Source organism: Tyto alba, unplaced genomic scaffold, assembly GCF_018691265.1.
Source record: "Tyto alba isolate M040663 unplaced genomic scaffold, T.alba_DEE_v4.0 Super-Scaffold_38, whole genome shotgun sequence".
Classification (NCBI taxonomy): Eukaryota; Metazoa; Chordata; class Aves; order Strigiformes; family Tytonidae; genus Tyto; species Tyto alba.
In genome coordinates, this window is record NW_024881313.1 from 7,707,055 (window position 1) to 7,779,143 (window position 72,089).

General features: G+C 39.5%; 1 protein-coding gene across 1 annotated transcript; it reads right to left on the reverse strand.

The window, feature by feature from the left end:
• Positions 1 to 10,576: 10,576 nt before the first annotated feature.
• Positions 10,577 to 57,850, reverse strand: ITGB8 (integrin subunit beta 8). Its single transcript, XM_032991454.2, has 14 exons — positions 57,592 to 57,850; positions 43,101 to 43,186; positions 40,273 to 40,447; positions 37,307 to 37,553; positions 35,329 to 35,494; positions 32,449 to 32,607; positions 27,320 to 27,415; positions 27,136 to 27,225; positions 24,390 to 24,524; positions 20,998 to 21,403; positions 18,533 to 18,758; positions 16,923 to 17,026; positions 15,634 to 15,797; positions 10,577 to 15,540 (listed from the first exon to the last, which is right to left on the reverse strand). Exons 1-14 carry the CDS (start codon positions 57,716 to 57,718, stop codon positions 15,418 to 15,420), a joined length of 2,304 nt encoding a protein of 767 aa, XP_032847345.2. The 5' UTR covers positions 57,719 to 57,850; the 3' UTR covers positions 10,577 to 15,417.
• Positions 57,851 to 72,089: the final 14,239 nt, after the last annotated feature.

Sequence of the window (72,089 nt, forward strand, 5' to 3'; positions counted from 1 at the left end):
GGTTGAAAATGTTGCAATTGCTAACAAGATGCTGTAGTGTAAAAGCAGCTCGTGCTGCGTTCCCTTCTGCATGGCAAAGCTTGCTCATTGGGCACGAGGGAAGTGATGAGACGCTAGAATATGGGATACAGCATCTCTCCCCACTCCCCAGCCCTTCCCAGAGCGCCTTGTGAGGGGCCATCCAAGTAAAGCACGGGCACGGGCATGTGTATTCTCATCCCCCTCCTCTCTCTGCCCTCTGCCCCTGCCTCCAAAGGCAGATCAGACCCGATTCCACACCCGCTGCAAACACCGTGGCACACAGACAAGGCCAGGACTGGTTCAGAACGGCTGTAAGGTTCAATTTTCAAGTTTTTATAGTCATATGTGAATAATTCTACATAATCACTTATGCATATCTAGAAAAAGGGCATAGATGCCAGCTCTGTTTATTTTACAATATTTTATCTTGCTAGATCTATGGATGTGGTCTGTACCTGGCCTTGGATTCTGCAGTCAGGACAAATCTTCTGTACATGTGTTTTCCCTTGGGAAAGTCACAGAAGCTATCCTATCCATGGAGCCAGTCCCAGAGATTTAAGGCCTAAGCACATTTTTTGTCCTGTGTTGTTATTTTCTTATGCTTTGTGGCAGTCTCCATTTTTGGCCACTGTTGTCACTGTACAAAAAACTTTCTATGCTGACATGCTTTGCTGACATACAGTGGACATCAGTCTGTTTTGAAGTTTCTTATACACATGCAATATATCCCCTTCAAGTTCCCCATAAATCAACAATATCTTTCACAGCATTTCTAAATTGCAGTGAACTGAGTTCTGCTTTGCAATTTCGTGAACATGGATGATGTTACCCTGGTGTAATGGGCAAACTTTAGCTTAATGTGGGAAGGGGAAGATTGTGAGAAGGGACATTTTCCATAGGAAATTTGAGAACGGACAATGTGAGGAACATTTGGCACTTCTCTGATATGTCATATATATTCCACAAGCTTTTCAAAACCAATTCATGGGTGGGAAGAGAATTACAGAACAATTGCATAATATTTGGTCTAATACTGCTGTGTGACACTTTTGGCCTGAAGCGATCTTGTGAATTTGTATTTCAGATTACCCATGGTCTTTCTCAAGAAACCTAATTAGACTTCAAAGATGTTCCCACTAAATTGAACTCCATAACTGCAGCAACAGGAATGACATCAGAACCTCTGGAAAGGAAAAAGATGAATACTGCAAGAAAAAAAATATGTAGGAAAAAAGCTTTTAGAAGACTATTGACTGTAGGCCAAACCATGCCCTCAGCTATGTATGCGCTATTCCCATTGAAGCTAGGGGGATTTGTATATGTCTCAGAGCAAAATATGGTCTCTTGCTTCAGATGGCAAAATTCTTCCATGGCCAGATGAGAAATACACATTCAAAAATCAACACATGCTATAAATTTCACTGTATTGAGTTGCTTTCTATAGTTATTTCTTCAGCGAAGATCCATCTGCTTTGTAAAGGAGTTCAAAAATCACAGTTTTTGCTTCCTAGCAGATTCTTAGTAAACTGTTGCTAGCAGTACTGCTTACTGCTTGCATACAGCAAGCCTCTTGAAGTAGACGCAGGTAATACAAAAGGGAACAACACCATCTTCTTGGCAGTTAACCAGGCTCCACATTTATCACAGACTCACAGTCCTACTCAGGTCGGAAGGGACCTTGCGAGGTCTCTAGTCCAACCTCCTGCTTAATGGAGAAACAACACTGCATCAGACCAGTTTGCTCAGGACTTTGCCCAGCTGGGTTTTGGAAACACTGAAGGACAGAGACCCCATGGATTCTCTGAGTAACCTCTTCCAATGCTTAATTACCCTCAGAATGAACATTTCTCTGTATATCTAGTCTCAATCTCCTCTTTCAACTTATGTCCCTTATCTCACCATGGACCTTGGTGGAAAGACTGGCTCCATCTTATTGCTAACCTCCCCACAGGCCCTGGCAGGCTGCTCTTTGGTCCCCTGAAGCCATCTCTTTCCAGGCTGAACAAGCCTAGCTCCCTTGGCCTCTTCTCACTGGGCAAGTGCTGCAACCCCAAACAGCTTGGTGTCCCTCCACTGAATTTTCTCAAGGTTTTCAATGTCTTTCTTGTACTTAGGCACCCCAGTTAGGTGCAATATCTAGATGTGGTCTAGTGAGTGCTAAGCAAAGGAGGACAATCGCTTCCATCGTTTTACTCACTATGCTCCTGTTAATATAGCCCAGGATGCTGTTGGCTTACTTTGGTCCCAGGGGTCCCTGCTGTCTCACATTCAGCTTGTGTCCACCAGGACTCCCAGATCCTTTCCAGCAGAGCTGCTCCCCAACCAGGCAGACCCTGGTCTGAATGAGTACAAGGGGTTAGTCTGCCCCAGGTGCAGGACTTGGCATTTGCCCTTGCTGAGTATCATGAAACTTCTGTCAGACCATTCCTCCACTCTGTCAAGATGTCTACCTTAATCAAAATACCCACCCAACGTGGAAAAGCCTTAGAGATTCATACTGTGGGAACTATCTTAACAGGTTTCCGCCATGCTGACACTTACTTTCAGAGTTATCCCAGGAGTTTTTTTCTTGTTTTTCAATTTTTCACCTCTTGGGATTCAGCAATGGTAGGAGTGCATTTGGGCCCGTGCTGTTCCAAAAGCTGAAGGAATCACTGCCAAAATTTTTACGTTCAGAACTTTAGACTTTGGATAAAGCCTAGGAGTGAAATAATGATTTCCCCAAAAGACCATTTTTAAAGTGATAGTCACTATAGTAGAGGACATGATAATCCTTGTGTTAACTGTTATCAGATGCACCCTTGTTTCTTTGTTTGTCACATTTTAATTTTTGTCTTAGAAACAATTCTTCCCATTGCCATAGTTGTGTCTAATTAAAAATTCAGTTTATAATTCAGGGACCCTCATTTACCAAACAACCTGGTTACCAGGTGATATCATTTACAGCAGGACAGTTTAGGGCCCATATATAAAAACTTCATCGTCTATGTGACTCAGGCATAATCCATTAACTCTGGCCCCCTAAACCTTGAAACCTCCTCACATTTTTAGGCCCCTTCTCTAAGATCTACTGAGTTTAAATCTAAGTTACTCAACTACAGATTAAGGTTTTTATTTTTTTTCCTACTTCCCCAACAATACTTTTGCAGAAGTTCTGAAGATAGAAATTGATAGATCCTAAAGGATGCACAAGAGGAAACCAGGCTTAGACACTGAAGGATCTGTGCTATGAAACATGGCAAATGGACAGAGGAAATTAACCAGGAGGTGGCAGATTTGCTGGGTAATTTTTGTGATGTTATAGGTACTTTCCTCAATGTGGAAAATTGTGGGCTGGCTAGTAGGTAGAAAAGCTAAAAAGAAGTAATAAACTGAGCCAGGTGTTAAAGAACTTAGTTCTGTCACAGGAAAATTAAAAGTATTGCAATCCTTTCAGTTGTAAATCTTATCATTTCCTTAAATAAAATTTGTTTTCATATCCCTCTTACAACTTTGCAGGTTATAGGACTAATTCAATATCACATTTAATCAATTTTCCCTTTTCAAGATCCCTCCTTATGGAGCCAAGGTGCTAATTAGCCAATCAAGTAGCCAATCAAGGAAATTTTCCCTTTTCAAGGTCCCTCTTTATGGAGCCAAGGTGTTAATTAGCCAATCAAGTAGCCAATCAAGGGCATTCAAGGACAGCAACCCAGTCTGGGAAGAATTTGGAAGGAGGTGAGTGGGAGGAGGCTAACCAGCCACAGGTATAAAGCCAGAGGCAAGGCAATGCTACCTTTCTCTCTTAAGGCTAGCTCTAGCATGGAATGGATAGGAATCTAGAAGTAAAGTGGCTGGGCAAGTTTTTTTGCCCTTGTAGAGAGGAGCAGAAGAGGTTGGTGGCTTTCTGTTTTTTGTGCTATGGGAGGCTAGGGGAAGAAGGAGCAGCTGGCAAAAGAGACTGCTTTAGGAATTTCTCTTGCACCTACTCAGAAAAGTGAAAGGAAGGAAGAACACTAGAAGTACTTTTCCTGCAGGGTGACAGTGAGACTTAGATGAGTGCTTCCCGAGTGGGGAAGCCAGTGGGTGTGTGTATGGATGTCAGGGTAGGATAGCTGACCTAGAGGAAAGTGGGCCAATGGAGATGTTCATTGAGGATGCAGTGAGGTTGCTGAACAGATAGGTCTTCACAAAAGCAATTTACCTTTGCTGAGTCCTGGGCTGACAGAGGAGATATCTGGGAATATCATACTGGTAAGTGAAAAGAAACATGACTACACTAAAAAGTTTCTCTTAAGTGAGTTATATATATATGTGACCTCTCTTAATGTAAGCGTCTTTCTGCAATTAGGATGTCTGGCAGCAAGGGAAGAAGGGGAAGATGCTCTCATCTAGCAGAGAGATATATGGAGGTTTGGACATATAGGCAAATGTACAGTTTGCTTGCTTAGTGCAAAGCTGGTAAACTGCAGAGGTGGCGGGTTAGAACTGGTAGTATTCAGGTGAGCATTAACCACATAAAGAGGTGGAAAGGTAGGAAATTCTGCAGGCAAAAAGTTTTGCTCTGAAAAAAAGCTGGAGACCAGGACTTTAGTGGAAACTTTCTTTGAAACGTTCACTGTACCTTGTGCAAAACTGGAGAGAGTAGAAAGGCCGAGCTGTGATGTTAGAAGGGTGGTATCTGGAGACATCTGCTTCACTAGGAGTGGGGCTACTTGCTGACTAAGTAGAAGCTATGAATAAGAGAGAGATTCTGCTTGAACCAAAGGGGAACCAAACTGCTAGCATTTGCATTCAAGATATCTGTGAGTGATCAGCTTTCCTCCATTCAGTGGCTTCAGAACTAAATATGGTAGGACAGTAATTCAGTATAAGACAGCTGTAAGGAGAAAGACATGAAAATTCTCTATCAAATGAGGTCATACAAATGTTAGGAAATATCTGAAAATGAATAGGAAAAGACTCACATCAGTATGTCCTTATGTAAATAGGATGCTATAATCCTTAGACTTATCAGGATTTCAGATATTTTATTCGGATATATTTGGTGACTTCAGGAGCAGCTGTGTATAAATTGACTATAAATTTTATATCAAGTAAAACTGCAGTGACCCAGGTGTTATAGCCATAGCAAAATTATAATACTGTCTGCTTTACCTAAGCTTGCTCAAGAATAATAATTCCCTTATCTCTCTGACTCAAAGAACATTGGAGGGTTCATTTTGTTGGCAAGCACTTGCATTGGCCTAGAGAAGCAGTAGTAATTGAGCACTGACCAAGTAGGGAGTAAAATTTGGCAAAGTGAAAGTACTTGCGTTCCACATGAACTAGGTCACCAAATGTATCCAATATCTTAAATGATAGCAATTAAACTCAGTAACTCGCTTTCCTTCAAGATATTTCAAGTGATGTTGACAGCCATTTGTTTCCCTGGGTAGTACAGGAATTTAGAGTGAATTACACATTACATTATTTTCAGGTAGTTCAAATCTAAACTATTTTTTTTTGGTGAGTGAAAAGGGGATAAATAAAAAATGTAAGAATACTCTACAACAGCAGCTTGCATAAATTCTTTGTGATCCACGAGGGAATATCAGCTAAGAAAATAAGTAAAGCTTCTTAAGTTTTGGCTTGCCAAACAGGTTCTGTGAAATAAATGTTCTTTTTCAAAGAAGGAATATAACACATTACATTAACATTCCAAATCTGTTATATATCTGATCTCAAAGGGGACCTTATGGACTTGATAATCAAAGATGCTCAGCATGTTCACTCCTAACATAGTCTTCAGCTGAACCACAAGGGCCCAATGATTTCACAGAATTGGACCTTGAACAAATTGTTAAAATGAAGGGTTTCTTTTTTTTTTTTTTTTTTTTTTTTTTTTTTTGGTCTGGAAATTAATCTACTTGGTTTTCATTTTAGGCAGCATGAACCACTCTGTCTGCCACATGAAAATAAATCTTCCTTCTAAGAATGCTAATTTTTTTAGTTTGCAAAATGATCTGACACATTATCTTTTCTTTCTTTTGACCTAAAGATGCTTTCCTTTTTAAAAAGCAATACTTCACTTTCAAAGGTATGAGGAATAAATTGGCTAAAGAAATATTAATTTATTACTCTTAACATCATGATTAGAACCTATCTGTGAACGAAGAATCTCTCTGCAAGGTGCTGTGTCTATCCTCCATGCTTTAGGTTTAATGTGCAAGGCAGCAGCCAAAAATGATAAAAGAACAAAGACTCAAGGAGTTGAACATTGGGAAACACTTCAAGTCGCAGTTTCAACATGATAGCAGCCTTGCCATTAACAGAAACTGGGATATATAGGAATTTTTAAAGGAAGATCCTGCTATGCATGAGAAATTAAGGGAGGAATCCCACTTTAAATATATAAAAAATATGTATGTGAGACTATATCTGTATCTATAGTACATGTATTTATATCATTTGTTCTGACAGGCTATTTAGCAATCAGAGATGGACTTCCTGATGCTGAGAAAATGTTAATTTGGATGGAATATGCAGAGACACACACACACACACACACACACACACACACACAGGTATATATGAAAAAATATTTACAAGTGATAAAAAAATGCCACCAGAATGGTGGTACTGGAAGGGAAACGTGTCTCTGGGTTTTCTATGTTGCATATGCCTTGCAGAAGCTTTAAGGGTATCAGGCTTAAAGCTTATAGCAGAATCCCTGTGGGTATTTGAGGACTGGGTAGTTCACCAAGAAATAACCCTGATTTCTTAACACTGGAAAGGAGCAGAGGACTGTGATTGCATCTGACCAGGTTCAGAGATGCTCTGTTTAGCTTTGTACTATGTTCTTGTCTGCTCAAAAATAAGGAAGATCTCATCAGCTGTTCACTGATGAAGCCCTCTGATTCAGTGTCCGCAATTTTTAAAGAAGGCACAGTGAGGAAAATTTTCTGATAGCCCAATTTAGATATGAAGAGATGCACAAGAAGCTGAGAAAGATGGGAAGTATTTTTTAGCTGGCTGCCTTTTTTTTTTTTTCTTTTTTTTTTTTTTTTTTTGCACAGTCGTCTGGGTGCAGCTGCAGATTCAAGGACAGATGCCAACCTTAAACACTTCTGAAGACAAGGATAATCTAGAGAGCACCACATTTAAGTTGTAGAAGTCTTTGAAATTCCTGTTTTGTCTAGAGCAGAGTGAAGGTGTGTCTAAAAATTCTGTGGAAAACCCCATTGACTGGCATGTCCCCTGTCTCCTCAGCAATACAGCCACATATCTTACAGTCTTGGTGATGCTTTCAGAATGGATGTGTAAGGTTTTGAGGGTAGAGGAGCCCCACTCAGGAACAAGTCCTGGGCTCTCCAGATGGCTGAGGCTTAGGGCCCCGAAAGGGGGACTTGGTAAGCTGTAAAGCTGAAGGAAATACATCCCATGCTCTGATTTCAGTAAGCATATGTGACATAACTTGGCAATATTATGCTTTTGTGGTTAATCATTTAGTTTTATCAGCCTGCCTACACATAATCTTCACTAAACAGCAACTGTCCTCAATGAATCACGCAGTTCAAGGCCAAGAAAATAATCAGAGGCCATGTTATCCTCTGGGCTGAGTAGATGATAGAATTGTCTGCAATAAGGAAGATGCTGGTTTCTGCCACCCACCACAGTTTGCCTAGGATGAGGTGCCAGGAGGTGATAATGTTGGGGCCTCTTCATCAGTGCTAATAAATCAGACTGATAGCCTCTGTCATGACTTCTGTACAGTCCAACCCAACTTGGACCACTCCAGAACTTGCAAGCAGAAGGTGAGTAGCCAGAATCCCCCTGCACCACCCTGACAGTACCTGTACTCTAAACACAGAAACCCAAATGGTCTGAAGCTGTAAAACTAGTTTTGGTTTGTTTTTTTTTTTTTTTTTTTTTTTTTTATTTAATTCATGTAATACATTTAAACTGTTTGGTTTTAAGCCCAGGGTAGCAGGAATGTATTTCCAAGGTTCTTGTCTTTGTTGTAGACCTGAAAGCAGAAGAAACCACCAACTTTTCAGATTAATTCCTTACTAGTTAAAATCAGTGTGTTAAAGTCTTTATTCTTAATTCTAATCACTGCCTTTTGGCTGTCATCATACATATTCAGATATTTACTCAAACCAACTGTCCCTAATGTCATTCTCTTTGTATATTGGGTCAAATTCTTCACCTACCACAAAGGGAATCATGCAGGGAGGGAATTTCTGTAATAGTGTGCACCTACATGACTGGTGTTAAAGTGGCTGAAATCAGGATTTCTTTCCTCCTCTGGCTTTAGAGGCTGTAATTTAGGCTTTTTTCCTCTTTGGAGAGACTGAGCAGTGGTTTTTTTTTCTTGTCAATGGTATCTGCAACAAAATAGCAGTTGTGTTACATTAGAGCCAAACTAGGGCACTGTTGTACCCTCACTGACAACTTCATGAATGTGAATAAAAATTGGCTAAACACAATGCCACTAGTGTCAAAAACCCTATCCATCATTATCTGGACATTTTAAGGTATATAGGCATGACTTAATTGCTGGATTTCGGGACATCAGAAGAAAGAAAGACTTCTTACAGATCATATGCCATCGTTCTACAACATATAGGGTATTCAAGACAGCTTGGCACCAGGATCACTGTCTATAGGATACTTAAGTGTTAACACTAACCTTAGTTTCAAGATTACTATCAAATGGCAAAATGAAACCCTGTATCTGTAGCTCATGGTATATGCTTCAATTTTATGTCGGAAATTCAGATCTAGGTTTATGTTTAATCTGAGTTGGTGACATTAATGTTCCCTCAAAAAAGAGGTTGCAAGGAAAATGTGTATTTCTGTTTGTAGGACTGGTTGCATGTGCCTGCTCTGTGTCAGTGAAGGCTGATGACTCCTGCCTCTGTGAAAGGACATTTCTCAGCCTCAATCCTGCCAGGCATATATTTGGATTATCTTCCTTGCTTTGACAGAGGAAGCAACAAAGATGAACAACTTGTCTTTGTGATACTATTTTTCTTTCTAGTTTTGCTGTACACCTTTTCCCAGTATTGTATTGTGAAGTCCTGCATGCTAATTGATGTGATGACTAAGCAGTCACTTGATTCTAGTGCTCTAATCCCCAGAGCAGAAGCTGGATCACGTCAGCAGCATGAACAGCTTAGTTTTACCAGTGGTGTCTGTCAGGTGTCTGAGTGCCACAGCTGCCTCTTACTGAGGCATCGTGGTCTTATAGCACAGATTTTGAATGTCCTTGCACACAGTGTTCCTGAAGTATTTTTCATGAGAAATTTTGTGGCATTGTGCAAAGCAAATGCTATTATTGACTCTGCTAGAGAACAGGACATGTGTCACCTTCCCAATCTAGCAATGCGTTTTCACCAGTACTCATAAAGCGACCGAAGCCTGCAGTGAGTGGCACAGATGAGGCATCTGCAGAGAGATTTACCCATTCCCAGAAAACCAGCTCCTCTACCACCCATCAGAGCAAAGCAGAAGAAAAGCTATTGTAACCACATATCAATCGATTATATTTCTACACAGAGTATCTTATTGTCCCCTACAAAGTGCTCACACCTCCTGGTGTGTTCGTGTTTCAGTTGGGTTGGGCAAGGTGGAACCAGCTGCACCTCCAAACTGCAAACCCCTATCGTGTTCCTTCCCACTTTCTTGAAGTTCATCCTGAACATTTCATGCATTCATGAATTCATGCATTCATCTGTTTGCCTACATCTGATCAACATGATATTCTTTGTATTTTATCTCTCCTGATGCAGTATTATTCCATTTAAAAATGACTGTAATGATATGCTTCCCTTTTCAGACATTTGTGCACCTTAAAGTGCTTTATGTTTTTAGGAGGTAAGCATCTCTTAACTTATCACAGACATATTAAACATTAAAAATATGAAAAATCCTTATGGATTGAATATTGATTTTATTTTTTAGAGAGCAAGTACAATGATGTTGCATTAAAATAATGCTATGTCATAGTTATTACAGCTCTGATAGAAAAATAAACATCTCAATATACTACAGTGTCAACTCATTAATAAATATCAAAATAGAAGTTAGTAGTCAACTGAAATTAATAAACAGCTATAAAAGTATACTGTTTTAAATAATAAAATATTCAGTATATTTCCAGACAAATAATAGTAGTGATTTAAAAGTATAAGAACAGTAAGAAGTTATAAATTTATTTAAAACCTCTTCCCTTACTAACATTCTCTATGCATAAAATCTAGAGAAACATTATTTATTTGTATATACTTTTTTTACAAAAGGTAGTATATGTTAAATAGAAAGTTAAAAACTATAGTATTATTAATAGCTGTCACACCATTGCTAAATAAGACATTTTAAAGTAGCTTTATTTTTTGAAGCAGTAGTAGGTAAAAGTGAAGATGTTAGCACAGTGAATTCATCCAACACTAATGCCTTCCCAAAAGAATCTGTCATCTTTCAACGCTTCCCTTCAAAATATAACTGAAACAGCCCAAGCACAAATAGGTATCAGGTCAAAATGTTAGGCTTTGGGTAGAAGCCACTACTTTAACAAGTGCCAGACGTTTACTTTTTTTTTTTTAAGTAGGTACCTTCTTTATTAAGAGCGTGTGCAGAAAAGGAAACAAAGAGAACATGCAATCCAGAGCAGCATTTCTAAAGCCTAAGAATCTAGTAATTTTACATTTTTTTCTTTTTCTTCCCCCTCTCAGAAAGGCCAACCATTCTGAGCTGACTTGCACTCAGTGAAACCCTACTGATTTGACTCACTGCAGAAATGCATTCACGCTGGCTAGTTTGAGCCTTTTTTCCCTCTCTCTGAGCTTCAATTCACTGTAAGATCCATGAGATGTCTGTGCATAGGAGCAGTGTCAAGATCATAATTAAAAAGTAGTGTTGTTCTTAACTACCGCTCCATTTCTGCTTCGCAAATAAATCTTACCCCTCTCTTGGCGACGGAGAGCCCAAACACTGGCACTACGCTTCACTCCTGGTCAGAGCAGAGTGTCACCCAGTGCTGACTCATCAGAAATGCCGTTAAGAGAAGTGTCTTTTCCCGCCTACGGCTTGCGTTCCTTAAGGCTGGCTGGCGGAGATCCTGGGGCTGGTGGGAGGCCGCTGGGCAGACGCTGCCCAGAGTCTGCAGCATCCAGGTTTACAGCACGCACCGGCACAGGCGGGCCCTTGCCAGGTGACCCGCGAGCGTTTTTTGATGAGTAAAGATGCGAGAAGCCGAGGGCTGCGGGCCAGGGCCTTGGACTCCAACTGAGCCACCTCTGCCAAGCCGCCCTGCTCCGAAGGGGCCGCCTGCCCTGACAGATGGTGAGTGGGGAACTGCAGGACGCATCGCGCCTGCTGAGGATGCCGTCCCTTTCCAAACCCCGGCAGCAGCGCCCTTGTGTCTCTGCCTTGGGCATCGCTAGGACTTGCAGCTACTTCAGGACTAAGGGTTGCTTGAAGCCGCTTCACGCGTTCGCTCCCACGGTTTGCAACACACGTGTGTTTAGGTATGGACACTGAGCAGGAAAGAAATGCTGTATGTGATCAGACTGGGAAAACAATTTTTTCCGCCGCAGCCTGAAGAATACTTTCCATAGCAGGTTTGCATGACACCGTAGAGAGGAAAAAATAAATCCAGTTGGAAATAATGGATAAAATGTAAACTATGCCTACACAAATGTCCTTCCTTTTTAAGGTTCACTTTCAACATTCCTTGTGAACGTAAGGGAATTTCAGCTGGGCACAATGAAAATTCCTCACATACCATGTGCACGTTTTCTGGATGAAACAGCTATTTTCCCACACACTTCTGCAGCAATGTTATTAACATACTCATGGTGCTTGGAAATTCATACTATTTCTTCATTTTAGAGTCTTTTAAAAAAACCCCGAAGTAAAATGTATGCTTTTTAATTGCATAAACATGTCATTTCTGAAATGTTAGACAAATAACCAGTTAAAGGTAAAAAAAGGGGGATTAGAATTTGGAATTTATACATACGGATTTTAACATTAACAAATCTGCTGTGAAAAGTCATGTACATGCTCTGTTTGTGGAAGCAAATCTAAAAACAACTCCCAAAGCCAGTGATGAGATGCAACAGTATCTGCTGGTATATTTTTGGGTATAGGCATGCAGCTGAATTGTTTGACTTTTTTTTTTTCATTTTTTGAAGAAGCCCAGTATAAGAAGATTTATTTAATAAGTTTGGAATGTTCTATTCTGAGGCTAGATATTTTTTCCCCTATTTTTATGAGCATCTTTGATGCACAATACGTTGAAAACTAATATGAACTAATTTGTCTTTAATATCTCCCATATTAAGCACTATAGGAAGCAGAGTCCTTCTGCAATCGCTGAGGAAATTCCTTGTGAATTACAGGCTGCTTTCTCATTTAAGGTCATGTGCTGAGGGAACACAGCTCCCTAAATAGTGAGGCTTTTGTTGGGCTATTCATCTCCTGCAGCAGCTCTTCTGAAAAACATGGTCAAAGGCAGAGGGAAACAAGTACCGAGCAAAGCCAGAGTTTCTCATGGATAGATTCCATCCCTAGAAACAAAGCCTCCTCCCAAGGATCCTGCTCTGCATAAGCTCCCCATGGGCCTTCTAAAAGCCTTGACCTGTCACATTAGCAGCAGCTTATTCTTTTTCACTAGCCTCCTCCACAATACAGCAAAGCCATGAGAGAGATGCAAGAAAAGCTTTTTTTTCTTTTTTTTTTTTTTTCTTCAAAAACTTTTTTTTAATTTTTTTTTTAATCTCAGGACAGCAAGCAGCTTACAGTGCAATTTGTCCCATGAGCCCGCTCGATTTGAACAGAGCATTTTGAACATTCAGGCAGGTGTCTGATAAGGAAGTACTGGCCGTGCCCCTTCACAGGCAGCACTGCAAGGCCAACTAAGTGCTACAAAAGAAAAGTAGTAGCAGCGTGATGTGTCTGGAAGATGGGTGTTAAAGATCAAATCTTTCTTCCACAAAGAACCCAGCTCCATTGTCCCCTACCCACATAATTTAACCCCCTCTAACAGTGAAAAGTAATTTCTAAAGAAAAAAAACATTAGCTATCACTTCAGTAAATGCTTTACAGGTCACTATGGGAAATACATTCTGAGGAATCTTTTTTGTTAAAAAAACGATCACACTATTTAAAGTACATAATCACATCTTTTGTTATATACTTAGATATTCTCCACTGAACTTGTAATTTTTTTTGTTGGTGGTTCTGTTAAGTGAAACAGATAACCAGAGACTTTGAGTTTCCTACTCACTTCAAAATACTAATGAATTGTGACAAGGGCAATAGCAGGTAAATCTTTATCAATCTTTTCTCTTTATCCCACTGAAACCAATTGTTGGAATCCATAAATTTACACAGGAGGAAAGTGGTTCTACATGTTTTAAAAGAAAATGCGAGTTTAAGGTATACTTGGTAGATTACAGAATTAGTCTGTAATTAAGATATTATAGTTAAACTAGCACCAAAATCAGGGTCAGTGTAAGGAAACCCCCTTTTCTTTAAATGAGACACTTCTACCTGTATGGTAGAAAGTGCAGGGACTACTTTGAAGACTGCTGTAGAAACATTTAATAGTCCAGTTTACGTTTTTTTAAAAAACAGTCCCTAAAATCTAAATCTTTTGCGACAATTTAGTGGAAGGCCCATTGTTTCTATACTATTTTTCTCAATCCCACTGATCCATGATCCAAGAAACTGTGAACATGCACATAACACATCATTTGTTCTGCATCCTGCCTTCCTTTCACATGTATACTCCTCAGATTTCATTGGGAATTTACAGAAGAAATACAGAATAGGAAATATGAATATTTGCTAATTTTTAAAAGCTGCATATAAAGAAGTCCTGCTTTGTTTCTATAACTCTTATCTATGACAAGTAGAGACCAATATTCAGTATCAGTAATTACTGTTGCTAAAATGATACACTCCATACTGTCCACTGAGATTATTTTTCTTTTTGCCAGCAAGATTTTAGTGTATTAGAGGTTGAACAGATTTTTATAGGGTTTTGGCAGCATAGTTAGTAAATCAGACTGTTGTCCGACTTTTCCAACTACCATATAACAATAACATATTTTCTACCACTATAGCTGGTTTCAGTGATAATAAAACGCTTCTGCTTCACCTTGTAGCTCAAATTCTGCTCTCAGATAAGCTTATATTGGTCCCACTGTGTTTAGAAAAATTTTGCCCATTTCTGAAGGCAGAATTTGATCCCACATTTATGAAGTCAGTTAATGTGTTCTCTTGAGAGAAAGATTCCTGTTTTCCTCACTTTTGTCCAAACTGCGGGTTCTTTTTCACATCACACTGGACACATTTCTCAATGCACAGTCACAAAAATTGAAGTGGTTACATAAGAATTCACAAATACTAATCCTGTCAACTAATTTACATATAGAAAAAAGAGCAAGTGTGTAAAATCAGACTTAGTCTGACATCATACAAAAAGAACAAAGCCCTTATTTGGCAAAACACTGACATGTAGCTAGCAAACCAAACACAGCTCTGGTGTAATTTATCTACTTGCAATGGAGTTGATGCTGCTGACTCCAAAGGTGAAGTCAGCCGACAGTGATCATCGTGCAGACTATTCTGCTGGACAGAGGAACTCCCATTTTCTGTAGCCACTCAGTTTCCAAATACCTTAAAGTTTGTATAAAAGTTTTTATGTTGGAAGAAATAAAAAAGCTAAAAATTACTCTTTATCAGACATAAATTATCTTTAAGTGACATCATACATATAAAAAACTATATATATAATTTACCTGTGTGTGTGTATGCATGTGTATGTGTATACTCACATACAACTACACACGCCAGTAACTAAGCACTCATTAAATCCAGTCATTTTTATTAAGTAATGAGGAAAAGCTAAGAGGCTAAAGTGACAAATCAGTGGAATTTGTCAACTGAGAGAACTATAAAAGTACCATTTACTCTGTTTAAGAGCATTTGAATAGTTTCATCTATTGCTATAATATACAGCAATGTTAAAATTTCAGTCACAGCTTTTGTCCATTCCCACAGAGCACATCAGTACTAGCTACATGTAGAGTGAGATCAGTGCTTTGTCCGACCAGTTCATGTCTACATTCTAGGCCATAACTAAATAAATTAAAATACACTAAAGTGCTACATCAACACTAAAGTTCCTGAACAGTAGTAACGCACATTTCTCTTTCAAAAAAAAAAAAAAAATACAGCAGCTATAGTTTCAGACATAGTCACATTATGTGAATATGCTTACATGTCACTTTGTTACAGTATTCAACAAAATGCACTACACAAAACGATACGGCAACAGTCAAGACTCCGACAGAGTACAAAACGTAACTTTTAAAAAGTCGAGTGTGATGGAAATAGACATTTGCAGCAAATGCACTGTCTTCAGAATTCACACTTGAAAGTTTCATTTAATCGTAACTTGCTGATGTCGATATTTATTTCCTCTGGTTTGTCACGTCTGTATGTTACTGTTCTTGTACAAACAGTAGGCAAAAACATCTTATCCTTGAAGGAGAAGATACAATTTTTATCAACAATGAGCTAACTTTTATATGCAAGAAAGAGATTACTGAATATGATGGCTCTGAAGTCAATTACCTTCTTTGTTGCAGATACTCTGTAATCAGCTGAAGATTTAACTTTATTGCTACTCCCCTGTAGAATTATCTGCCTGATGATAAGGACAACAAGCAACCCAATCAGAAAGGTAACTATAAAGATTATGGAAAAGACTCTAAAGTAGCTTCGTCCAGAGAAACATTCTGCAATGAAAGGAAAACACAAGTGTAAAGTATAACGTAGGGAACAGGCACATACCTCAAACACAGTTACTTATCTACCACTGCATAGCGATGTCACATAAATGTAACACGAGCCTGACAAGGGAAAATAACTTAAGGGAAGTTAGGGGGAAAAGGTGCTATATGCAAGCTTTTAAAGCAGGGCATATCACAAAAGGCAATTCTGATTAAGATCCAGTGTAGAAAAACGGTGAAACTATTATTCCTTCAATCTACAGAACTAAGACTCAGGCTTCATTGTGTTGGCCATTGTATAGTCTCTCTAAGCCAGTGGGTGAATTTATAGCTGAAATAGAGAGGACAAATAGTTAGAGATGCATGGGGTCAAGAGAGTTTATTCCTCACAAGATTACAGTGCAGATCATGGGCAAAATACGAAAGAAAATGTGGTTTCTTGAATCTTTGTCTAGTGCTCTCCTCACTGGTAAACCCCTCTCACACAGCAAGCTTTCCTTTAATTAATACTAAAGCTACGAGAAAAGTACTCACAGTTAGTTTTCTCATTTATGAACAACTATAAGATAAAAAGATGTAAAAAAAATGTGAAGTGACAAAAGGTAACTATTTACCTGCATTTTTGTTGCAGCGTGGACTGATTAAGCTTTATGAGATTTTATAAAAAAAAAATATTATTCCTTCACAGCCCTCATACCTGTGCAGTTTTTTATACTTGAAAGGAGTTACATTACTGAACGTGAGGTAAGCATTCTACTTCATTCTTCCTTGTTTCTGGTAATGTCAAATAATGTAAGAATATGCAAAATAATAAAACATACAGATGCCATAACAGATTTTTACAAATATTTCTTTAAGCATTGCTCAGCAGGATCCATTAGTATTAGATGTGACTTCTCAAGGAGCTGGGAAATCTGATTTAGCAGTGCTTGCCAATCACATTTCCTGTTATTATTTATCTTTTACTTTCCCTGAAGCTATGAGTGATTTTTCTCTTTTTCCTGCTTTCTGTCGTTTCTTACTGTAATAATATGACATACTTATGAAAGATATATTAACAGTGGTGAATTCAATTACTAAATCCAACAGATTTTCATCTCTTATTAAAATTATGTAGAAAATGTCACATACCTGAAGTTTGGTCAATATAATGCAGCAGGTAAGCGCATGAGGTTGTGCACTGGTCAAGTTTTGCTTGAGATGCATTGTTAGAATGATGGCACTGAACACAATTCCTGTAAAATAAAAAGTAATTAAAAACCTATGTCTTTCTCTGCACTCCCCTTAAGGAGATTGTATCGACAGGCTGACGTATCACTTGCACATAATGCTTTCCTGTTGTTAGTAAAAACATTGTGACATTTATTTATTTTTTTCTCTGAAATGTGATGCCTCTCTCAGCATTTTAGCCCTGTGATGCTTCTCAGAACCAACTAGTCAGAAGTCATAAAGTAAAACATGTCTTTGGCTTTGAGTCACCTCCATCTGGCCCCTGTTCTGCTTCTTGTGATGTGATTTTTTTCAGGGGGTTTAGCTAGGGGCCCAGCACCCTTTCTTCAGCTGTCAGCCTCCAGTTCAGTCCTAGCCTTTCCTCACCTGCCAATCTCAGTGGATGCATGCTGGAACTGAAGAGCAGTCATAAGTGTAGGAAACAGAGCTTTGATAATAATTTGTTAATAATTTTGTGGATGCTATGTTAAGACAAATCCATGCAAGTTCTCCCTGCTGGGAGGTTCAGAGGGTCAGCAGCACAGCGGGAGGCAGCTCTGTAAGTCTTACCATCTTCACTGTATATCCTTGCAGAGGATGGACATCATAAGTGATCCTGAAAATGCCCTGACTGAATTTTTAATGAAGGTATGCCATCTTCTGAATTTACTAAAGGCACGCATTTCACAGCGACTTTGAACAAGTGTAAGCCAGGAAGGCGAGCTGCATTTTATCTGGTGAAGTCTTAGCAGTCCCCTTTTCAGACATGGCCCAGCTTGGATCCCCAGCATATTCACCAGATGAGCTATAATTCAAGTGAATACAAATAAACAACAGTTCTGTTTTGATCACGGTTCCCTTTCCAATGAAAGGCTGATCTCTCACCCTTCTTGGGTCTGCTCATTTTGACCTCCACACTGTTTCTTCCTTTACATGGGTAAGGAAAAATGACACGCTTTAAAACTAGCATGGCAGAGACTAAGTGGTTTAAAACAGAGTAATGGAGAATGTTGTTCTCTGGTAAGATCAGCTCTGTTCTGCTGACCGGTGGCAGTGATAATGCACAGGCACCACTCTTGCTCCACACCTCCTTCTTTCAGCTGAGAAGCAGTGTGCAAAAACATGTCTGGAGAATATTATTGGACTTGGTGGCATTCAGGAGTAGGATCTACTGTTCATTTTTAAAACTGCAAATTTATGGGCTTTATTTCCTACCCAGAAGATATCAAATGAAGAACCACCTTTTAATAAATATATGAAAAAAAAAAAAAGATATTCATAGGACACACCTCCTTTGACTTCAGAAAGTTGAAAGCTGGACAAACTAGTGAACACAGATATGGACAGGCAATTGTCTTAACTGCCAGTGGGAACCACTCAGCTACATAGAGATAAGTCTCAAGCATGAACTGTTTCAATTTCCTACAGTCTAAATGTTTAAGAAATATAGCACACATCTAGCCAAGCAGAAACATTTCTCCTTGTTTCAACGCTACTGAGTTAAAAAATCAAGTCTAACACAAGAAACGTACCAGTTTTCTTCACAGGCTTTGTTACAGGTAGGGCAATATTCACACAACCGGCCAAAGCTTCTTGGATCTGTGCACTCACACTTTCCACATACACATTTTCCTCTTCCACTGCAAATCTGGCCTTTTGAATTCAGGCAGTGCTTCACTGATTGTAATGAGCACTGGCAACGGTCACCTTCCCAGCCAGCAAAGCATTTGCATTTACCAGCTTCACATTCACCATTACCTACAACATCAGATAGCCTTGAGTCATACGATTTTATGAAAATATAGACAGTCATTTTTTATATGCATACATTCGTATTGCTGGTGCTTTACACTGAACAGAGCTAGTATAGACCTTGGCTTGCAAATTACTTCTTAAATTAACAATTTGTGCTGAAATTACCAGCACGATACATATTTATGGATGCTTTTTGTTGTTAAGTTGATCAAAAGCTGCTACCTTGATGACATCTTAAAACGTTTTACTAGAATTTCTCCCTATTGTCTTGGATCAAAGCAGTGGGGATTAAAAATTACACAACAATCAGGAAAACAGTCTTCAGGCAAACTAAACAAACTTCTCTTTAGCAAGTAAGCATTCAAATCAAATAAACCGCAAGATTCAGTGGAGGAAGGAGTATCAAGTTCATGTGCATATGCCAGCTTGCTTTTTTTCTTTTCTTTTCAGAAGCACGCATGACAGCACTGCTTTTCTGCCTTTCTAAAGGACAGATGACTGAGCTGGACAGAGGGGTATGCTGTGTGTATGAACTGTAGGTTGCTTAATAAGAATTTAAAATGCACAGCCTCAAGGATTCAAAGGCTATGAAGAACTTCTGGTGGCCTTTACAGTTTTCCAGGCAAAGCAGTGAGAGTTTTAGGGCAAAATCTGTACAGTTTCCATGCAGCAACACATTTAGGCAGGTGTACAACTGACATGCTGATAGTATTTAGCCACATTTTTACAGCGTGTGAGAACATCTAAAGGAAATATAGAAACAGAGCGCATAAAGCACAGGCAGGTCCAGCAAATATCACGAGTCCTCCTCAACTATGCCCCGGCAGTGCCTAAGGTTCACACAAACTGCGATGGTCCTTCTTGTGCTCCAGGGATCCAAAGCAGCTGCAGGCAGACAGTCCCATCTAACAGGCGAGATCCCCTAAATGGGAATTAGGCCAAGGTATAGGCTGCCACATTTTTTGCCGGGGCTGAGCAAAATGGAGGGGGGAAGGAGATCATAGGCCATACTGGAGCAAGGCTCTGCGCTGGCAAACATCCCAGGCAGAGGCGTGCTGCTCGGCCGTGGCCCTGGGCAGCAGGTTCCCCCGGGGCAGGACTCCATCACAGGGGACAGTCTCAAACACCTCTTAGACAAAGGTCTCCACTGCCGACCAGGGCACCACATCTCAGGCTCTAGGAGCTTTTAAGTTTGAAAAGTCTGCTTGTGGTTAAGAAACAGTAAATTTGCAAAGTGGGTTGGGAAGAAGAGTGGGAAGATGAACCCTAATTCTTTGTGTTGGAATGCAGTATTTGCAGGATTAGATAACATTATTTCTCTTCACTATAGGCAAAGTTCACAGTCACTAGCAGAGCAAAACCAAGATAACTTTACTGAAGGCCATAGTATTACTCTCAATTTATCCAACTGCGGTCAAAAAAATTGGTCCCTCAATTCACTCATTGGCCAGTATACAATGAAATGAAAGGATGCAGGACAGCAGTACGGATTTTAAAATATTTAATTACTTTTGAGGGAAAAAAAAATTCTGGTAGAGATACAGTAATGATACTGATTCAATCCCATTTTTCCTTGATAACACTAACTTAAAAGTATGTTTTGTATTTTGTTCATATGCAATTTTAATTTGTATGCTTTTTTTAAGAAACAAAGTAGGCCACAAAAAAAAAAAAAATTCTAACAGCTCTCCCTGTTTTTGATTCACTTACAGTCTCCTTTTTGGAGCAGGTGTTCCGAATACTGTTAGCATATATATCAGTATTTGAAATCAAGTGTCACTGTATCTCTCACAATACTGATTTAGGCTGTTAGGAAATCAGAACCTCATCTGGAAGATTCCTCCTAATCTCTTAGAATCTCATATTCCCATTAGATTGAAATGTATCAACTTACTTTCTGGAATAATGTGACTGTTTTATCTGAGGTATCAGTATCACTACTTCTGAAGAAGTTTGAGATTTAAATCTTTAAATAGCTAAACTTCGGATAAACCCAATAAATCCCCTAAAAAGTAATGCTGAAGTTTAGAAGACAGTGCGTACCTCTGTGGTGAAGAAAGCCCAGGAGCATGAATTCCTACCAAGCTGTTCAGGACACTTCACACACTAATTCTGCATACACAATTCTTGTATTTGACAGCCTTATAGCATTGTTTTCAGCTGCACCATGTATACCAGCTTCAGAAACCAAACCAAACCAAAAACCAGAAAACAAAATACAAACATAAACTCTGTAGCTTACCAGAACATAAGTTTCCCTGGTGATACGGGCAGGAAAAATCATCCATTTCACAGTACTTGCCATATACCTTGCCTAGCTTGTTTTTGTAGCAGAAGCATTTTCCATCTATGCAATTTCCTTGACCACTGCAGATGGCCTGGTCCCGGTGTTGTCTGCACCTCTCAGAAGGAAGCGTATCTCTATTAGAGCTACAATTATTGTCACTGCAATGGGACTGTTTGCCATCAGAAAAAGTTTCATCAGTCCATACTCTTTTGTGCCTTGCGCTGTCTCCATACTCACAGGCACAGCTGGTCTGCACATTAACGATGGCGGTTTCATTGAAACCAATAGGCTTAAGTATTGCATATTTTCTTCCTCCAGTTGTATCACATCCTTTCATTGTAACTGATACATTGAAAAGTACCTAAGAAGAAATAAATACAGATTTTACATCATTATAATTTCCTATAAATTGCTTAAAAATTTTAACACATAAATAGAATCTTATATTGTATATGAATGTGCACTAGCTAATAATAACAAAATACATGGATGCCATTTTTCAAATGTGATATATTAGTAATGATAGGCATCACAAATACAGTTAAAATACTAATAATAGAAGATTGACAGCAATCTACTTTTCATGTTAAGAAAGCATAGTTGCAAAGGACAAGTTTAGTATGAGTTAAATAGTAACAGAATTACCATCATCATCCTCCTGTTATTATTTAATGCGTACATTCTGTTATATTATAGAACTACTTGGATGAGAATTGGGACTAGACTGAGCAAGACAATATACAAACAGAAACAGAGGCACGCTTCATAAAAAGAAACTATAATGAATGTTCTTACTGCAGAAAGGGTCTGTGCAAGCAGAAACCACACAGGTTTTTTGGATGGCCCTATCTACTCCTACTAAAACACAAAATCAGCTCACACCTTAGCAGCAGTTTATTTTCCCCAATTCCTACAATGGGGATGGAGCAAGAGAGTCTTGCTGACCTTGCTGCGGTCCTGGGCAAACCAGGTGCTGCTTCGGAGTGGACCCAGTGCCTAGCTCCTGGCCGTGTCATGGCCATCACCACCATGCCCCAGGTCCTCACCCCAGCAGTGCCCACTGCAGCAGCAGCCCCTGAGGCTTTCCAGAACCCTGGCACAGGACTCTCGAGCATTTTTGTGGCTAGGTGACTGCCACAGAGTTTGCACCAATCATTGCTAAAACTCTTTGACAGCTCTGATGTGTGTGATGCTTTCACTGGATAGCAATCTTCTATTTCATGACTGGGTTTTGGGGTTTTTTTGACTGGTAGGCTTCTGACAGAGTATCCTCTCTAAGGCTACTTAGCCTGCTGATGGAAAACAACTCTTCCTCACCTCCTCAAAGAGAAAATATAACCAAGAGGAAAGGTGAGACAGGAGCCCAAGAGAGGCAAATATCTTTACTCTTTACCACCAAACAACAAAGATTTCCAAATAAAAAAAAAAAAAAAAAGAGAAAACCTAAGAAACTGATTACATATGAGGTTGAAACTGCCCGCAAAGACTAAGGCCATTCATTTCTCACCACTGTGTTCCCCTCCCACTGTGCCCCCACACGAGAACAGCCGAGGCCCTGGGGACAATGGTGGCTTTGTGGCGAGCGGGGCTGCGGCTGCCTACACGGGCAGCAGGAGAAGAATGTTGTGCGGAAGCATGCGCTCAGCGGCGTATCGAGGGCGCACACAGGCTTTGTCTCGCCCTTTGCTTTTCTTCTCATCTCTCAAACGCGCCGCTGCCCACGTAACCCCTCAGTTGCCTACAAACTCCCTGCATGAGACTTCTTCCCTTCGGTTACGGGGCAAAAGTGTGGCTATGCAGTAATTAATTTGTACCGCAGGTGCCTATCACACAGGGAGGACAGGCTGCAGCTAGGGAATGTGCTTTTATTCAACACAGAACCCAGCTAGAAAACATCATCTTCATGTACAACACAATACCGGAGGAATGGCAGGGATATGGACGGGAAGGGAAAATCTTGTCTTGCATATGAGTCATGAAATTTGATGGGTCTGAACACAGCAGCAGAAATATTAAACATATTGCACCTAAATTATTACACCACTGTGAACACTGACACTTGCTAATAGCCAAAGTTAGTTTTGCACTCTGAAGAGGTCGTAGGATTCTTCCAGAATATAATACACTTCATGTTTTGGTAAGAAAAGGAAGGAAGAAGGATTAGACAATGAAAGGAATGTGAGAATTAAGGAAAAGCATTTTGCCTGTAAACAAATGCTGAAAGGAGGATTTACGGTTAAAATAAATTAATCTCTTGAGGATGGCTCATTTTCAACAGCAGTAGAGGTTTAGGACCACATGCAATCTTTTACAATCAACTGGTTTGGCTTTTTATTAAAAAGAAACAGATATAAATATTTTTCTTTTCATTAAACAGAACAAATTCCAGCCCTATTTCTTATGACATGCACAGGGAGCAACACTGGAGAAAAGACGAGCTAAGAAGAAAAACATAGCAAGTCTCCCGTAAACTGTAGAAGCTAATGGGCAGCAAGTCATGCAGACAAAATTCAGAAGAGCATAAAATACATCTAAATGAATGTATTTAAAATTCACACATTTAATCTATTGATTTGTTTTGCTATTTCTACACACAGACACAAGTAAAATCACACCAGCTGAGAAATATGTATATGTCAAGAAGGAAAGAACTCCTTGACCCTGCTCTCCAGAAACACAGACCTCTTCCTGGCAAGCTAAACGAATTACTCTACTAGTCCAAGCAATTAAATAAATATATCAAGGCATGGAGAATTTGTTCTGGGAAGAAACTCATGTTCTTTATATTATCCAGACCTCTTCCCCCACATTTTCATGGTGCATGATGCTCCGGTTTTACAATACGTTTCATTCAGTAAGTGGTACCGATCCAAATGGGGATAAATAATTTTATTATTTGATTTATAAAATAAACTAATTATCCACCACCCTGATTATGCATAAAGACTACTAGAGCAAGGGGAGGGAGAGGTGGCATCTAGTACAGACCTAAGAAACACGAATTCCAATGATTCTTTTCCACTGGGTGATCATCTTTCAACCTCTTCATGTACAGATTTCATCACAATGAACATGGCCATTGTGGGCAGTGGAGGACAAAGGAGGAGAGTTTTAATGGATGTTAGCTTTCAGGAAAGGCTTTGAGACTTAGTTCCATGAGATTAGTAAGAATTAAAATAGGATTGAGGGAAAATAAAACCAGAGAATAATAGAGAGTCTGTGATCATTAATCACATAAATCAATTTTCAGTTTAAGTAAATCCCTAGAAGATTTCACACCATTGAAACCCAACCAAACAGAAAAGTAAGTATTCCACTTCCTTGAAGAATGAGAACTATCAACATACTTCTTCATTATATCCCACATTTTTACATCCTTCCATGCCAGTTTTTTTACTTCCATCAGGACAGATTGCAGTGATATTGAAATTAAGACCTCGGATCTGGTTATCCACTTGAATTTTCACTTCAGAGATTAGTTTCTGTAACCAGAAAACAAGTTTTAGTTGCATTGCATCTCAACATATAAAGTGCATTAGTGACGAGCACCAAGTACAGCTACTATGTCTGACTAAAAATGAAGAAAGCTTGTCTGTGTGAATAAAGGAATGAATTAAAGCATTGTTTCCCATATAAAGACCCAATTACATTCCAAATATATACAAGGAGCGAACTGGTAATTCTGATAAAGAGGATTACGTTTTCCAGATAAAAAAGTTTTCAGCTTTTCTAAAATGGTTTTGCGACTGTATTTTTCACAATTTGAAAACCTATTCTAACAATTGCGTGCAACAAAACTCACTTATTGTTTGAGAGACTACACTGCCTTTTAGCCACACATTTAAAATAAAACAGTAAACATACATACAACTATTGTTATCCAGCAGAAAAAGTTCCTAATAGACTTGACACTCTATAAACTTCTGATATTTTGCATCTGTCTTGGAAAAGTTTTCTGTGAACAAACCTTAGGGTGATCTAAAGGCTATTGGGATTATTCTTTGTGATTTATTTGGATCAGCTAGGACTATATATGTCAACAACTGGTTCATTCCCATTGGAGCTTTTTGCAATATAAAATAATGAAAAATCCAGCTACTTTGTAATTTGCATTTACTGTATGCTCTAAAACCCTACTTCCATCCAAGAAAGAATATTGCTTTTTGACATTTAAAAAATTTATTAAAGATCTGTACAAACCAATGAGCTGCAAATTGCCCAAAGGGATTATTAAAATTCCTGGCATATTATTATTAAAAAAAATTACTTTAGTGGGATATTCTTACTGCTACAAATGGAAATTTAATTACATGAATCTGAACACATGTTTATCTTAGTAACTTTTTGAAAATTAGTGACTCATCTTTGGCTTTTTAGCCAGGGATTTTCAGCCAGGGCTTTCCACAACTAAGCCTAAGGTTTCCCTGCCTAGAACAAGAGTGCAAGAGGCCCACTGTCATCGAACATCAACACTACATTTATTTTCTTATCTAAGTACTTTTGCTTTCAAGAAAGAAAAACATTCAAGCTCTGTTCACTGTGTGTTTGTATATTACAAGCCCCTAAAAGTATGATAAAAATCTCCAAGTATCAAAACCAATGAAGTTTAGGATGGGAAGGAAGATTCTGTCTAAAACATGAAAATAAGGCAAAAGCAAACTGGGGGTGGCTGGAGCAGGAAAGTCCCACAGAATCTTCCATTAAACTAAACCATTGTTTTGTAAATTTTCGTTTCCTTTCCTTGAATGTTTGCCCTGCACTGTGCTCTAAAACCAGGATACAATTTAGGATGGACAGTATAAGAGTGTCATACAAAAGCACCATGACCTTCAAAATTCATTACCAGCCATTTTCTGCAAACCTCCGTATTCAAATTGAGATTTCTAGATTTTGTAAGACGAAGTACAGTGTCAGTGAGAACTTCTCTGCAATTTGATTACATCAAACCTCCTTTGAATGTCTTTGACTTCTGTACAATGTTTCCAACATGACAGTCAGAAAAATGTGCACAACCCCACTCTATTGACTAGGAACAGACATGGGACTTGGCTCTTCATTATAGCCAGTGTGCTGAAAGCAAATAGCCTGATTTAGATGGTTAACCTAATACAATGGAAAAATTCAGCTTCCCATGTACAACTAATTAAAAATAATGTGATACATGTTGATACCTTGCATATAGCTTTGCAACAGATTTTTCAGCTTTTGGAACTTGCATGTTTGTGTAACTTGCACACCTTAGCACCATTCAACCATTAAACCCATCACCTTCATTTTGAAGCTGCTCTATGGGCTCCCTGTGCTCTAGTACATCAAATGCATGCCACTTGGCTTCATTTTCAAATCTGTTTATGACCCCTCTCACCAGGCTATCTTTCATTCACTGTCAAGATGCCAATTTCCACTTTCAACCTGCCATCAATCATTTGTCAAAAACAACCTTATGCTCTTTCCCATACCATTACTTTCCCTTTCCCACACTATTACTTTCAGCCGAGAAGTCCACGCAAGAGTTCACAAAGCCATTTCCACTGGTCTCTCCTGTCAAAACTCTTCTTCACTGCTGTGCCTCAAAACCCTGAGTCACTACACTGCTTTGTGCAGTGTAAATCCTCCTGTCCACAATATCCACCACTGTCAAACTACCTCCTTGTAAATTCCCACCTATTGTTTGTTTTCTAAGAATTATGGTGTAAAACTCTCTAGACACTATTCTTTTTGCTCCAAATTTCTATGGTGCCTAGACAGTGGTGCCTGGTCTGTGACTAAAGATCGGAGATGACAAAATTCAAATAAGTCAGACATTTCTTTTGAAGTTAAAAGGCAACAGGTGCAGAGAAACAAACAGCATATTTAGAAGCATCCTTAGAAAGGAAAAGTGCTAGCTCTTGGCTTTAAGACCCCGACAGCTCGAGAATTTGATAGCTATTGTGGGATAGTGTCATCCACCAACCTGGACATTCAGAAAAGCAGGGAACGTATCTTCATGTAGTTCAGATAGAAGCCAAGATCCTGGAAATTACAACATTAGGCTACGAAAGGTAAAAAATCCCCCTACAAATACAGCATACAACATTGTCACTCTCATCATACCTGATAGGCTTCTACCACCAAATCATTGAGATTTGCTGCTTGTGATTCTATCTGTCTTGCAACAGTACCAGGCAACAGAGGTAACAGATCCTATGAAAAATACAATCATTTACGCACAATTTTAATTTTTAATATAAATATTGCGCTTTCAAAATTGGAAAAAGAAATCAGGTTTCTAACCTACTTTATACCAATGGAACTGGCTTCCTTGAACTGCAAAAATAACATTGATGTTATTGTCAATCAGTTTCTCAGAGAGCTGCCCAAGTGATGGATGCTCCTGCAAAATAAAACAGAAAAGAGAAGACTGCAGATTAGTAGGGAAAAACCTTGTATTTCACAATACAGGATTTCAAAACCACTCCAATCTTTATTTCTAAATGTACAGAGAAATGCTAGGCCTACATCCAGAAGAAGGTGGGACCAACCAAATAAACAGATCGTGACAAAAAAAATAATCAGGGCATGAGGCAGGCTGTAACAGGCTTATCTGCTGCAGCAGGGGTGCTGCACAGTGGGAGGACTAACTCATATGGTCCTATCTTGTTGGTTTGAGTCTGATGCTTAAGAAATATGGATATGATGTTGTCCATGGCCTATCTATAAGAATAACAAGACTCCTGAGAATGATAGGTGGGTTCCTGTGCAAAAGTCAGGGAGAAAGAGTACAACATGAGGGCAAGCTGAGAACAGCAAGGTGAGTAATTAAAAGTCTGTTTCTCAGAAATGTATTCTGGCACCAAGGATCCGACACATCAGCTAAATGCAGCCACCGTGTAAGGTTCTAGCAATGTTAACATTCTGTACGTATCTTACATACGGCTGACAGCTTTCTCCTTCTCTGTACGTGCAAGATCTGCCTTAGGAGTGATGCCTCCAGTCTTCACCATAACGACCTGCGACATTTTCTTAACCATGCTTGTGCTTGAAGAAGGTAGCATCAGTTTCACATCTGTCCCCGTAATGACATCGCTCTATTTGGGGAAGTACCTGTGGCGGCACAACCTGTGCCAGTGACCTGCCCTGCTACATTTCCCATTCTGAGATGTGACATGGATTCAAGAACAAGAAGAACAAATTGGTAATCCTTCATCCGAGATCTGGGGAAGCACAGGGGTGTCTGTGTGGTCCCATTGGGTTTTGTGAGATCCCTCCAGCTCCAGTACTCTAAAACAAACTATATCTGAAAGTTACCGCTTATTCACCATGCATCTGTGAATACTTTTCAAGATGTAAATTCAACACTTAAAAAATTCATGACTAAACAGAGAGAACTGACTGGGGCCTTGGCCTGTGTTTCCCCTTACAGAGATTTCATCTGGTTACCTCCACTTATGGCAGGTCCTTCAGCCTCTTTCCCCCTGTATACTTCTGCTGTCTTCCTCTTCCTGATATTTTTCACCATCTGCCCCATATTGTTTCTCTTTTGCACAAACACACTGTTTCCCTGTACAATTCATTTTTCCTCAGCGCCACTTGTTACGCAAGGCACGCTGCAAATCAACTGCTCTCCTAACAGTAATCTGAATGCCAAGACAGCTGAGACAAAGTTATGCAAGGGGGCAAAATCCATTTTCTGTCACACTGCACCATCATAAAGAGCCTTGCATAGAAAGAACAAAGGAGTTGCTTGCAGTTTGATCTTAGCCAGAGTCCACACCTCTCTCAACTTTTCTACCCCTTGTTAAGAGATTATATTCCTTAAGATAAGCGATGAAAGGTAGGTAACACAGCAACAGATGGGCTTTCCTACAGCTCCAGCTGGGGAGTGTGCCATACGCGGCAGTCCAGTGAGTGTGCATTCCCAATACACAGCAGCTGGGGGTGGACTGCAGAAGTTGCAGGTGAACTGCAGCAGCAGTGGCTTTGTTGCCATTTTTCAGTAGCCTACAACGCAGTATTTATTAAGTCTTCCTTCCTTTCCACGACCACAGCGGTGGGGCCTCCGTGTACAGGCCTACAGGCCACATGCAACTGCCTGGCAGATCACAGACACACCAAGTGGTCCCAGGACACGGGTGAGTGAAGCCAGATGGTCCGTAAATACCTCCTGCACTGTAAATGTGTGCATGAGAGGGGGTGGTACTGAGGGATCATGAGATGGTGGTCAAATAATTCAATCTTCCTACTTAACATGTGACACTAGACGTGTCTGAATTCCAGCAGAGTGTCCCCTCAATATCTTTGCAACTAATAGCAGAACTCTGGGATCAGTGGGATCAGAAATGGGCTTCCCAAGCCCTCGTGAAACAAAAACTTATTCAGATGGAGCTTACTGAAGTCAAGAGATGACATACAAAGATGCGCAAGGGTTGCAGGGACTGGATCCCCAAACCACCTAGTCTGCTTACAATTAAAGCTGAACTTTCATTTACTTCTCAGCTCTAACTCACTAGAGTGTCCAGCTTGGTTAACAGTTTATTGAAGACTCAGTTCAGATTAGAAAGAAAATTTTTCTTAATAGAAGGGAGTTTATAAAAAAAAAAAAAAAAAATTCAACAGACCCACACTGTCTTTTTCATTTTAAGCATGTAAAGAGATGACATAAGGAACTGTTTGTCACTCATGAAGCTTCACGTTGCTTGCTGTGAAAACCTTGCTGTACTTTATGTATTTTTATCTTATCTCTTCCCACTACTGCTCTGGAGAATGTACTTTTATTTCAGATCATCCTTCTTGTTCCAATTACATCATTCATTTTATTATTTTAACCTACTGTGTTAAGCTGAGAAGATAACTAATACAGATGTTAAATATTTCAGAAAGGGAGTTAACCAAGCACAGATCTAATTAAAATGGACTAGATTTCTTTCCCGTCTTACTCTTTTTGCTGACCTCTGCATGACTGCTTAGCAAAAGTTAGAAAGAAACAGGCAGAAAACTGACTAACTGTAAACATTCTGATGTAAAGGCTAAGCTTATGAAAATAAATAAAGCAAAGTCTTCTTAACTGGCACAAGGAGGAAATAAAAATATGCTAAAATGCAATCTTCTCAAGACTACCAGAAGCTAAGAATCAAAGTAAGAAAACAATGTGATTACAGATAGATCTTTAATTTAGGATAGCACAACAAAACTTAATTGATAATGAAAAAAAAGCAAAAATATGTTTCATATGACATGTTTTTAAAGAAGCTGACAGCCTTTCATGACATTTCATTTAGATATCAAAAAATCTTCCCCCCCCCCCCCCGATTTTTCTTGTTCATTTGAAGCTTCTTTATGGATCTCTATGACTAAAATAATCCCATATACCACTGAGAAGAAAAAGCAGGAAACCAGTACACCTACCCTTGCATACACTATTGTGTTATCATGTCAAATCTACTCCAGAAAATGTATAATTCTGAGAAAGATTTCCATTCTACCCATTTTCTATTACTAAGAGTATCCCCACTGTTACAAGTGGGCATGCAAGAATTAACCCTGGTTGAAAAAAATAGGGGCTAGCAGCTAGTAAACTCATAGGCCAAAATGTGCCACCACAGATCTAAGCATCTTTCAAGGTCATTTCATTTGGGTGGCTAAAAAGACTACATCATTTCATAAACAGCATCAATAGCAATAATCATGGAGATTTCTTATTCTATATGGGACAGTAAAATCATGATCTTTCAGACCAGGATCCAGAATATCAGTTAAAACACTTTCTTCAGTCAGCCATCAATCTATCGTAGTTGCTTAGAAAGAGATTCATTGATTTTGTCTCTGTATTATATATTGGTGAGGTTTTCCAGCTGCAACAGAAGTTAATTTCTCAAGTTTGCCAGAAAATAAATATAGTTGTTGTTTTTGTGAAACAGATAATGTCTTTATTACCGAAGGAATACTGAACACTAGAAAAAGATTTGTACATTCAGCAACTGTTTAATAAGCAGAGCAAAATTCCTCTCATTTACAACACTGCAAGTAGGGGGAAAAAAAAAGATAAATAAAAGAAAAATGGAGATAGGGACACCATAACCTATAAGTATGGCTCGCTTTGGAAAAGAAGAGTTTTGGGATTATTTGCTTTATGTAGAATAAAGGAAGGGGTTGTTTTTATTCCAGGGATACTGTAGAGATACTGAAACTGAACAGACTGACTAGTGGGAAATAAATAATCATTACATCTGTGAGGGAATATCCAAGAGGTGACAGAGGGAGTATATGAATGCAAGCACATCAGATAAACGGAAATGCAAACAACCTTCTTGTTAGCACATACTCAGCTCCCTCCTCCGCTCAGCAAGGTCCCGAACACCCACTGATTCCCAGAAACCTCCCCTATTTCATGATCACACACCATACGGCGGCTGTTTCCTGCTGCCCCACCATCCTTGTAAACACCAGTTGCTGTGATCACATTCAGGTCTTGCCTAACTTACATGTAGCCCTCACTGATTTCACTAGCACATTGCTGGCTTGGGCTGAACACAGGCTATATACTTTAACTGTAGCCAGCACTGAGAATAAAACTGTAATGTGCTCTAATGACACCACAGTTTGTGTTTTCTGGTGATTACACGGTAATTAAGTAGTGATTCATGTTTCTTAAATAAATGATTCGTATTTATTTAAGGAAATAGCCGAAGAACTTAAAACCTACAAATTTTAGAAAAAAAATTCCTTTCTTCAATCACTTATGACTACTTTATAGATTTTTGAAGAAATTATTTTGAAAGCTAAAAATATCTGCTGAAGACATATTATTTTGCTATCATGGATTTGATGCAACTTTTTGCACAGGTATGTAGTAGCACATATTGGCTTTATACTGTGAGATTCAAATATATTTAATGCTACATTATCACAGCAAAACTTTGTGGCACAAGAATAGTTTCTAGTCCATTATGGTTGAATTAGCTCATTGTTGGTGTACATCTTCTGTTTTATTCTTACAAAGCCATTTTGGTCAGTGCAACTATGTGTCTTCTGACCATAAACCCTGATCACTACCTTCGTCTTATTAGCAGGATTGTGAAATTCTTACATATTAGCAAGCTTCTTGTGCAAAGTATCACACCAGACACCTCCTACTTATATAAAATCTGTTTTTTATGAAATGGTAATAAAAAAACACACCAAAACCAGTAACGTATCCTCCTCTGCTGTGAACTGTTGTCTCAGACTCCAAAGTATTTTATGTCAAAAAATATGTCAAGAATGTCAGTATTTCCAGGTGATCAATTGTTCATTTCACACCTTGCCTACCTGGAAAAATACTATTCTAATAACCGAGATAAAAGCAATGCTCTGACAACAATATAAAAATCTCTTTTATGCAGTTTTACACTGCTTCTCTGAAGGCATAATCTATGACATATACCTTACCATACTCGTAGCTTTGATGTACACATTATCTTTCAAATGACAGTTTCCATCATGGGGAATTACGATCCCTGCTAATTTACTATCAAGGGCCAGATGGGAAGTTTGATCCGTCATCACAAGAAGTAGTCGCTTTGCTTCCTTACGCCAACCAATATGGCTCTAAAAAGAAAACACAGTTAAGCATAAGAAAGCAGTAACTACCTGTTTTCTAAAATGATAAATGCCAAAATTAAAAATTTATGTGGAAGTCTACTTTCAGATTTTATACTGCTCAGCAGTACTGAGTTTAAACCAGGCTATTTAAAGCATTTTATGTAGAAATATCTATCACATTCTACATCTGAAAACTACCACTGTGAGTCAGAGATCCACTTACCACTTTTTTTGCTGTTTAAAGAAATATCTCTCAAAATATATACAAGCTGTGCTTGGGTGACAGCTGCCACATTATGTGTATCACTATTACATAAAAATGCATGGCATTTGTAAAATTTTCTGGGATCCAAGAAGCATTATAACCAATAAATATGCATTCATTTGTATGGGTACCTAGTGCCCTCTTCTATTTTTACTTTATATTTATTTACTTATACATTCTCATAATTCTATAATTTCATTTTCCTACACAGTTTTCCAGAAAGGACATTGGCATATGATCAACGAATCAATAAAGTTTGAGCGTCTTCATGCACCTGCAAATTGAGAAATTCCTTATTATGCAGCAAAATACTACATCTATCCACCATCTTAAGGGACTAATAGCAAAGTGGCATCTTCAAGGGTGAATATAATGTGTTTTAGGAATTCAGTGATGTGAAGGAGGTAGCAGGGCAAACTAACATCTAAACTGGGTTAGGTGCCAATTTGTATTTCCATAACATTTATATCCCTGCAAGGAATAAATGGCTGCTTTAAATCAAACTTTAGAGAGACACATGAATCACCTCATATTCTTTTTCACTATTCCCCCTCCCAACTATTCCATCTTCCTCTTCACTAATTCCACTTTTCCTCCTTTTCCTCCCTCTTTGCTTCTCCTTCCTACAACTCTGTCTCAACTCTACCATCTCCCTTAACACTGCCAGATCACTTTCATCTCATGTGAAATATGTATCTGCAAAAGATTGCAACTTGGCCCAGCTTCGCAACTTACTCTCTACCTTCCTTTCTTTGCTTTGCAGAGAGGGGTTTAGCTCCCTTCTCAGGCTCATTCCCTGCTCGCTCTGAATGGCGATTAAGTTTCTTGTAACAGCAGAGATGATAAGTACAGAGGGCTGTGATGTTTCTTCCAGCTTACACAATACGCATCAGCCTCCCTCAGAGAGTCATAGACAGCATTCCCCTAAAGAGGGGGTATTTTAAGTTTTATTCATAAACAGGTTATATCCTAAATAATCCCAAATTCCCCTCCAGCACTGTAGAGACTTCTTGCTCCTAAGACTCCATCATTTCACTTTGTCACCTCAAGACTCCTACCTACGTACATCATGGCAACCAAAATTTTAAAGTAGCTTCATGTCCTAACCTGCTACTGCTTGCAACAGGGATGTATTGGTTAAAGCAAGATCAAGCAAGTTCTACTGTAGGCAAAATGAATGCACATTAATATAGTTTGTGAAGGTCACTATGAATTGCATATTGTTCTTGTCCATTTTGGCTCACAATTCAGTTAGCAGAAAAGCCTCCCCATTCTCATGAATGTTTCCATTCTACTGTTGTTGGAAGCATATATTATTCTAGAGCTCACATGTCCTAAGCATGGAATGTGTTCAATAAGAAACATTGAATTTTAAAAAATTTTTCCAAAGCTCCAGAGTAATTTTTTTTATAACAGCTGTAATCACAGTGTCTATAGAGTGACTTTTATTTACCTGTTTTACAGCTCATCAAAATGTGAAAATAAAATTGGGCCAAACTATTAATTTTTAGCATTGTTTGGATTACTTTTTGTCCCTGACTCATTCTACTGCTCCAAAAAAACCAGTGTGAAGATGGACATGATAAAAGAATTGTCCTGACATCATCTCAAGAAATGAGAAACACACCAAGCCTGTGATTTGGACAGAAGTTTGATTACTTTCTTTAAGAGGACCAGAAAGAGTATCTTATAGAGCATTAGCAAACCGATGAATCAGCCAACTTTCAAAATTTCTATTGCAGTACTACGCACAGAAGAAAAACAACATGTGAAATAGCTCTTTAGAGCAAAAAAATTCTTACTATTTAATATGTTTATAGCTTGGGAACTACTGATGCAGATATGAAATTTTATCAGTATACAAAAGTTAATTTTTAGTTGATTTGCTTTGTTTCTAAATATAAATTCTTTAAAAGCTGAGATAACATTGAAGTGAATTTTCTTTCCTTATCTACACGATCAGATATATAACTGATCCTTCAGTTTTCAAATACATTCTTAAGTAGAAGAAATGTTCAACACTATGTTTTCACTTAGGAACACAAGGAGGGCTTTAATGATTTTTTTAAACTAATTTTGTATTTGACTGAAATTAATACATATGCCTGTTCAAGCAAGAAGCAGTTGTGTTCATCACCCATCCTATGTTGGTTAGTCTGATTAAAGCCAGAATTTGAAGAACATCATTAACCAATACTGAAAAATACTTCCTTAGCTTTTTCATATTCAATGGGAAACAGAAATGCATAGCTAAGGGGGAAATAATGGAAAAGGAGGAAGAAATCTTACTATTATCTGGCTTAGAACTGACATTGTGAATTCAGGAACACTGAGCACTGTTGTATCTGTCTGTCTGTCTGTCTGTCTGTCTGTCTGTCTGTCTATCTATCTATCTATCTATCTATCTATCTATATCTCCAAGTCTGAACTACTGCTTAGCCTTTTGTTAATAAGCTCCTTACCTGGCACACAGCTGCTTGGAGCATCGCATCAAAACCCCCTTCAGGTGTATCAATATTCCCAGAAATTTTTTGTTTATTCACTGCATTTCTGAATTCTGCTATATTGTCAGTCAGGGATAGCACGTGAATATAACCATGAGGAGGCATACAATCTAAATTATAATCACTGTACAAAAACAGAACAAAAGAAAAGTCTAACACATTCAATATTTTCCATTTGAAGGAGATGTAAATACTGCATCCTTATTAACCCATAAAATCCTGTTACTAATGAAGATTTATATATGCACAGTGGAAGGAATACTTAAAGAAAGAAGAATAACTCCACATGATATTAAGTTTGGTGGGAATTAGTTCTAATTTACTATGACAAATGTATTTTTTTGGTATTTTATGGAAATGTATGTAACTTGGCTAATATAATAACAGGACATATGTAGTGTTTCTGCATAGAATAAAAAGAAACAATGTAAGCAATGGTATGATCTCAGAGAATATATATATGATCCCTTTTGGGATGTCTATGGAGCGGTACAGCTTCGCTTTTCATTATCCAGAGAAAGGGCTATCACACGGCAACATTAAGATCTTTTAATAGCTTGATACACATGCTACTGGATCAAAGCTAAATAAAATTTAAGTTCCTACATCCACTGGTAGCAAGTAAATGTACCTAAAATTAATGTTGAGAAAAGTGACAGTTAACTCATTAAAGGGATGAGAAGCTCAATTTTCAGTAACATCTTAGTGATACTTTTTGAAATGATGTATAAGGGAGAAAATATGAAGTTTGACATAAGTAAGCTAATGTCACAGCACTTAAACAGGTTGTTGCTCTGCAACCCATTTATGGCAGTAGAATTTATATCACAAGCTGAAGTGCTCATCTGTTTCAGAGATGCTGAGCAGGTTTCAACTCACTTAACTACTATTGCACACAGTGTAGGCATCCAGACTAGAATCTGCCCGCCCCCAACTCGATTTACGGTCACTGAAGAGAAACTGGAACTGTAAGGATTAATACCTCTGCAGAAGTCTACCTTTAGGAAAAATGAATCATGCCCTAGAAGTGCTAATTGATTTCATTCACTATACAGACAGTCTAGATGACTGCTTTATACATAGACATTTATATCTATTTAATGAATTCCCCTACTAGTGCCCAATTCAAAAACCACTGCAATAAAACTAGATACTTATGGACTTCACAGAACTCTGAATCATGTCTCCCCAGGAAAGATAATAATGAGCAAGAAGGTATGAACAGTTAATATTCACTTTTCCAAGCATTATGGTTTATACAGATTTGAATTTGTTGTGAATAATCTTGTCCTCCAGAGGGTTCTGGAAGTGATCCCTCACTTTATATAAGTGTTGAAAGCAAGGTATAAAAGACATGGCATGAAAAAAGAAATGCAAGCCAGAACACCTTTCTTATCTAAAATGGGAGTTCATTCATTTTACAACTGTGGAATTAGATCAGATGACTGCTTTTGTTCATTAAATGAGCTGAAAGAAACTGCATCACATTGACAAAAGTAGAGTTTTAAGAAAAGAGTTAATGAATACACGACCGCACACCAGAAGAGAGATCTTAAGTCAGAAAGTACAACAATTTGTGATGAATCTAGGCAGCATATACCCAAAATAACTAAGAACACAACAGTGGACTATAAAATTAAACACAAAACATATTCAAATGTACCAACGCAGCATGTTATTTAGCTGGTTTTGCTAAAGAAAACACGGCACATTCTTTCTGATACAGAAACCTTTTTTCTGCAATTACTCACCATATATTTCAGAATTAATAATTTTTTAATAATATTCTGCATTTTCTTAGGAACTTTGCTGGAGAACCAGGGTGTAATGAAACAAAGACAGATTCTGAAGAGCTTTAAAAATAAATATGCATAATGCGTATTTGTGCAATTAAATAATTTCTCAGTGGTACATTAAATATACAAAGACTACATACCTGCATTGGTTATGGATTCTACCTGGATGAATGCTAATATACGGTGACACAGTTTTATCCACATAGGATCCAAATCCAAGTCGGAAATCAAGAGAAATATTCGCCATCTTTTTAGATAAAGCAAATCCAACGGAATTTAATTTTTCTATATTGTTGTGCATAGAGGCTGAGACATCAACTAAATAATAAAGATCCACAGGGTATTTCTCTAGAGGACGAACTTTTAACATAAAGTTTGCTTCACTTCCTGATTCAAAGGAAACAAATAAGTTTATTTACTATTTTTGAGTGGACACTCTTAAAAATACATTTATTTTTGCAGCAATCCCAGCACAGAGTTGTTTGTGTCAGCAAACAGAAGAACAAACAAACAAGAAAACCTCCCAAAAGTAAATGAAACCTTAAAGCATTGTTCAAAAATAAGCCATAAACAGGCTCTTTGTAGAACATCTTGCTTTTTTTTCCCTTGTAGGAGCACTTTTTTGTAAAACTCTGACTTCTCCCCATTTTCTTTTAAGTTTCTGGTTATGCAATCCCTTTGACATTATACCAGAAAGCAGTTATGACTCACAAAGGACCCAAATCTGCATACAAATTTTGGTCCGTCACTTCAAGGTTGACACTTCTAAGTATGTAAGTGTATCCTGCAAATAGTTTGTCATATCAGTCTAAAACTGCACGTGTACCATAAACACAGCACAGACTGAAAAACTCACATAAATTATGCATCAAGTTTATACCAATCTACTTCCAAAGATTCAATGAGAAAACTCAGTAAGATCAAAATACTTTTTTAAAAAAGAAGTTTTAGTATTAAAATATCCACCTTTTGGCATATACAAAACAGAACTCTACTTTTATTTCAGAATGACAAATGTTTGTCTCTCCTGCAGAACCACATCATGTTCTTGGATGTAATAAAAATGTTAATGCTTTGGAAGCCACTAAAAATAGTCCACACATTTTTGCTTGCCTAATATTCTCTAATGCCAGCAAAAGAAGTGAAATAACTGGAGCACAGGCAGTGTAGATACAGTAATGTCTGACTTCAAATTGTTCATTATTTTATGTCACCCAAAGTGTGAGCTCACAGAAGAAATGAGGTAGTAGGATCTTCATGTGATGGGTGCAGAATGTAATTCAGTATTAAGCAAAGGACAGGAGGAAGGGAGACACTATAGAAGAATTATGCAGGTTTTCAACAAAAGATATCTAAACATATTCTGAAACAGTTTCACTAAAAAAAAAAAAACCATCTGAAATGTGACTTATCTATACATCATGACATTTACTAGTGCATATGATTTACAGAGAGCATAAATAAAGCACATGTAGCAAAGATCTCAACCAGAATAGTTAAACTTTCTTCCAATGGTCTCTGAACATGATCCACCTGAAAATGTCAGGATTTGTGTGTATCAGGTCTTGCATGAAGAAAACAGAACTTCAGTGTGCTGCAGCTTATGTGTTTCCTCTTTGTCAGTGTAAATCGAATTACTTTTTGCAAATGACCCTTGCAGGTCGACAGCTTGCATATACAGAGCTGCTCAGTGCAGCTTTTATTTTTTCCCATGTAAATCCTGACAGTTGAGTATACGTAAACAATGACACAAAAACCCAGTATCAAAACAAAAACATCTTTGTCTTCATGATTATACTGTATCAAATTTCTGTTCTGAGGCACAAGTATAGCTGTATATCTGTGTATTTCCCTGGGGAATAAAATGCAGGCAGGATGTGTATGTATCAGAAGTTACTCTTCTGAAGCCCTTGGAATTACAGTCTTCTGCCTCTCTGATGCAAGAACTTCCACAAAGCATAGGGAACTCCAAATTTAATTTAATTATATACTGGAAAAAAGTTTAATTAAACCAAATTTTAGGAAGCTAAGCTTTTTTCAATTAATCCAATATGCCTTTGGAAGTAAATGTGATTACAGACACTTCTAAAGCTAGCTCTGTTCCTGAGACCACTTCTCAGTACAAAGCAGAGTATCCATCATTTCTTTGGAAGGAGAGTGGGGAAAAGAGAGGAAGTCCTGATGTTACTTTCTCAGTTTTATTATTATGAAGATGGAAAAACAGAGTTCCTTTACACTTTACACTCACTTCCTTCTTCCCTTGTAATTGACAGAAAATTATTTTTTATACAGTGAAGATCAGCAGTATACTTTTCCTATTCACTTAATGTTTTTCTACCAAAGATTGATCCCTCTTAAATGCCATATTTCTTTCTCCAACTATAGTTTTCAAAAGAAAAAAAGAATTAAATTTTACGCTATGAAACATACTCTGCATCCCTTTATATCACCTTCCACTTCTGCTGTTTGCTACAGCTATTTTAGACACAGAGAACATACACTAATTTAATTCGAGTTCAGTTGAGAGCAGATATAGATATACTAGAAAATCTCAGGTCCATAAAAGGACTTGTAGATTTCATTAGGGCCAGGTGTCTCACACTTTATAAATGAAATATTAAGGCAGTGAATACCTAAGTGCCCTTTAGGAATTCAGTCCTTTCTTGTACACTGGCTTTGATGTCTTCATAGTTGTCTAGTCAATGGACTTAACAGTAACCAGATAATCAAGAAGATTATCAAATGATGAATTTAGGAATTCAGTACTTTCAGTAAGGAATACAGTTTATATGCATGTAAAGTATTTTATTGTAAGTGGCTAAAGAAGGAGAGTTAAGAAACCACAACAGAACACAGAAAAGACTACCTAAAATCCCTCTTCCACTATTGCATTATTCTGACCTTCAGCTGTGTTTGACAGAAACACTTCTTGCTGAAGACTGTACTTGAATGTGAGAGCATCACCATCACAGTCCTACAATATAATGTTATAGCATCATTCTTCAAAATAATTATTCCAGATGCTTCTTCAGAAAACATCTGTACTTAGTAGTATTGTATTTAGCTTAAATTGACTATAATATCAATGTGTTAGAGACAACCCAACCTGGACGCAGTTGGACTGAAACTTTTCCTGGTGTCACTTGTGTATTTCTTTCATGGTCACTGGGTATTGTGACATGAACTGTGGGATTTTCTACAAAATCTGATTGGCAGCCTCTTTTCATTAAGTTGAAAACAGTGTCACAGCGTCCTTTCTGTGTTGCATCGGCCATGAAATCCTGTTTTATAAGAGACAAAAAGTACAAAACAATCTGAGCTGAAAAAAACAACTGTAATATCTTCAAAGGAAAGAGAAAAACAAAATAATAGTCTTTGAAACAATAAAATATGCTACTATAATTGCATAAATTGTAGAATGAGTTCATGGAAGTCATATGTTTTTAATAAGGGCAATAACAGAATATTTAAATTAGAAGTTAAACGTAATTGCCACAACAACTTTTTTCTACAAAGGACAAAACTTTTGTATGAGAAAGAGGATCTTGCACAATCAGAAAAAACTGACTTTGGAGAAAAAGGAAACTATGTACTGTCTCTATGTCACTAAAAAGAGTTCTGCTATGCTGTAAGTTAGTTATACCAAGAAAGTATCATTCATACAACATCAAAACAGGTTCGTTTTCAGAGGAATCCACTGGTAATGTTACTCAGGCTAGTATTAAAAAGTAGCAGCAGAAGTCAGCTTTAGATTTATCTAACCTGAATTTGTCTATCACAGATGTTTAAGTTTTATCCCACACCCTACATCAAATCCAAAGACCAGCTGGACTACATCATTTCAGTCCCCAGAAGGAGGAAGCTGCGTAGTGCAGGACTGGACAGTTTAAGATGCCACCAACAAAAAAAAAAAAGCCCCTGTAACAACAGAACAGTGATTAGAAGTAGGATGATCTCAGAAGCAGCACATCCTTTGTTGCAGTGAAAGGGCAAAGTTGCCAAAATTGTGCCAACATGATCCAAGGCAAAATTCCTTCCTGACCACAAAACTGATGATTAACATGATCCTGATCATGCAAGGAGAAAACATACAAGATCCTTTGTACTCTTCCAAAGCACTGCTCCATCCCAGCCACAGCTGGAGACCAAACAATGGACAATCTCTGATATTTCAGAGGCAGATGGGGAAAATAAACAATCAAAAAGTGCACACAGCCAACTGTGTATTAAAGAATAGTCATCCAGGCCCTGAAAAAAACAGAGAAAGCCCCTGAAGAATGAGACTCAACAGTCATGTCTCTTATTTTCCAAGTTCCAACTCTGTAGTCTTTCTGATATATTTTTCCATAACCTTCCTTGACATAGACAACAGAGACAACTTTTTAAGGCTACTGCTATTCATATATCCTTCTTAATATATATATATAGTTCAAACAGGTAGATTTTTAAATGTATAAAGAACTTAGCTAGTCTCATTGGTATCACTAATGACCGGTAGATATGTAGCATTTTCTGAAGTTTGCTGTGTTGGGGTATAAAGTCAAAGCATCTCAAATGTTCCTCAGGGATGATCTCCTCATTAAAAACACTGTTTAGATGAAGCAGGCATGCCAAGCTGAAATCTGTTCCTGTAACTTGACTCCGGAAAATTTCTGTCTGTATTAATATGGGTTTTGCCATTGCACAATCATGGATAGGTGCCCAGGTGAGCCAGCTACCAAAGCATGGTCTAAGAGGGTTTGACAAACCCCTGGCTTCCATGAACAGCTCTCAGGATTCACACGAGAAGTGAAGTGAGAGAAGCTGGGCAGAAGTGAAACCTGGTCAAGTCTGAGCGCCTGGTTAGGAGACCTACTGCAGCTCCACAGCACTGGAAAGCTAAGAAGTATTGTTCCATGATAAATACAGATGTAGCAGGATAAAATTGTGCCCTTTGTGAGACAGGACATCAGGCCACAACAATGGACCACTCCACATGGTAATCCATTGTGCCACCTACACGTGCCCAAAGGATCCTCTTGGAAAACAAGCCCTCCATGCCTCTCTTGCATTACTTTTGCTTATACTTGTTTCAGACTAGGTTAATCATTCCAAGACACAATATCTCAGATATTACACCAGTGCCTTACACCCCTTATCTCTTTCAGGTACACCCTAGAAATTTATGTACCTTCTCTGCTAATAAAAGCTGCTACAGACAGTTTGCCTGGGTCCTTCAAGAGCATGTGAGTTTGTAACTGACAGTGATATTCTTAAAAACCTTGCTCCTCTGAAGTGCTTTAAATGGTCCAGCCTTACTCAAAATCATGTAATCAACTGTGTTTTCGGTCAAACAAAACCAGAAATACCCATATTCTTACAGTTCTCAATGCAATAACAATTTCAGAATAGTTCTAAGATCTATCTTCTGTGATAAGTCTCAGAACTGATAGTTTCAAGTGTCAAAATAAGAAAAGTATAATGTTTTCCATTTGTGACAGGGTCATAATATATGGTGAAGTCAAAGTTAACTCCACTGTTAGTAAAACCTTTAGCTAAATGCAATAGGCATATATGTATAGACTTGTTCTGATATATAATGAATGTTCAATATAAATTACTGATAAGTAATTTTACTTTTGAAGCCAAAAACTGTTGAACTCTCAAAGTTACTATAAGTCTGCCAAAGCTGTCTACAAGGCAGATGGAACACATTAAAAAGTTCTCACTTTATTTAAAATTACTGCGATTTTCCAAATAAAGGATTGTATTTTCTCCTTTGGAAAAAAAAATATATATATTTCACGTGATTTCTCAGGTTCTGTCTCCAGAGGTCATTTAAAGATTTTGCTATTTCTCACTATAATTTTCACAGTTTTTCACAGTCTTTTATCTTTATAAAGATCAGAGGCAGCTAAAATATAAAGTCAAAAGTAAACAAGCAAAAATCCATACCTCTTGAGCACACCATCCACACTCTGGACCCAAAGCAAGACACTTTGTGCATGTTACTGCATTTGAAGTGGCACATCTGTTTTCCGCTGCAATGAAATATAAAACCAAACATTCACGATTTATGATGATATGTGGGAATTGTAAAATACCTAATTTTAAACCAAGATTTCAAAAATTACTTCACCAGATTAAGAGTGATGACAACGTATCCAAACAGAAGTAAAACAGAACAAAGGCAGCCCAGTGAGGGAATACTTGCAGCATTTTTTTTTAATCTACAGTCTAGAACTATATGTACAGATTGAATAAACTCCATTCTCAAGGCCAAATTTTTAAGATTCTGATTTAGAATAATTTTGAAGTAAAAGTTTATCTTTGGCATGTACCTTGCTGATTTACTGCCTAACAGAAAAAATTTACTAGGTAGCTTATCTCTTCATAGACATTTTCCTTTTAAGTAATTTACACTTGACTGAGTTATTCATTATTCACTCTGCATGGAACCCAAAATATTTTCTCACTTTCTATAAATATTCCCCCTCTGCATTTTCTGGAATGAATAGTTTCCCAGAAGAGGCAGATTTTTTTTTTTTTTTTTTTCAGAAGTGAATACAAATCTATCCAACACTACGTGTGACACAGATTGAAGACACATTCTGTACTAACAACTGCAGAAATTGTGCCTACTAACAAGTCTATCAGCAAAGCCCTTTATAACCTTTTCACAGCTTTGTTTTTTTGCTTAAGTTACTACTCTTTGCTACGAAACGTTGGCAATCGGAATTGAGAAGAAGAGATAGCCTTTTCAAGGGACTCGGTCAGCTTAACTTTAGTGTCAGCACTAGCGTATCCTTTCAGCATGTTCAGCACAAGCCTCTTGCAGAGCCACGCACCTCTACATGAGACAGAATTTGCCTGCCAAGTGCTATGAGGAAGGCACATAATATGACTCTTCGGTCCACAGCACAGGAGTTGTGCTGTTTAACAACACTGCTTTGTGGCATATTCAGCATGGCATATTATAAAATATACTGGAAACAAAATAAAATTCATTACTGAATACTGGAAAGGTTACATCTGTTAATTGGTCCATCATGATAATGTGTGTATCATCATATCAAAACAGTTTGAAGAAAGGTTTGGTTTTCATCCAAAGTTGTGGCTACATGTACTGTCTCTCAGATTATTTCTTTCCAACCTGCAATAATGCAAACCATCACTCCTTTTAGAGTAATGAGAGCAACTTCTCACAGTGAAAGGCTGTATTAGGAAAATGTACTAAAATATCTTTTTAATCTTCATTTGGCTGATTTCAGCTATGCATTCAAAGATGAGATCCCGTATCACATGAACTGCTAGTCCTCAATAGGTCACTTTGAATAACTGATGATCCAAGGAACTAATCATAGCTTGCAAGTTATTAGTATCAACAACATATATACCATTATCAGTACTAACAAGATAGAAAAGCCTAGTACAGCACAATTGCAGCATTATAATGATAATATGTAGTGGCAATTTCATTAATTTCAAAGGTCCGACCTATATTTTTTTTTTTCATATAAACTGTTGTTGGCAATTTTTGCCATGCAGGCAATGGGAGAAAGTAAATGTATATGAAAGGGAGAGAAACTGTTACAGATATGATAGAAACAATAAGCTGAAAAGCAGCCCAGGAAGTTGCTGGAACAGAGGGAAAACTGATTAAAGGGTGGGAGAGGTGGGCAGGGATAAATAAAGGAGGAGTTGCTAAGGAGAGAGAAAAGGACAACATGAAATCCAAAAGGTTTTTGTTTGTTTGCTATAAAAACAAACACAGCAAGTTTGACTTGGATGTGAAATGAGAGCAAGCTCATTCAGCACTGACACTAAAATTTCTTTGCATTTATAAGAAGATGGTAACAGCACTTTATGTTCTTCAGTCTGAAAGAGCAGACCTGGAGACCATAGAAAAAGTTACCACAAACTGCAGGAGAGGAGAACAAGAATGACGATTCCAGGTAGGTACCGACATGCACAGGGTTGTAGAATTTGCCACAGCTCCCTTTCTAGACAGTATTGGTAAAGTGCAGACATAGGATGAAAAGTTGTTGAAGGAGTAAAAATAGAAGGAATGTAATTGTTCTTGGCACAGAATGTCACTCCCATCTTCAGCTGGTTACCAAAGACAGCAGAGATGAAAGGCATTACAAAAAAAAAAAAAGAGAGTAAAGTGATGAATTCAGTGAAAGTGCCAAAAGTACAAGGAAAGATATGAATTGCTGATATGCAGCATAACAGTGGCTAAAGACCACCATGGGACAAAACAGGGAGGACATGACGTGAACTTTGAAGTTACCAATCAAGTTAACATCCACCATAACAGACAGCACTGTTCTGATAAGAATAGTTGACAGGAAGAAGTGAAAGACCCGTGTTTCTAGCTATACAGAAAAGGTGCAAGTCAAATTAATTCCTGGTCGTCATAATCAGTAAACCAAAGTAAACCAAATAATGAGTTTGGCCTAATTAATGTCCTGCAGTAATGTCTGAGACTCCATTCTTAAAGTGTATTATCCTATCGGCTTAACACACATTTCTCAAAATTAAATGCCATTGACCATGTAACAAAATATTAGTATCCTATTGTAATGTGCACTTGCTAAAAAAAAAAACCAAAAAACATTAGTATGTGTCTATGGCTGGAACAACTGTACCATATTTCCAGATGTACTGAAAAAGTGACTGACAAATAATTGTCCTTTTTTTTTTTTTTTTTTGGTACTGTTAGTTTATTTAATCTCTTGAAGCTTGATTTAGTTTATTAATTCAGGCTGTCTGGTAAAATACTGAGGGGTGTGGGGTGTGTCTTTCTAAACTGCTAAGGCAGAAAAAAAGATCTTAAAATCCAGTTTGGGTTTTCAATGTGATCATGGCAGATGAAACGCTTTAACAAATGAGATATACAGTATTGCTGGATGCAGATCTCTTTGCTGATAACTCTCCAGCCTCAAGAGCTCCATTTTCACATGAAGTCAGGGATTGGCAATTGACAAGCTTGGTACCATTGGCTCAAAAAGTTGATTGTTTTGGAATAAAGAGAAATTTTAAAAAGGTTTATTAATGCCTAAGACACATTCTGGCTACATCACTACTGTAGTTCCCAAGTACATAGTCCCTTATAGCAGTAACATTTACGGACATGCTTTCATTCACCAAATATTTATTATTTAGTTATAAGCCTACTCTAAAACCATAACTGATTTAGTATAAACTTCTCAGTTTCTTTTAAAATCATATGCTAAAGCAAGAAACATTTTTTTTTATGAGTTGGCTCAAGAAAGAACTGAGATTTTTCCTGCCACTTCACCAAAAACAGTCCAGACAAGACTGAGTTAGTGTTCAGCCAAAGCTAAGGGCAAGTTTCTACTGGCTTGGTTATAACTGATGTATGCCAAAAGGTATTTTCAACAAGGGCCAAATTTTGTGCTGGGAACTGCACAGGCATATGCATATAATAAAAAGTGAGTGCAGCAGGTTAAACTGCACTTTTCCAGCCTCCTCCACAAAATACAACCGTGCCCCGACGACTGCAGCTATTTACAGTGATCACAGGTGTGGCAAGCCTAAACTGTGTGACAAGGGGGTTCAAGGCAAGACAAATACCATATATGTTATAATCGTACCCTGCCTATTATGAAAATAACTTTATCATGATCAGGGTATTTATCTCAGAGATGGAATAACAATAACACACACTGGCATTTGAGAGGGGATGTTAAACAGGTTTTCAAACAGAAAGCACTTTGAGTATGGCCAAGAATTCGGATTTATATCAACTTCACTGCTGGTACACGTTTGTGCTGTTTTTGGAGGGTGTACCATTTGCCTTCTTAAAACAGAAACCCAAAATATAACTAGCAGCTTATGCTCCCTGATCATGGTCCTCAGACTGTTGAACACCAGTTAAGGCAAGAAGATATGAAATTATCTAGCCTTTACAGAGCTTTTTTCTTAAGTTTTACATCCAATCTTGTTCTAGGACAGCAATCGGCCAGGCTGTTCTTCCCCACAGATAATGCGGCCTTCAAAAACTTCTCTGTAGCATCACTTCTGAGGAAAGTTGTAGCTTTTATGCAGCATACTGCAGTTAATCTTCACCTTTCTTTCTTCAGGAGGTAAATGTGACTCCTGCACGCGGGAGAGGCAGGAACTGTCCCAGCTAACATACAGCTTCTCAATTCACTTTGGCTAAAGTGCAGATACAATGAAAAATTGTAAAAGTGTTACTGGGGAGGGGGGGAACTTTTTCTATTATTGTGTCTGACACTTACTTGCTCAGATTACAAGGAAAAAATGAGTGCCTGTGCTTTAACCGCCAATCCTAAAACCTAAACCTGGAATTAGGGGTTCTTCCCCCCCTTTTCCAGACAAGCAATAATTTTCTGTATCCTTTGCACACAATGCCATCCTTTCAAACCACGCTTTGTCACCACCATGTTTTCCAAGAGGGTTACAAGGTACACCTCAAAATCAGCATTAAGAGGTCCTCACCCTTGCCCAGAAAAGGAGATTTCAGCTGGAAAACTGTGTACGCTTTATAATAAATTCCTAAGATTACTTGAGCAAAAATACTGGACAAGTTTTCTTCCCTCTCCCTTTTTTCTATTACATACTGGATTTGTTAATTGGTTTCACTCCTCTATTAATGGTTGTCCACTTTAGTTTTCGGTATTCAGACAGGAACTGAACTACACATTGATTTGAAAATATCCTTTACCATCAAGAGAAGCATCAGTAAACTAAAACTTGGCATGTAGGAGACACATGTGTTTGCTAAGAAAAAGATGTGTAAAAGAAAGGTGCAAAACATGACTGGCATTGTTAAATCCTGAGCCCTGGAAAAATACTTCTGCAAATTTGTTAAGTAAGTAAAAGGAAGAATACTTCTGTAAACATAGCAAGTGAGTAAAAACACCTTTCCTTTAAAACAATCAATCAATCAATCAAACAAACAAAACCAACAAAAAATACTCTAGATTTTATTTTTTCTACTAATTATTCAAAAACTCAAGCGTTACAGTGTTCTTGAAAAGAAAAACAGAGCATATGGGATGAGATAAACCATAATGTGGTTATAGAGAAGATGAGAGATATAAATGAAACATAAATAAGAAGTATACATGCATGTCTGGATAAATGCAGTGAAAAGCATCAATAGTGATCAAATCCTGATGACTGATATGGGCTCCCATTCCGAACCGCCAATATCCCCCTGATACTTCTGTAGTTTCCCAATTAATCTGCATTACCAGTTTAACACAGTACCCTATGAACATGAGCGGCATTACTGAGAGCGACACAAATCATATAAAAAGCCATCAACATGCAAAGTTAATGCAGCAGTCTGCCTCACTGTATGAGACTCCACGCCTTTGCAAGCTGTGCAGCAAAATAACCAAGATCTCCCTTTTTTGCACATTGTGCAAGCTCCAAGGGATGCCACTTGAGAGAACCGATGCTGGATATCAGCTGAACAAGGCAGAAGCAAAGGGGGAGGAAGAGAAGGGGGAGACCTCTGTCAACTCAGCATTAGGAAAGCTCTGGCAGAAAAGGACAGTTGTAACTGATGCTGGAGGACAGTAAATGTATCAGAAGTCTGCTCGGTAATGGCATGTGGAGATGGAGTTCCCAAGCAGTGTATAGACACTTCCAGAATTAGGGAATGATATAGACACTAGCCTTCAGGAAGGTACTCCTGACACCTCTCTGAGCTCACAGGTGTCTTTCTTAGCCTCACCTCTCTGAAAAGTTCCATCACTTATATGAATGTTGCACATCATTCAAGAGGAAAACTTGGAGAAGTCTCACACAGATGCATACAAACTCAAGTTTTTCATGCATAGATATATGAATTTAGAGGATTTTAAAAATTTTGTCAGAAAGATGCATATACCAACATTTTGGGAAAGGTACTACCCAAAGTAGCTACTGGTATGGCACTCAGGACTCACAAACACAACATTCAAACCACAGCCTCAAACATGACCTTGACTGTGGGAGACAGAGCTATTGACTAGTCCAGACTGACTTTGTTCCCAAGCCGCAATACAGAATGAAAACAAGCAATGTAACCTTGAAATTTTTCACAACACACAATTTTTGTTTCTTGGCCAACTTTACTTGTAGCCTCTCCTTTCTATGAAACTTCCTGCTTTTATGGGAGATGGTTAAATTTTGTTGATGCAATCCAGGCCTGCAAACAATGAGTCAAAGACTATTCGGCTTCTGAAAGCAACCTATTCTGTCTCTTGGAAATAAAAACACACAGGGCAATTTACTCCGATCATATCATTAGAAGAAACTAATTTCCCACAGCCATTAGCTTTTATGGCACAGGTTTGATGGTCCTGTTTGCACAGCTTTGCACCAATAAAAATGAAGCATATGGAGCTAGAGAGCCTAAATCTTTTTTTTTTTATTAAATCCCTTGATTTAAAGGGAACTTCAGGATGTGTGCAGCTGTGTTAATTTCCTTGTTTCCTAGGATGGAACATGGGCATAGGAATCACTATACTCCAAGTCATTTCAGATGCTAGAATCTCCCTTGGAGTTGGCCAGCTCAGCTACAGTCATGCTGCCTGAGTGAAGCCTGGAACGGCTACTGCCGTATTTCATTGCTAATTTAATTTCTTGTGTATTAGTGAGCACTGCTAGCAAGTAGCACATCAACAACCTAGAATGGTCAGCATATTCCTGTGTATACTATAAAGTCTATCTCAAGATAAGGTCGTGATGAATATAGACACATATGACTACTTTTTGCCTGCTTAAGAACTTCAATCTCGGATCAAAGACAAGCTCAAGCTGTATATCCCACCCTTTTCTATAGCTCCACCTCATCAAACCAGGCCCTCAACCCCCAATCACCTCCCTAATCTACCTTTCTATTGCACATCTCGTCTTCAAATTGTTGCTTTCTGCCCCGTAAGAGCACTAGCTCTTCCTGGCACCTTCATTCACAAACCCAGAAGCAGTGCAGAGGATGGGCAACACCTCAGAGCTATTTCTTCCCAAGGAGCGTCACCACAGACCACCCGATCCCTGGTTCTTAGTCCATAGCAATGCAAACAGCTCACTTCACTTACTTTTATCTGCATACACTGTGGGTTGGAACAAACTTACTCTGCATTTCAGACCGTAATTCTCAAAGCTGAAAACCTAATGGAACCAGTCCCTCAATTCTGAACACAAAACGATAACTGAATTGTGCTTCTGCAGCAGCTTTTCCTGAAACAAACCGAAAGGCCCAAACCAAACACTGTGCACATGTGTGTATCAGGAAGACATGTCAGGGTTAAAACAAAACACTGAACACATGATACTTAGTTTACACTCATAATGAAAAAACCTCAAGAATATTAAATAAAAGCTAAGGCTAGTATCAGAGTGGACAACCACCATTCCTTAAGGACTTTTACGACGTAGTGCACAAGTTTGGGAGGAGCATTTATTCATCAGGGCTATTTTAAAAATGCTATTGCCTTCTGGAATACAAAGTGTTTGGTAATTGTTATTTCAGTAATTTGCTTTTCAATAAGGTTTTCAATCTTCAAACACGGTTACTGGCCCTGAGACAAATGGAATACGGCAAAAACCATCTGGGATTTTCGTCTAAATTATTTTTGTTACTTTTATGCTCTTTGAATGCAGAAACAGTCAGATGTCATATTTTAATTAACTGTGTGATAACAGCACAAAAGACTCTTAAGGTTCCATTTGATGATTAACAGTTGAATTACAAGTTCTTCAGATGCGAGTTAAACTATAGTGTGTTGCTGAATATATAGATCAAAAATGGATGAACACAAAGATCTCCTAAGAGAACACTGAGAAATTAGTTTCTCAAATAGGAGCTACATGCACTGTTCACAAACACTCAAAAAAAAAACCCCAACCCCAAAACCCAGCCATACATGTGTAGGAACAGACACTGGCCAAGCTCCATTTTAAGTTTATATAAGCCCGTTAGGTTTTTATAATTTGTAGGCGAGATTACACAAAACATGACCACAGGCTACAAAATATGCAGACTCACATACTAACCATATCTACTGGTACACATACACTGTCTGAATGTAAGATTCTGCTTGTGCTTCTGCAAGTAAGTATTCACATATGTCTATGGTATGCAGGTGCAGTTTAAATGCTCTGTAAGTGATAGCCTTCAAACACACAAATTCTAGATTTTAAACAGGTAGTGGTTTATTTAATGTTCTGAAGTAATGCCATAACATTTTTGACAGCAAAATGCAATCCAACAGTTTTGCTTAGATTGGAAGAGCATGCTTGGTGATGTCATCAGTTTTATATAGGTAATTTTGCATCATTTGTACTAGAGTGTAAGTTGTCTCAAGTTTTCTTATTTCCTGGGAGTCCTGTTTGTACAAAAAGATGAGATCTTGGTTCAGCTTTCCAGCAAGAAGCTCCCATCTGAGAAAAGCAAGTTGTCCTCAGGACAGTACTAACCCCTGCCACCCTGCAGACATGAAATGGAAATAAATTGTACTCTTAAGTACAGTACAACAAGTGGAATTCACTTAGCCTAATTCCCCTGAACACCAGGAAGGAACAGAATTTATTTTGGAAAGGCCAGTTACTGGTTTAATCAGACTTGGACTACTTTTGTGATGCCACCATACATCATGCAGCTGTATTCATAAGACAGCTACAACAACAGCAAAATACCAAAAATACTTCAGTTTTCAAGATTTGAACCCGATGAAATACTGCTGCAAACAACTTAAATCCCAAGTCAGTGGGCAGAGAAGGGTCCTGAAGAAAAAATAAAAATCCAACATCCAGGAACATCAGTCCGTCTTCCTGAAATCTCTCTCTCAATCTCTTTTACTAATTACAAATACTTCAGACTCATCACTGTCACCATGGGCAATAGCAGGCAGAAATCACTGCAAGTCTATGACAATGAAGCCATGGGAAGCATAGAAACATATGAAGAAAAAAGTCAGTTATGAGCTTTGCAAACTTCTGGATTTAGGCAAATATAGCCTCAGCTAGAAGTCGCCTTTTTGGCAGCTTTCTAATGCTGTAAATTCCAATCATCCTGAAACACTTACATTTTGCTCAAGGGGTTATTCTTGTTCTGCCACCAGAACAAGGGGGAATCCTGAATGGCTGGCACGAAGTTTTCTTTTCTTCTTGAAGAAAGGTTCCATTACAGTGGACAGTGAACTAATTCATTAGAGCCCTACTTCCTTCCCAAAAGCTAAACTAAATAGCCCAAGTCCATTTATGTAAACTGCCAAAAGAAAAAAAATGAATCTTTTAATAAAGTTCAAGTGCTTAGAGAAGAATAACAGACCATATCCTACTTTGTCCATCATAAATTATGCCTATTTAAGCAGACCAGAAAGAAGTATTACATCTTTCCACTGGTTAGACAGAAGTCAGCAATTAGTAATGGACACATACAGGAGCTTTGAAGACAGATTTTGCTGGAAAGGATGTAAATAGAAACAGAAACACCAAGGCCTTAAGAATTCTATTTAAAAAAAAAAAAAAACACACACACAAAAAGTTTATTAACAGAAAGGAATTGATATCCTTCTCCAGAATTTTGTTTTCAGTACATTCAACTCGAAAAGCCAGACTTATACCAATATGTCTGCAGTACCAGTTACAGTAAAAGCACAGGCTGGTTCACATATGTGATTCTTGAAAATGTAACATATGATTTTAGTATCATTAATGTATTTCAAGAACACTGAGTAAACTTTAAACCCCAGGACATAAAGCCATTCTGCTTGTCCTTCCTACCCTGACAGAACTCATTAAATCCCAACCACTGCCCAACCATACCTATCCCAATAGTAAACAAGTGCGGGTTTGCTATATGCAGTTTTAAAAATGTACATTGATGATAAAGCAAATAATTCATGTATGTAGTGCAGACTTTATTTGTACAGTAAGGTTAGTGTTTCTTATGTCAGGACTGTTCTAAAGAAGTGAGATCCCTGGCTTCTAAGGACTTACTCCTCAAAATAATGAAGATGAATCTGACATTCTCAAAAAGTCTTGATAAATATCAGCAGCCCATGTCAATTTACACAATTTGTAAATGTACTATCTTATGTTTCTCCTCTCATACCTCCTACCGTAGATTAGTAACTAATACAAATTGTACCAAATTCAAGACACAGTTAACACAGACATGTCATCATGAGTTCTTTCTAGGGACTTGAAAAATATTACCAGCATTTATGCACTTTGTGAAGTATAAGGGAGATTATAATTTGACGTTTTAATGTCTTGTTGAATTTATAACCAGATGAGGGCTTATTTGATTGAAGATTTTCTTAAGCTTCCGTAAAGCTCACATTCTGACATCTTTCTGACGCTTTGGGGGAGGTAAATTGAGCTTAGATTGTTCTTTAACGGAAAAATCAAATTTATTCATTCAGGTCCCTTGACTAATGGGGTATAATTCCTGTTTGCTCAGTTGTTGCAGTTCCAGCTCTTGAAAGATTAAGGACCAGAAAAGAAGCTACTGTCTCTTCAAAGTGCTGTGCTATTCCTGCTGCACGCAATCTTCAGGCTGACTTCAGAGTTTCCTTCAGCAACGGCATGTCCTAAACGACATGGAGACAACCTTCCCAGAGCACCAAGGGTATGGTTATTGCTCTTCTAGTTGGCAAACTGCCCATCTCCTCTCTTTTCCCAGTCTCACCCCATCTCAAACATCTGTAGCATGGAAACACTGTAAATACTATAAATGCAACCACCAGTATCATTCAACTCGCAAAAACCATAAAATAAAAAAACCTACCACATAAACCCCCTGATGAGACATGAAATTGCAACAGATTATGAGAAGTGTACAATCTGCAAAGCAAATTTATGCATACCATTGGCATAATATGCTCCTTGGGCAATGTGCAGACAAGCAAACTTCCCCCTCGCTATTCCTCAGAACTGCAACTTACAGCCCCCAAGCACCCAGGTTGGCTTTCACAAAGATGGTCCAATACCCCTAGGGAGCAGATCACCCACGCAGACTCAGGAAATTAAAAATGGGTTTTCTCTTCTTCTTGGATTGCTTTAAGCCTTAGGAAAAGCAGAACTGTCTCAGTGCTGAGTATCCCATACAACACAGCTTCTTCCACTGAGCCCCAAAAGGGGCCAACACAGAAGAGCAATCAACAGACAAACACCAATTAAAGCTATCATGATGTTTCATTTATTTCAGACTTTTGTGTGTGTGTGCAGGGACATTTCCTGACCACCTCTCTTTAAAAGCAGTTCTTCCATGGGTGGTTTGAATGACTTTTCCTATTCCTTTGAGAAGTAACACACTAATGATTTATGAAACTTTCTAATTAGAGGGGATACACATGAGAATCTGACATGACAAGACTGGCAAAACACCAAAGACCCAGATGAGGGAACGTTAATGAATCTGTTTGGCATCAGAAGTCATGCTATTGGGATAAATCAATTAACAGTTGTCCCTGTCGTGATCACAGTTCTTCTACTTTCCCCAAACCCCTAACTGATCTTTCCAAATGACACTCTGTAAAAGACTGAAAATACCAACTTTTTAAAGGGTCAAGACATTTGTCAACCATGACTATGTAACAGAATTGTTGCGTGACTGTTCTCCAACTCTTAAATTAGGGATGAAGTTTTTCAAGCCATCCCGTCCCTGTGTGCACATCATGTTTACTTGAGCTTCATACAAGAACGACTACTTAGATATTCCTGAAAGCACCAAATAACTTAGTTTTCCAATTTTAATAGACATAAAAACTGTTTCTGAGACACAGCTGAGATGTGAACCAATGTCCTCTGTTAACCATGACCAATCACTCGTTCCTCAGTATTTAAGCCTACACATTCCACGTGCTTATGCAGCAGATAAAAACTAAAGAGTTTCAATGGCTTAGTTTCTGAACAAGGCAAGGGAACTGACTGTCTCTACTGAAGTGAGCACTTACACAACTGGCTAACGCAATGCATACATGTGCTCTCGCTGTAGAATTCAGCTTTTATCCAGTTTACTAGTTTACATCTTTAGGAGCTTGTCTGATTTTAGTGTTCAGATATAAACTGGGGATCTGTAGAAATCACTGTGGAACTAGCTTCACTCTTATGTCAGGTATTTGTTTTAGTTGGCTTAGTGAACTGCAAATTTCCTTTGGTGAGACTTACTGAACAAGGGACTCTTTGTAGAAGGCGGCAATACTAACCGTTTTATCTGAGCTTACAGAATCTTTAATTTGGGACTTGCAACTTCACAGTGTTGTGAGATTTCCTTTTGAGCTCCTTATAACTCCAAACCTGGGGCCAAATTCTACCTTTCCTTATCCCCAAGCAATAACTTGCATCTCAAACTGCAGTTTGCAGAACAAATACCTCAGGTAGCATCAAAACACCAAATCCATTTTTTCAATTAGAAGAGCCACAAATGCTCCAATAAGAATGAATAAACTTGAGTTCCTTGTACATTTCATATTATTTCTCTTTTAGAACTGGAGATTCGATGCAGGTTCTGCCAACTCTGCACATAAATAAACTGAACGCGCTGACGGCACAGGATCAGCATGATGCTCTTCTCCATGCCCAGCACTGTCAAGGCAGAAGCAAGAAGAGCGAGTGGCTGCTTCAACAAAGCTGTGCTGCCAAGTAGCTGTACATGGAGCTGCTGCCCAGACTCTCTCTCAGAGCAGCCTGAAGAAGTTCAAAGAATCCAGGTGGTGCTGCACTGGCTGATAGAGCTATCACAACCAGAAGTAAAATGTATGCAACAACGACGACAACAACAATAATAATAATATTAATTGTAATGAAAAAAAAATCACGTGTTCATTCACAGAAAAACAAAACAAAACGCTCTTCTTGCTTCAACTGTGGCTTGAGCCTGTAAAGTGATTATGTATGAAGGAAAGAATTCAGTGTGACTTTCAGCTTTCATGAATTAGCAGAGGCTTCAAATGAAGAGGAAAAAACAAGGTCTATGTGAGTTACAGTCTGCCCAATCTGGGAGCTGTTGTCACAATAAACACGTAACCCATGATGTATCACCCATGTATATTTTCACTATCAAGCACAACAAAGAGAGTAAGCACCCTCTGGCACAGGAGCTCCATGCACCATGTGGCATTCTGTTTCGAGGCATTATTTGCACTACTGTGTACCCAGGAGCTATGCTCACGAGCAAGCACAGAACTGCACTCAGGCACAGAACTATCCTCTTCCATAAAGTTTCAATTACCCTTTCAACTCAATTACACTGCATAAAAAAGAATCTGGGAATACTAAATAGAAGATGTCATGTTTCATAAGAAATTTAATAATATTGCATTTTATTTTTCCTATTGACATTTAGTTTGGTTTTGAATTCAAAATATGAAGCCAAAACAGCAAAATAAATTATCCTATGAAAGTTAACAAATTATTCCATTGTTTTTAATAGCACTGGGCAAATCCCACAGAATTAGGCATGAATTTGTCACATATGCAATAGAGAACTTAAAACTAATACATTGTTCCCATTGTAAATCTTAATTTTAGAGGTTACATGTTAACATTTTAAATTAACTCCAGGCTTAAACTTGGAATATGCAATTATTCCACAAGGGGAACAAAAAAAAAAAAAAATAAGGAGAAATGATTGACAACTCGATCTTCTTTTCTGACCACTAGTAGTTAAGTAAGATCCTTTATGAAATAGTTGCCTAACCTGATAGCTCTGTCTGATCAATGGCTGTGCGATCCAAGGCAGGTTTGCACAAACTCCTCTCAGCCTGCATTCATCAAAACTGATGCCCGGGGGTTTGGGAAGCCCTTCCACAATCTGAGGGGTCACCCACGTTTAGCAGAGCCCTTGCCACCACCCGTACCGTAGCTCCCGGGGAAGTGCCCGCACCCAGGTTACCCCAAGGTAAAGAGGAGACAAGCCTTCCAGTAACTTTACCCATTTAACACCCTGCCGCTAATTGCCATATAATCGGTGTAAAAAAAAAAAAAAAAAAAAAAAAAAAGGGTGTTTTCATTCCCAAGAACTGTCCGCCCGCAGTTCGTGGCCCCCCGGGGGGTCCGTGTGCCCGCTCCCCGGAGGCTCGGGGCGGGGGGTGCCGGGGCCAGGCAGGACCCGCAGCACCCTGGAGCGCGACGCTCCCCGTGGGCTCCCCACGCTCCCGGGGCGCTGCCACGGGTGGGCAGCCCCCGCGACGGCCAGTTAAATCCCGGGCTCGCACTAGCGGCACTCGAGCCGTGTGAGGTTTGGGCAGGGGCCAGCCGCTCCAGCCCGGCTCTTCCACCCCCCCACCCCCCCCCCAGGTACCCTCCGGCGGCCCCGGCTGTCAGGGCAGTGCCCGGGGGCCAGCCACGGCGCCCGCCCACGCACGCCCCCCGCGCGAAAACCCAACCCGACCGCAACCCCGACCAGCCAAGGGGCCACGGCGAAGCAGCCCGAGGGGCTCGGTTAACTTACGGCGCTGGCAGAATCCCGGCACGGCCGCCAGCAGCCGGGCCGCCCCCAGGAGGGCTCCGGGGCCGCGCTGGCACTTGGGCACGGAGACGATCCCCGCGGTGAGGCACGCCAGCAGCGGCACCCACATCGTGCGCCGCGGCCGGCACCGCTCCCGCTCCCTCGCCCTCTCCTCGGGGCCGCGTCTCGGCGCCGCGGCGCGTTCAGTCCCGGCCCCCGCGGGGGCGGCGGCGGCGGCGGCGGCGGGGCCGGGGGAGGGGCGGCGGCGGGCCCGGCACAGGTAGGGTGCGCGGCGGCGGCGGCGGCGGGGCGGGCGCGGGCCGCCGCATCTCAGGGGCAGCGCCCGCCGCGCCCCCGCGCCCGGCGAGGGGCGGCCCCCCGGCGGCGGCGGCGGCGGCGGCGCGGCCCCGGCTGAGCGCGGAGAGCGGCTCCCTCCATCCGCCTCCAGCCCGGCGCGCAAGGGGCGCCCCGCCGCCCGCCCTGCCCGGCCGCGGGGAGGCACTTAGCACCGCGCGGGGAGCGGCGGCGGCCCCGCACCTCCCTCAGGGAAACAACAGCCCGGCCGCCTGTCCCCGCCCCCCCCGCCGGCTGCCGCCCCCGCCGCGGCGCCGCTGCCGCCAGGTGGGCGCTGCCCGCTGCCGGGGCCGCTGCTCCGCGCGGCGCGGCCGGCGTTGGGAGGGAGGGAGGGGAGCGGGCACGGGAGCGCGGCCGCCTCCCGCAGAGCCCTCGGGCCCCGCCGCGGCCGGTGCGCGCCGGAGCGGCGCGTCCCCCGTTCCCCCCCCCCCCCCCCCGCCCTCCCCGCGGTTGCTAGGAGACGGCAGCGGGGCCGGTTCCGCGGGCGGGGGCGGGGCGCGGGCCCGGCTCGGTGGTGAAGTCACTGCGCCCGCCCGCGCCTCTTTGTTCGGCGGCGGCTGGCAGCGCCCATTGTTCGCACCGCCGCCGCCGCGGGGAGGCAGGCGAAGGTCACCCGCGGACACGGCGCCGCGCCCGCCCTCGCCGTCCCTCGGCCGCGGCGGGCAGCCCCGGCGGCGTCCCTCCCGCCCTGCGATGCCGGCCGCCGCCGCCGCCGGGCCCCCGTGCGAACCGCGCACCCGCGCCCCGTCGCTGCCCCCCGAGCGCTGAAGCACCCCCGTGGGCGCCCCTCGGTGCGGGACGGCAAACCGCCCCCTCTACCCCCCGCCGCCGCCGCCGCCGCCGGTTACTTCGCGTTACCTAAAAACACCTCCCCTCCTTTTATCGCTCCTATCGCCCTCCCCGAGTAATTTCTGCTCGGAGTTTCCACCCCTCTTCGGGCGAAGTGGGAGTCAAGGCAAAGGTTAACCGTGCCCTGGGCCGGGCGGAAAGTCCCTCGCAGCGCAGGCCAGGAAAGCCCCGCCGGGCCTAGGTGCGCTCTCCTGCCCGCCCGGCCCTGCCCCAGCTTCCCGCCTCTCCGTTGCCGTCTGACCCCCGAGGGCTCCGCTCCGGGAGGGAGGCGGCGGGTGGCCGGGCCCCGGCAGGTGAAACCGGCACCTGGGCCCCTCCTCCTGCCCCGCGGCGGCGGCCGGGCCTGCGGCCGGCGGGGTGGCCGGGTGGGCAACCCGGCCCCGGGGCCCTTGGGCCGAGCACTGCGCCCCGCGATTGCCGTCACCGTGTCATCACTTCGTTTCTGTTACTGCCCAACAAGAAGTCGGTGCGTGCCGCATCCCCAAATAGTATCTCGGTGTGGCGTCCGAGCCTGCCTGTGCAGGGGGCTGCGTTAATAAATCATGGAAATGCAAGCAGTGTAAATACTGTTCTGCTTCACAGTCTTCCGAGCCTCTCGGAGCTGAGATGAGGATAGTCTGTCGTCTGCGCGTCAAAGGTCAGAAACTGAACGCACAGTGGGTTTATTCCAGGTCACTGAGGAAGAGACACCGATGGAGCCGCCTTGGGAGTTTTTAAACACTGTATCATCTTTCTGCTTCATCTTTGGAGAAATCCCCAGTTTCAGACACTTAAGTGTCATTCTTCAAGCAGCCACTGCCCAAATGGGGATATGGGATGTGAGAAAGCCATATGCAGTGATGGTAACATAGAAGGGTAGCAACTACTCGACTTCAGATATTGTGGCAGTCTTGACCCAAAAGCTCTGTGGTGTCAGATGTCACAATTTCGCACAAAAGCGGTGAGCTACATGTCCCATGAGAGCTCAGTTGGGTGCTGTTCTTTGAAATGAGATGCACTTGCAGCAGGTGGACTAAACTCGGTTTACTCCTATCTGACACTGTAATGTCTAACCCTTGGGTCACGATGTTGCAAATTCATGGTGGTTCAAGTGCACCTGGAAAAAAGGGTCCAGGATGAGACATGAAGAAATTCAAGCAAATATCTTTAAACAAAATCCCAGCAGAAGCAAAAGTCGCTGAAACAGAGTTCTCTAGTTTGCGATTTTCACCTGCATAATCTTAAGTAGTGCTGATGGTAAGAAGAATACAGCTAATACTCCATATGGATGTATTCTGTATGAGTCTCTTTAACAGATCAGAACTTAAATTCCCATAAGCATCATAAAGAAAATGACCGCAACAGCATGAATTATCTTGTGAATTTCTAGGCATAGGCTCTTGACCATACAAACAGGAAACGGAGTCCTTACCTGCACTACTCCTGATGAGAATGACAACCAGGGATTTGGCATTCTGAGCAGAAAGACAATACCTGCTGTCCAATGTGGAAGAAAAAAAACGGATAATTTTGAGTGTAAAGTCTGAGAATAAGGTAACCAAAATGAACAGACTCTGTTCATTAATTTAAACACTGAGTAAAAGGGTGCCAGTGTTGGGTGAGAACTATGCACCCCAAATAGTAAAAGTCACCGGTATCAGCAGTAACAAAGAAGCTAAGAGCTGCAGGTGCCAACAGTTGAGGACTCTTCTCAGTTGAGGCCACTGTAAGTGTTCAAAGTATTCTGCTGGTTTAGGCAACATGCAGCTTCTCTCTATTCCTTTAGCTTCATTCCTCCCATGGTGAAAGCCAAAGACTTAAAAATATTTACTTTGCAGTGACAGCATCTTTGACTATATTGTTTAGGCAGTGTTTAAAGCGCAATGATACAAGCCACATCTCAGAGAACATTATGCAGGAGATTTGAATAATTCTAGTTTTACAAATTGAGAAACTGAGTCATCTAAGGTCACATAAGAGACTTTTAACAAGGAGAATTGGAACTGAATTTAAGTGTCAGTCTGTTGTCCTAGCTACAGGGCCATGAATGCTTGAAGTAGTGTGGTTGTGGCATCTCCATCCTTGGAGATATTTGAAACTCAGCTGAACAAGTCCCCAAGCAGACTGATCTAATTGGACATGTTTTAAGCAGAGGGCTGGTTGGGCCTCTGAGGGCTTTTTCCAACCTAAGTTATTCTATGAATTTTTATGGTGGAAAGTGTGTAATTCTCTGTTCTTATATTACACGTATACCAAATTACTTCAAGTGTTACAACTGGACTTTCTTTCCAGCATTTACATTTGCTTTACTGAAAACAAAATATAATTGTCTATCACAGTGCTGGCGAATAGCCTCTCTTTTCAGGAAACAGTTTTGAAAATGTTCACTAGTTCTGGTCAAAAAACCCAAAGCATTTCTTACAAAAACCACATTCCTTTTTTGGTTGAGCATTTCCAACCATCTTTGATGTGCCATTTCATGGGGGAGAATCCAAACCAAGATTGCAAAGGGAAGAGTGATGGTGTTTTACAACCTCTAATATCAAAACTTTTTTAAAATGAAAAATGCATTATGTGTTCATTAGTCTGTCACGTGATTTCTTACATTATCATGGCATCTTGGACACAATTAAAATCCCCATAGAAAGCACTTTGGTATACTTAATCGCTGTTTCCTCCAACTTCCCTGTTTTAATAATTTAAAATCTTGCCGGAGTACAGTAATTGTTTTGGATTTGGTGGCTTCACTGGGTTCCACTGACATGCAAATTGTATCTCTTTGCTATATAACTACATAAAAGAATCACATGCTTGTCTATCAGATACAATTGCATTCGGTATGGCTTGGGTTCTTTTTTTGTTACACAGCATTTGAATCTAAACTGCATCTGTTTCGTATAAAGAAGTCAGTGTATTTTGCAAATCTTTCATAATCCATCAATTTAAAATGATGGAACAGTTCAAATTCAATAGCTGTTCCCAAGAAGCAGGTTGCCAAGGAATCATAGGCCTCTGCCTCAGCAGTGCAAAGTATTAACCGTCCACCTATGCTGTTTTTCATATCCAGTAAAATGCTATATAAAATTCCATCTGTCCTGTGCAATACACAAAATTTTTAACAAAATGTAATTTTGTCATTTTGACAAAATTGTGATGCATTTCCATATAATATATTAAACCAATGCACATTGTTTCTCATTTCTAGGCTCAGTTCTCACTCTGAAAACTGGTAATGTCAACTTTCAAAATAGAGTATTTGCTCCCCAAAATGCTATTTCTCATAATTTTTTTCATTAATGCCTACCTTAGTTACCAGTCCATGCTACTGAACTTTTACTGATACATATGTCACAAAGAGAAAGCGGTGCATTTTAAGGAAAAGCAATAATCCAAAATGACTGATACTCTATTCAGAGTTTTTAATGAATTCACCTGGGCATTTCATGTGGGTTTACAAATCTTGCTCGGGTTTGAAACTTCAGTGACTTCAGTAGGCCTGCATGAAACAATCTGGCAACATCTGAAGCATTATCTTTTTGCATTTACCTTCATGACCCTAACAGTTTAGTCAATGTTATGCAAAGTCAGGTGGAATAACACCTTCTATTTTCCATACATTCAGCCTGGTGATTTGTGTATACTGTGTCTAAATGTTGCTCTTATTCATCATTTATTTGTATGGGTTTAACTATAAGATGATTTTTTTTTTTTTTCCTGGTCTAAGTGCCAGCAATATTCTCTCATTTCTGCTTTTCTGTAGAGAATTACTTTCAAAACTCCAGCGGTGCACTTCTTTTCCTCTCTTATATAGCCAATCAAATTCTAAAATTTGTATATCTAACATTGAGTATGTAGTCCTCTAGAAATCCCAGATCTTGTGTGCTTCGGTGCTTGCCAGAAGCCCACCGAAGAGCTGTGCGTTATAAGATGATAAATCTGAGGTATTTCACACCATTGCAAGGAAAAAAAAATTGCAATTCGGATGGATTTGTCAACTGAAATGGCCAGCCAGCAGTTGTGATGTCATCTTACACTGTTTGAGACAGAGACAGCAGTGGCTTCTCAGGTGAGAAGGTATCAGTCTGTTTAGAGGTTACTAAGTCAAAAGCAATGCTTTAAGCTCTGTGCAGGTGCTCATTCCCGAGAACATCTGTAGTAAAGACAGCTGATCTGTAAATTAGTATTGAGGGGGACCTCAGTGAAGGTGCCCTTGTCTTCTGTTTAAGAAAGAGTAGGATGATTTTTCTAGAAACAAGCAAGCAGAAAAAAATATACAGTCCAACTATAATGCTCAAAAGCATAAAACCATGTATTGTAACAAGTGGTCAAAGCTCAGGGTTGTTTATTGAAATGCTCCAGCAATGTCTTTCTGGAAGTATTTACTGAAAAAACCCCAGCAGTATATTCAGTTGAACAGATGTATTCTGAAAGAAGAACATTTTAATTGTTGTCACATGCAGAGTTTTAAAGAACACTGTTACACTGAGATTTTTCGGTACTTCCACTATGCTTTTTTATGTGACGGAACTGGTATTTCAGATAGAAGTGTTTTCTTCCTTTTGACAAATAAACATGTGGTGTGCTTTGAGAGCCTTTCTGGCTTCAGACAGAGGAGCTCCCTTGTGGCCTATCTTTAAAGTATAAAATTTACCTGGGGTTCTTCTAAATTCTGTCATTAATATTTTCCAGATATTACATCATAGATTTACAAACGTTGTGACTTGATTTGGGGAAGGAATAGGATAGAAGGGCAGTAAGCTGGTTAAGTAATTGCATTAACCTTGTTTCAGTGGGACTTTTGCCAGAAGACCAGACCCCGTGTTCCTAATCTTTGTGCCATGTTCCTGTTTTCCTTCATTGACTAACAGAGAATGAAGAGCATATCATTTTACTTAGTTTTATATTCACAAAGGACAGCAGCCCACCCCAAAACAGTCATTATAATTTTGATGTTAACTGCATGGTTTTCCAGCTCCACAGAAGATGGGTGAAGGCCAGGTTTCCTCATGATAGGTGTAGGTGTACACCCACAGACGTTAAGGCTACTGAACTCAAAAAAACACATTTCAAAGGACAGTTTGTGACATAAACAAATAGCATGTTAATTTCTACAGAGGAGCAACAGCCACTGTGATGTTTAGCAACAGTCACACACTTTTATCAGGTATTTTTTGTATTATTGCAAGTTGAAGCTATCCACAGTACACTGGTACTTCATGTGCTCTTCTTTCTTTTACCTCCACCCATTTCCTTCTGTTCTTGTTGCCTGTCTCATACCTTTCTCTCTGGTACTTGAAAAACTGTGTAATCTCCACTTACTGCTGAGAGCCAGCTTAGGTGCTAATCAAGTGACTGTGTTACACCTCGTGTTTTTTCACTTTCTTCTTCCTCAAAATTTAGTTTTTCCTCTTTTTTTCATTGAAGGCTATTACTCCCATCCTGCCTCCCTCCTCACCTGCATTCAAATATTTTTTTTTACTCTTTCTTCTCATGTTTTTTTTTTTTTTTTTTTTCTTTTCCCAGTCCCTTTGGATGGATCCTCAGCTATTTTACAGGCCTCTTGTTTTCCCCATCTTCCCCCTCTCTGCTTCTCTCACTTCCCTAATGGAGTCCCGAGGTCATGACTGCTGCTGCTGCAGCTATCTCAAGCAGTGTTGCAATTTCTCTCTCATCCTCTTTCCATAATGATTTCACCCCTTCTCTGTCCCCAGGATCTAAGATACTGGGTTACCAAAGGGGAGAGAAAATATTCCATAATAATACAGCAGGCCTGACAACATTTTGGAAAGTTTTCAGAGAAAATTCCCAGGTAAGCCCCTGTCACCATTATCTCACTCATATTTCCCAGAGGTTTCCTATGTAATGTTTTACGAGGAACTGGTAGAAAGAAAAAGGTAGAATATAGTGGAGAAATAGTAGGAAATATTTCTTGTGACTTCTGAAAGATTAAAGTTCCTCCTGAGAAACTATTGAGGAAATTAAGTGTTAGAGGTTGAAAGGGAAAGTTAAGTTGTGGTTTAGAAACAGCACTATTATTGTTTAACAGAAATTAATTTTTAACACAGTGTGGCCTCTGTAGATCAGACTCAAAAGTATCCTACAGTTACAACGCAGAAGTTTGTAACTGGGTGATTGATTGATACAAATAATTTCTCCTATACATAGCTAAATTGCTCAATCTGGTGCACTGAGCAGTGGCCAGTGAGTGGAAAAATCCCACAGGCAAACCCTGTATGTGCGTGGCAGAGGGGGGAAGTGGGAGGGGTGGGGAACAGGGACAGGGAGGGCGTGTTCCAGAATTATAAAAGGTTTTGAGCCTCTCTGACAGGTTTTCATCTGCTCTTGTCCTCAGTCTTGAAAGATGATGTGCACATTACAGCCAGGCTGTTCTCTGTGGGCTTCTTATCTGCATATCCCCTCCCCTCTCTCACCAGATTGCTGCTCAAGGCTCACTGCTAACATGACAACTAAAATAAATCAAAGAATATTTAATGATGAAGTTGAGAAAGAATGGAGGCAGATGGGGACAGTTAGAAATAATAAAACCCCATTACTTACTGATTTTTGTAATTTTTTCAAATATGTGTCTGTATATGTGTGTCCTCACTTCTCACATCCTGGTTATGCTTAGATTGTTATCATTTTGGCATAGGACCATGTATGTTTGGGCAGCACCTCACACAAGTTCATCCCTACTTCTGAAAGGTATCCCTACTTCTGAAATTTTTTGTATTCATATAAATAAATCTTCTCTCGTCTAATTCCAGGATCCAGTAGAGCTGTAGTTATGGATTTTACTGATTTTCCTTCATGCTATACTAAAGCTAAGATTCTTTTTAAAATAATGTAAAATTGACTTGTGGAATTCATTGGCTCCAGATAAGAACTCGGTAGGATTTAAAAATAGATGAGATATTTATATGAATTTCATATGCTTTTACACTAGCCAGGATAAAAGTTCATAACGAAGGTAAGCTTTCATGCTTCAGAACAAGAACCAGCCACTGCCTGGGGCTGCAGAGAAATTTCCCCTGCAGCCACACAGTGATGCGATCCTTTAAACATAATTTTTGCTGTTGCTGAAGAATCTGGTATTGACCATTACTGAGGTTGGAAAAAGGCATGAGAGGGACTATGAGATTCATGTATTGCTAAGGAACAGACACCACTTTGTTTGGGACAGACACTTCTAGCCTGAGGTGAGGCAGTCTAGGAGTAATGAAATTGTTTGGCAATATTTAAATAGTCAGTATAAACTGAGGACCAAAATTAAGGTCATGCTGATAGCATATACTTGATAAGAGTACTTTTTATCTCAAATGGAAAATATTTTACATGATTAAGTTACAGCCAAACTAGTAATTTGTTCCTTTAGAACTTAGTTAATGTGACACTGTACCAGCAAATAATACTCATGTGACATGACACACTAATGAACACTGGAAGGTGAGGGGAAATAAAGGTTGCAAAATAGTTTAGTAAGCCTAACTGTGTTCTGAGAAAAATGTTTCTGATTAGACTTCTTTGGCACCATTTTCCATCATGGGTGGTCCTTAATTCAAGACCCAGTGGTTGTATAAGAGACAGATTGTAGATCAAACAGAAGTGTTAAGGTTAGTGGAGAAATTGCAAGGTGAAGTTATATAGCCTATATAACATGTGAGGTCAGAAAAGATGATCATTATAATTCTTTCTCAATTTAAATTCTCTGTCTTCTGAGTGTCTACACCTCTACAGGTAATCAACAATACTGTATGACTTGGACTTTGAAGAAAAAGGAACACAAATTGTTAATTTGCAGATGTGTCCTGGCTGACTCTGAAACAAGTACGGATTACGGTACACCAAATTTAACCACGCCTAACAGAAAAATATAGGTGCAAAACTGAAGTAAAAGAGAGAACAGCCAGCAACATAAGCAGTGCAAATACCAGTGATATGCACCTTACCTATGCACAAACCATCATAATAATAACTGCCGTGGAAGGTTATGATCTCAAGAGATGTGATTGAGGTAATAGACTCAAATATAACTGTGTGTGCCACAGGAGAGAGACACACAGACCACTCAGAAGGACAGAAGAGAATGACTAGATCTTTTGCTTTTAGCTATTAAATGTCTCCCAGGGAATACTGCAAATACGCTATGATCACAGCTTGAAAATGCACAGTTATGAATTTACTGATTACTTGTGGGTTTTCATTTTTATAATGGGGGCCAAAATGATGCTGTCACTAAGCTTCTTCCCATGTGTGGGTGGAAACCACTAGTTCTCTGTAGACTCTTGGTTTATTTTTTAGTGCATCACTGTCAGTTGGTCAGTCCACTTCCCTATAAGAACATGAGAGGTGTCATTCCTGTAGGAGGAGAGGGTAAACTGAAAATAAAACAGATAAAATCCTGTGGGGAGTCAAAATGGAGTTGGATGTGTAAATCAGGATTAAACTTCAAAATCAAACCCAGCAGAAATACAGTTCTTTGTTGTCCAGAAATTCTCTGAGTCCATGATAGTATAGTTGTTTGCTGTTGTTGTTGTTGTTTTTGTTCTTGTTTTTTAATTTTTCTCTTGAAATATCTCCTACCTAATTTGTTCTGTTATTTGCTGTTTGTGTTCCAAGATGTAAGACATACACAATGAACATATCACAGAAATGATAAAAAGAATGTGCATTATTATTACTGTAACACTAAAAAGTCAAGTACAACTTCATTTCAAACTACAGGTTGATTCTCTGGTAGTTTTACATTTATACTATGTGGACAAACCACTTCAGAGCCCTCTTTCTGCTTATTCAGATCCTCACTCTATATTCTACAGCCTACCAACAAGTTTTGATGAGGTACACTTAATTAAGGAGCAAAACATAACATTCACTGTATAATGTTATGAATTCTAGAGATAGATATATTAGAAAAAGTTCTCCCAACATATGATCTATTTATGTAAAATTGATAGTTTGTTGAAATTGATAATTTTATAACAGATTTAAAATATCTGTGAGAGAAGTCAGTATTGCCCACCTAGTACAGACACTGCGAATAAGAAACAATGATTTTGAGTTAATTGGTGAAAATTATAGGTAGTTGTGGTTAGATAGAGAGTTGAGGAAGAATTCTGCCTGTTCGTGAAAAAAAGAGTCAGTGGCCAGTGTTTTCTTTTCCATCTGAGCTCCTGCTATTTTCAAGTAGCTTGAATTTCTGAAGACTGCTTAGAGAGACCAGTTCTCCTCTGTGGAGAACTTAAGACCTACACAACCTGTCTGCTGCCCCTGCTGAGTTACCCAAACAGCAGCTGGGCACACAACCCACTTTGCTCTTGAGCCATCCATTGCCCATTGGTTTATGCTTTCTTTTGTATTATTTCTTCGTTCTGACTTTCTTCTTTTATCAAAACCAAGTAATGCATACTATTTTTTTCCCTAATTTTTAGATTGGCTTTCAAATCCAAAGCATAGGCAGAGAAGAAATCATTCTTTCTGGAGCGATGTTGGAGTAACCTTTCTTTTTTCTTGCTTTGTTTTATTTATTTTAGTTCCAGAGTAAATTCCCCCCCCCCCCCCCCTTTAATCTCTTTCAGCAATAGTGACTGTAGAGGCTGCCTGTAACAATAGTGGGCAAGTATTTTTCCATTCCAAACACAGGAATGGAATCTGCTGGTATCCCTCTAAAGGAGTATACGAAACCTTTAGGTGGCAGCCAAGGGCTACAGTTTGAGTCCCTAGATTTATTAGTTGTGTGGTTTATGGTCTTTGCCTCAGGTGGCAAAGAGGATATGATGAAGACTGGATTTCTGATCCATCCAAAAGTAAAGCGGAATAAATTTCACACAGGTGAAACAATTTAAAAAAAAAAGATGAATATGCCTGGATATACAGGTGTGCACCTGGGAACTCTCTCTGTGGGCCGTTGCCCTTCGTCACCCTTTGTTTCCTTCAAAGCACTCTTAAAAGCACACCCTAGAGCCTAACATCTTACTCCTATTGATAAATTTGCTATAAAAATGGCATTCAGTATAGTGCTTTCGTACATGTATAACATGTGTCTGGACCTGGGAGGAGGTGGGAAACGCGGGGCGGTCCCCTGGCATGCACCCCCTCTGCCCCCCGGCCCGCTGCAGCGGGGGGGGTGTGCTGCCAGCCCCCTTGCCTCTCTGGCACAGGAATGCCCCTGCAAGGCTCTTGAGCCAAAAGTGGTCATTCAAATGATATCTGCAGGAATTATAATTCAGGCTTATTATCCCCATGTCTCTCTAAAACACAGCTTTGTGAATTTTTAGCTTTTTTTTTTTTATTTTTTTTTTTATAAAATGGACTTGTCAAAACCCTGAGGTTAGTTTGCTGCAGTTGTGCAGTAGATGTGTTGAACTTCTGCTGAAATACATTCTTACAATATGTTATTAAGTGATCTAGAGATGTCAAAATGTTTGTTAATGAAGATAAAACTATTTGAAAGAAACTGTAGATTCCAGAGACATTCTCTTAAGGAAGAAGATGCATCTGTTTTTACAAATAGCTGCATAACGATACCTTTTGATACGGAACTTACTTTTTTTTTTTTTTTTTTTTTTGAAAACTTACTGTCATTGTCATGCAGGAAAACGTGGCCACATTTGTATTACGTATTATGGGAGTTAAAACTCCCAAACAGAAACTGTTTCCAACAGAAAATGAGAGATTTACAAATAACCTCATCTGTTTATTGTACTGTTCCCAAAGTTTTTCTTTGCATAATTAATAATCACATGCAGCTACAAATCACATTGTTTGTCTCTGTAGTCTAATGCAACATACATTGTCTCACCATCCCACAGATAGGCTGAAGTATTCAACACTCTGGTGCCAAAAACCTATAAATGTGCAGAAAAAATTTCCAAATTCAGCAATGAGACAAGTAATTGTACTCTGATTACAAAGCAGATGTTAGAAATCAAGTAGTTTTACTTAAATGACTAGTGATTCAATGACTAACAAGATTGGTTTACATCAAGATTTGCATTAGAATTTGTAACTCTCTTTTAAATGATTTGTGAATGTGTAAGGTCTGTCTGAGTATGTAGGTATTTATTAGGTAAGAAGATTTGTTTTTTTTTCCCCTTCTCTCCTTTTTTTTTTTTTTTTTTTTTTTTTTTTTCCCCCCATTCTCTATTTTGTGTGAACCCATATGAATGACTTGGGACGTATGTAACCCCCATTTCCAGTATTCCTGAATCTTCAGGTACAGGCAAGGGTCTCTCCAGAAGACTTACAGCTGTTTTAGCACACACCTGGTCTGGGGCTAATACATCTGCTTTCCTGCAGATCCTTTTCACTGGTTTGTGTTTAGTTCACTCTGAGTGGAAGCAGAGTGGAAGGAAAGAGGCAAGAGAGCCTGGCTTCTCCCATCTCTGGAGAGGTGCCATGCTTTTCTTATTAAGGCTGTTATCCCCTTACTCCCCTCTGCTGCTGCATACTAGTTCACCTCCTGTTGCACAAAAAGGGCAGGCATCAAGCTTTACAAATTCTTTGCATTTTAATTGTTCACTCCCATTATCTGGCTGGAACTTCCTCTCATTCAAGTCCCTGCTTGACTGGCTACAAGATATCTGCATTCATGTCCAGGAAGCAAAGAATAAGGCATCTAATTCACATGGTTAAAATTACGTAGTATACAGAATGGTCTGAGCTGACGTGGAATATAGCCAAGATACTATAAAAGATGCCCTTGTTATTCAAGAGGCACCAATAGGTGTTTACATGATAAAAAAGGGTAAAGACAAAAGTTTTCCACCCCAAAGACATCCACTTCTCTCATGGTGTGATATTCCTTATTACTGGCATTTTATTCGTTCATATACCAAAACTTTGGAGGCAGACTTACTAGAAGCAGAGTTACTACACGGTCCACTTACTTTTTAGTTAGATAATTTATTAATGCATAAACATTTTCTTCAACTGAAAAATGCCCATCCGCCTCCTATTCAGCCGTGCTATTCAGCAAGGCTCTGCCTCGTAATACTGGTTTTCTAAGTGACAGTGACCAATTGGGCATTTGTGCTCTGTTTCTTGCTACACTAAGATGTTTTGTGACACTTTTATCTGGCCAGGTAATATTCAGGATATGGGGGTGGTTTGAAATGTTTGTTTGGATGAGATGAAAAATAATCTCACAAGTCACCAAAAAGAAGGGGCTTACTGCAATGGGAGGTAAGAGTGGACGTGTCCAGTATGGTGAAGAAGGAATTACACATTAGCTCATATAAATAATAATAGCAGGTGTGGGTAATTGCACTTCAGTAAGACTGTATTTGAAAGCAGTTAAGTTGTAGTTTCTTAGCAACTGCTGCTGACAGCCACGTTTTAAGTGGCCAAGGCTTTCCAATTAGACAACACCCATAGCCTGCTATACAACAGCATTAAATGGAGAGAAACACTAAAGTAGAAGTGTTTCTACTCTCTAAACAGAAATACAACTGAGGGCCAGATCCACAGAGGAGGTGATGAAATAGAAAAAGCAGAAATTATGTCTACATTTCTAGGTAAGCCTTCTCAGGAAGAACTGCTTAGGAAGAACTGTTATGAAAAAAGACATGATCCAAAGCCTACTCAGTGCAGTGGGTAAACTTCAGGGAATGTTGGCAGGGGCATAATTTGTATTTAAGTAACTGTTATTTTGTTAACACATTTTGTTATGTACTTGTCATGTAAAATCTATGTGTGCAAATATAAGGGTGCTTATAAAGAGCTGTATTTTATGTGAATGAGTGTATCTATGCTTATCATAAAATGTAAATGTTGTAAGTAATGTTCATCACTTAAGACCATGCTGCCAACAGGATGATTCTGGATGTTGGATAAGAACATTTCATGGAACATGACTGTGCTAAATCAAACCAAGAAGAGATGAAGGAGCATGAATGAGAAGAAGTCATAAGGGTTCATCTTTTTGGCTAGTCGATGCAAATTTGCATTTGGCTAATTCATTCAGTAGGATCTCAGTTGTTTTCAATTCCTTATGGATGCCTCACAGAAATCACTGTTTCTGATTGTTAATATTATCCCGAGTTAGCTAGGTCCTATCCTATCAGTCAATAATATGCTTTTAATTCATTATCTGTAGAGCCAGGAAAAAGTTCTTAACTGTATTTTTTTTTTCCTCTTTTGAAACCAGAATATTTTCTGGTAATACATAGGCTTGGATACATTGTCCTGGGGAAAAGTTCTCCAACCCAAGATGGAAATCTAATGTATTAGTTAAAGCATGCCCTAAATTAACAGGCTTCAAATTCTGGGCAAGTGCCCTAACTTCTGATTTACTATTCTGGTGAGTATGTCAATCTGTC

Bases quoted from the DNA above. Each gene is read 5' to 3' on its own strand.
- ITGB8 (XM_032991454.2), bottom strand. From the start codon at position 57,718: ATGTGGGTGCCGCTGCTGGCGTGCCTCACCGCGGGGATCGTCTCCGTG. The intron at 37,554-40,272 runs GTTGGGTTGTCT...CCTTTGAATCAG, and splicing joins TTCAGTCCAACTGCGTCCAG to GAAGTGAAGCAAACTTTATG. The intron at 27,416-32,448 runs GTAAGGTATATG...TTTATTTTGCAG, and splicing joins ACATCAAAGCTACGAGTATG to GAGCATCCATCACTTGGGCA.